At 36.0% G+C, this 72,089-nt stretch overlaps 7 protein-coding genes across 9 annotated transcripts; 3 read left to right on the forward strand and 4 right to left on the reverse strand.

Moving 5' to 3' along the window:
- Positions 1-359: 359 nt before the first annotated feature.
- Positions 360-12,787, reverse strand: Smp_165330 (xpa-binding protein 1-related; the record flags this gene model as incomplete). The annotated part of the gene is made up of 4 exons (XM_018797156.1): positions 360-961; positions 7,093-7,383; positions 9,948-10,129; positions 12,777-12,787. The coding sequence occupies 4 exons, from the start codon at positions 12,785-12,787 to the stop codon at positions 360-362; spliced, it is 1,086 nt and encodes a 361-aa protein (XP_018652225.1).
- Positions 12,788-13,190: 403 nt separating this feature from the next.
- On the reverse strand, positions 13,191-16,315 carry Smp_080150 (peptidyl-prolyl cis-trans isomerase-like 3,putative (ppiase)(rotamase) (cyclophilin-like protein ppil3) (cyp10l); the record flags this gene model as incomplete). Its single annotated transcript, XM_018797157.1, has 4 exons — positions 13,191-13,390; positions 15,918-16,036; positions 16,077-16,144; positions 16,198-16,315. 4 exons carry the CDS (start codon positions 16,313-16,315, stop codon positions 13,264-13,266), a joined length of 432 nt encoding a protein of 143 aa, XP_018652226.1. The 3' UTR covers positions 13,191-13,263.
- Positions 16,316-16,434: 119 nt separating this feature from the next.
- Smp_165320 (hypothetical protein) lies at positions 16,435-17,793 on the reverse strand (the record flags this gene model as incomplete). The annotated part of the gene is made up of 1 exon (XM_018797158.1): positions 16,435-17,793. One exon carries the CDS (start codon positions 17,791-17,793, stop codon positions 16,435-16,437), a length of 1,359 nt encoding a protein of 452 aa, XP_018652227.1.
- Positions 17,794-18,538: 745 nt separating this feature from the next.
- Positions 18,539-19,930, reverse strand: Smp_080130.1 (protein-s-isoprenylcysteine o-methyltransferase,putative (ec 2.1.1.100) (isoprenylcysteine carboxylmethyltransferase) (prenylcysteine carboxyl methyltransferase) (pccmt) (prenylated protein carboxyl methyltransferase) (ppmt) (farnesyl cysteine carboxyl methyltransferase) (fcmt)). The gene is made up of 2 exons (XM_018797159.1): positions 19,853-19,930; positions 18,539-19,789 (listed from the first exon to the last, which is right to left on the reverse strand). The coding sequence occupies exon 2, from the start codon at positions 19,716-19,718 to the stop codon at positions 18,786-18,788; it is 933 nt and encodes a 310-aa protein (XP_018652228.1). The 5' UTR covers positions 19,719-19,789; positions 19,853-19,930; the 3' UTR covers positions 18,539-18,785.
- Positions 19,931-28,417: 8,487 nt separating this feature from the next.
- On the forward strand, positions 28,418-28,771 carry Smp_212110.1 (the record flags this gene model as incomplete). Of its 2 annotated transcripts, XM_018797160.1 has the most annotated exons (2): positions 28,418-28,576; positions 28,610-28,771. In XM_018797160.1, the coding sequence occupies 2 exons, from the start codon at positions 28,418-28,420 to the stop codon at positions 28,769-28,771; spliced, it is 321 nt and encodes a 106-aa protein (XP_018652230.1). The 2 variants fall into 2 exon arrangements, with proteins under 2 accessions (XP_018652230.1, XP_018652229.1); XM_018797161.1 differs by lacking the exon at positions 28,610-28,771 and having other exon boundaries at positions 28,418-28,609.
- Positions 28,772-37,989: 9,218 nt separating this feature from the next.
- Smp_080120.1 lies at positions 37,990-48,157 on the forward strand (the record flags this gene model as incomplete). Of its 2 annotated transcripts, XM_018797162.1 has the most annotated exons (4): positions 37,990-38,088; positions 39,972-40,292; positions 41,940-42,224; positions 46,879-48,157. In XM_018797162.1, the coding sequence occupies 4 exons, from the start codon at positions 37,990-37,992 to the stop codon at positions 47,716-47,718; spliced, it is 1,545 nt and encodes a 514-aa protein (XP_018652232.1). The 2 variants fall into 2 exon arrangements, with proteins under 2 accessions (XP_018652232.1, XP_018652231.1); XM_018797163.1 differs by lacking the exon at positions 46,879-48,157 and having other exon boundaries at positions 41,940-42,263.
- Positions 48,158-49,943: 1,786 nt separating this feature from the next.
- Positions 49,944-56,557, forward strand: Smp_080110 (putative pre-mRNA splicing factor). The gene is made up of 4 exons (XM_018797164.1): positions 49,944-50,273; positions 52,786-52,847; positions 55,966-56,077; positions 56,412-56,557. Exons 1-4 carry the CDS (start codon positions 49,955-49,957, stop codon positions 56,480-56,482), a joined length of 564 nt encoding a protein of 187 aa, XP_018652233.1. The 5' UTR covers positions 49,944-49,954; the 3' UTR covers positions 56,483-56,557.
- Positions 56,558-72,089: the final 15,532 nt, after the last annotated feature.

A 72,089-nucleotide genomic window follows, 5' to 3' on the forward strand; every position in this document is an offset into this window, starting at 1 on the left:
CGCTTCAAACATCGAACGTACATAACCCTACTCACATATGGAGGTAAAAGTAAACAAATCACAGGAGAAAGGATTTACTTCATAGTGGAATAACTGTGTTTAGTATATCTGAAAAGTCACATTGAAATGTTCTGCAACGCAAGTTGGATGTCATCAGTGCAATATTGTGCTTAAAATGATCACTAGTTTGACATCAGAAAGATTATTAACTGTTATTCAAAATACAGAAAAATAATTAGAAGATAAAACACTGATAAGTATTTACAGGACTTGATATTGATGGCTGTACATTTAAAACTGATAGAAAAGTGAAGGAAAATTTGGCAAGATAATCCTTCCATAAATTTCATCCAGTTAACTTAAGCGAATAAATCAATATGAGGTTCATCATCATTCTGTACATTATTATCAATATTATGATTATCATCATTCTTTTTAAACATATATTTCTCTTGAATCATACCTATCCAATCAGGTGCTAGTTCAACACCAGAAGCTGAATGTAATAAACTTTGAAGATTATGTTGTTCATTTGTTCCAAACACATAACCATTAGCACGATCTACATAACGCATAACACGTTCAATATGTGATAGATCTTGTATATCTAATAATAAGAATTGAACAATTGAATGATCTTGTATTAAATCAATGATAGCTTGATTTAAACGTGTATATTTACAATTGAATAATAACTGATCTGTATTATTTGTAGTTTTATGTAAACAATCAATTAAATATTGTAAATCTAATACTTCGGTGAAAAAATCCAAGTTGAAATCTAATTCACCGTATTGTTCAATTAAATCCGCTTTACTTAATATATTTACATGGGGTATAGATAATTGTAGCATAGCTGATAAAGAAGTTAATACACATGCAATAAATTTTCCAGCATCAGAACAATAATGTGAATCAATTAAATGTACTGATGTTAATTGTAAATCAAGAGAATTAGGTACTTCATCATTAGATGATGAAGATTGTTTTGATGATGAGGGTAATGATAATTGATTTTTAGTGTTTATTTTGAAATTAGTTGGTTTATTTGTAAGATAACAAACAAGTTGACGCATACAAGGATGATGTGTGTACAATTCCACCTTGATAAAACAAAGAGAAAAAACAATGCAAATAATAATAATAATCTTAAAACTTATAATAACAGTTAAGTTTAATAGTTATGTGGTGTATGCTCCTACTCACTGCCTTCTCGTGGTGGGGGATGTTGTTTACGGAATTGAGAGGACGAAAAGAGAATGTCTGGCGCTTTAACCAGGTTGGTGGATATGGAGGATCCACATAGGGGAGTTGGAAAACCCTCATTCCAAACTAATGATGAACATGGGCTCCAGTATCCTAAGGGAACAAATGGCGTATGAAACAATTGTTGGTCACCAGCTACTATGGGAATGCATCTCCTCACGATGCTCCACTGTCTTGTGGATCAGATCTTTAGGTCAAAGGCTCCGGGTGTGGCCCCCTAAGAAAACCACTTGCTTAGGTTTGGGAACCCGAGCAGTATCTCAGCCCTCACAAAAATCAAATGAGATCTGTGTGGCGCATATCTATCTAGTGCTCCTTTGTACCAATATTTATGTGTTTAAATCAATAAATAATAAATAACTTATGTTGACAGATATAGGTGGTATGTAACACCAATCATGAGTGGAATGCCTGGCAGAAGAAGATCCAGAGGATCGAGTTGAAAAGAACAGAGAGGAATTGAAATAAAAACAGAATTGGGAGAATCATAAAGAATGTAAATGACAACTGATGGAAGATATACAAATGATACATTTAATATATGGTTTTGGTATTTTACCAAAGCACTGTGATTTCGCACCAAATCTTCGTTGACTACAATAATCCTGTGATAATAATATTTTGTTTACTCTTTAGTGTTCTGTCGATTAGTTTTGCAATTTGACAAAATCAATATTCGTCAGTAAATAATAAAGAAATATTTAAGCTACATTCATGAACATTTCCGAATTTTTTTAGGCATAATTACTTTATGATTATTAACTTCCTGTTCAATGGTCAATTTATTCGAAATGATCAGGTTCAACTTTGGCATTAGTACTTATGAACATTTTAAAATTCATTAGGAGAATTTGTTCGAACTAAGAGGTAGGTAAAATGAAATTAGTAATTATTACTCAATAAATGATTAATACAAACATTGTTTTTCTGCAAGAAATCGATTACGGTAAGGATAGATAAGTGTTAATCTATATCGTTGATTCAGGACATACTGTTACATGGACCACCAAGTTTCCTCAGAGTTGTAAATACAACTTTTTATTGAGTAACAAATTGAAAGGAAACAGATTTCTCATCAGAAACATTAAACTATTTAACAGGCAGATATTGATTAAGAGACTATATTGAGTTTAGAAAACTTGGTAGCCAACATAGCATCTGCAGAGATGCTGCCTTCTCACAAGGAAAGAAGGGGTTAGAAAAGGTTGACCCTAAAAAAGTCACACCCTACCTTACAGGTTTCCGTCTCCGGCGGTAAAACCTTTTAAGAACGGAGCTAACACGTCAAAAACCTCCCACAAAAAGGTCGTGAGTGATCCGCCTTAAGCAGTTATCCCTTGGACTTTGCGGTCACGCTCCTAGGTCGTTAAAACCAACACTAATTCAACTTCCTTTTCAGGTTCCTCAAGAAATACCCCTCCACGGTGTGGGCAACTGGGAAATGATATCAGCCCTCATACCAATAACAGCACAAGAGACCAAGTTCGTCATAATCACATTGAAAGTTATACACATAATATTTTGGGTAGCCAGGTTGTATCAGACATATTTGACCTATACTGTCATAAACTATCGGTTTATGCATGTTCATGAAATTAGACTTGAACTCAAGTTCAAATATCTCCATACTTTACAGAAGAATAGATGAGAATTCCTATTTAGAAAGAAGTTTGTTACAGGGCGACCCAGTTCATATATTCATCTATTGGGACTAACACAAACTATATAATGGTTAGATGGAAACAACAGATTCAACCGAGTTATTCAATATGAAGTTGTTGAAGCAGGTTTTAAACTGTATCGAAAAATGTGAGTGTTAAGTATCTAGACTAGTAAGAAATAATTCCATTTCCTTAAGATTAGTTCTACTGTACAAAGAAGGTATCTTGAGATCGTAAATTTTCATTTCCTAACTTATTCCCTTTAAAAAACATTAATCAAGTCGATATGCTTACAAGGATAATTAAAGATACTCACACAACAACCGAATAATCATCTAAAAGCTTTTCTTACTATTTAGATTTAAGATCAAGTTCTCTTCTTCAATACACGATTAGAAGATATAGTTTATCTATTTAAACATTTTTAGAACTGTAACGGAGGTAGAAACATAAACATTCAGTGTTTCTTATATGAACACTATATCTTGCAATGTAAACTTTGACGCAGTTTTTTTTTAACACGAATGATTTGACGATGGATTTCTCAACAGTTCTCCTAAATGTGATCATGAACAAAAACCGTTTCTTTTTCAGTTGTTTTGACAAGGCGATTCGTAGTTGTAATAATATGTTGAAATTGAATTCTTTAAAAAATACTGTCTACATAGACAGATCCCACCATAAATCAATGTAGATAAGTATCTAGTATGACTTATGATTCATTTAATAAAGCAATCATTCTTTTCAATTTTTGTTTCAACCATGTTACTACTTAATGTACAATAGAAGAGATTCAACCATAATAGTTGGATTTATTTATTTATTTGAACACATAAATATTGGTACAAGGATGCACCAGATATATATGCGCCACACAAATCCCATTTGATTTGTGTGAGGGCTGTGATACTGCTCGGGTGCCCAGACCGAAGCAGGTGGTTTTCTTAGGGGGCCATACTCCGAGCCTTTGACCTAAAGGTCTGATCCACAAGGCAGTGGAGCATCGTAAGGAGATTCAGTCCCATTTGTTCCCTTAGGATACTGAAGCCCATGTGCACCACTGGTTTGGAATGAGTGTTTTCCAACTCCCCTAGGTGGACTTGCCGTGTCCACCAACCTGGTTAAAGCTCCAGACATTCGCTTTTCATCCTCTCGATTTCGTAAACAACACCCCTACCATGAGAAGGCAGTGAGTAAGACTTCCCTGGCAGAGTCTATATACGCGTGGCCATGTGAGAGCATTTGGAGAGGGAGAGCTGACTATCCCCACTCTTGGCCGTACCAGGGCATTTGGAGGCTATAGTTGGAACTTAACATCGATATTTAAAAAAAACTTGGTCATTTCATCATAGTCCAACTTATTCTTTAGCCGAATGACTTTCAATGGACATACTAAATATTCCAACAAATATATATACCTATTCTTTATTATTATTATTTATTCATATCAAAATATTCTTGCAAGCATTAGTCGTCCATATGAAAATAGCCAGATATTTTAGGCAGATTTTTGATTAAGTTATAACTTGGGTTTTGAAAACTTGATAGAATGAAGAAAATCGTGCTGACAATAAAAAGACGACAATGATGATGATTTGTAAATGAGTCATAATACATCTATCTACCTATCTACCTACCGGTTAAGTGTTGAAAAAAAAAGTGTCTGACCATGTGTCTCACGTGATTATCTAGGTGTCTAAAAATTAGGTTAGTTGTCTATATGTATGCATATAGGTATACACACGAACAATATACATTTATGTGACCTTGAAAGATAATAAAGGCCAGAGATAGTCATTTTTTGTTTGAATGATTGTCTTGTTTTAAGTAAGAGCAATGTGGTATGTACGCATTTGACTGAATCAAAGGCCTAGATTTCGACATTAATACTATGTCAAGCAAAGGAAATAATAATTAATTTAGTAGGTAAAACTGTTTCTTTCTCTCTGATGTGAAATAATATTACACTATATACATCTAGCCTTGGATGTCGGTTTTGTGTTTATCAAGAAGTGACATATGTTACAGATATCTTGATGAGTAATGCTAACTGGAGTAGAAGTAGTTTAAGAGAATACTAGAAGCAATCAAACCAAGAAATGACAACAATCCCTTAAGACATAAATTGTCGAACCAGGGTATATCGGTAGATGTAGACATCCAGATAGTAGATCCAATAAGGGAGCGTGCAAAAGAATAAGTGAAAAATGTGCGGATCAAGAAGAGCATAACATCAATAAGCTAAATCAATAACAAGGGTGCATATTAATAAAAGTGATCGGATAAAAAGTAACTAGCTGTTCATTTTGAAATAACTTATAATTAGGTACTGAGTGACAGATGCAAGTGATAGAAAATGTAAAGATATTACACTAAATTACAATCAATTAATTGTAACGAAAGTGATCACATATTTGGAAATTTGTATCTATTTGGTTTAAGATCCGATAGTGGTTCAAAATGATACAATTATATATAAAGGCAACGAACTATATTCCAAGTTATATTTTTTACACCATGTAGAATACATAAAAAGTAATAAACGTAGCAAGTTTTGATTGTGAATGACCAAACCTTCAGAAAACAGAAAGTAATTAACGACAAGAACACTTGGAGATGTGCGAAACATCATACAGTGTAGTGTAAGTCATGCTGTCATAAGAAGTATACAGTTATTATAATGTTATTAGGCAACATTACATTAGATAGATAGGAAAAAAGTAATTAGCAAAATCAAAGTTTAAATAGTTTCATCAACAGAAACGACACATCAAATCCTAGACATCGTATCTGTTGATTTATTTCATGTAGTTCAACTTCATCTATGATTCAGGATTAAACAGATAAGTCAGCGTATACATAATCATCAAGCAACCTTACGAAATCTATGTTCGCTGAATGCATTAAACCTAACGTCTGAATACAAGAATACTGTGAGAGGAGAGAATTTTCTTCTGTATGACACTAGAAAAGGTGAAGAATGAATTCTGATTTTTTTCCCTACAACTCAAAATCTGGAATGGTTAGAGTAGTGTCCTTATTGGTATGTTGATGGAATATTTAAGACGTTGCCTTCTTGGTTTAATCAAATCTACACAATTCATGCTATAAGATTCAATACAATTATTTCATTTGTTTACATTCTAAGTCATGACAAAAATACGATTTCGTATGTGCACACCATCAGCAAATCAAATGAACTGTGCCCAACTTTAAATTCACCAACTATCATAACTGATTATGAACATTTAGCATTATCAGTATTTAATAAGTGTATCCAAAATGTAGTGTAGATTAAGATTAGTTGTTCGCACCTTACACTCTTTATCTCTTCCCATTCTCATTGTTATTGTGTGGCGCATATGTATCTGATGCCCCCTTGTGCCAATATTTATGTGTTCACATAAAAAATAAATAAAATATGTAGACGAGACTACAGTAAACGACAAATCAATAAGCAGCATTAACCTTTGTACTATATGCAGATTATCGTAATTGAATTTAACGATCAAGTAGTCACCATTCTGCGTAAACAATTAAAAAGAAATCAAAATATTTACAAGTTATTTTGAAGACACCTGAATCAGGTAACAAACCAGACGTGGAGACAATAGAGATCCAATTTTTCAGATTGTACTGTGAAATGTCCACAGTTAGGTTATGGAGGGTTTTCCTAAGGATTCAGTAACAGTATTTCAAAAGGAAGTAGTAGTATGTATGAAATCGGTTATCGAAGATTATGGAAACAGATCGATCACACACGCGGAATAGCACACTTTTAAAATGTGTACATATAGACACATTATATTTACAAATATTTTTATTTTATTTTATTTAAACACATAAATATTGGTACAAGGAAGCACCAGATATATATGCGCCACACAAATCTCATTCGATTTGTGTGAGGGTTGTGATACTGCCCAGGTGCCCAAACTGAAGCAGGATTTACAAATATAGGTAACATATACAGCTACATTTCGTTAATCAATCACTGTTTAGACGCTCGAGCTTGATCGATTATACTTAGTCATTTAATATACTAGTGATTACATTTTATTTTATTGAGAAATCAACCTTTTGAGTGCGCCCTTATTAAAGCATAACCGAAACAGAATAACATTGAATGATAATCAGTGATTGACTAATACACATAAACGTTTACAGGTAAAAAGCTTAGTTGCATGATCCACATCACAGAGTTGACTTACCTGACCCGGCAAATCGAATATTAAATAAATTTTTGGATCTTTCTGTTTTAATGCTGCTAGTTGATTCGCTAGCCACGATCGATTTGTGTATAAATATTCCATACAATAGATTAGACCACCATTCGGACCTAAGCCAAGATAATCCATAACCTCGTCGAGACAAATTAAATCGGCCATATTAATGGCACACGGATAAGGTAAGCTATCGTTGGCTGGATCCAAATTGATGACAGCAACTTTTCGACCTATATGTATATATATACATGTAATTTTTTAGAATAAAAAATTCAATGTATTTAGAAATAAAGTTATCAATTATCACACTTGCATATTATGTCAACTAAGAAGAAAATGAAAAACTTCTTAATGAAGATTAAGAGACTGATGATAGTTTAGTACTCTGTAATCTAACCTAGTCTAAACTCAAATTAATTCATTCAAATTAAATTCATAAAGGGAACTAACTGCATGAAATTAATTCATTCTGTTGGAAATAATCCATATGAAATCCTAACTATAGTGATAATGTGGTTCAGTAATTAACAAAACATCAATTTATTTATTTATTTGAACACATAAATATTGGTACAAGGAAGCACCAGATATATATGCGCCGCACAAATCTCATTTGATTTGTGTGAGGGCTGTGATACTGCCCAAGTGCTCAAACCTAAGCAGGTGGTTTTCTTAAGGGGCCACACCCGGAGCCTTTGACCTACAGATCTGATCTACTAGGCAGTGGAACATCGTAAGGAGATTCAATCCCATGGTAACCGATGACCAACAATAGGCTCATACGCCATTTGTTCCCTCAGGATACTGGAGCCCATGTTCACCATTGGTTTGGAATGAGGGTTTTCCAACTTCCCTAGGTGGACTTTCCGTGTCCACCATATATTTTCAAGCTTAGTACAAAGATTTACAGATTTTCATTTAAATATTACTCTAGCTAGATTGATAATTTTTGTTAAAAGGAAGTTTAAGAGTTCCGAAGTTTATAATTCATTTTAAAAAATAATGACAAAATATCTAGGATACAGATGAAGTAACACTTAATATGTAACATTATCAGGTTTTATCAATAGAAATACCCTTTATGAACAATCTACGAAATTAGCATACAAATATTACTGGAATTAACAATAATTGGTCAATCAGTAAGAAACGACTTTATATACTAAGATTTCAAAGGTCAGACAGCAGGATTATTAGCCACCAAATAATGATTGTGGATAAAGCTTAATACATAGTAGCTTAGTTATATCCATTTCAAAGGGAAATCTATGATCATAAATAAATTATCATAGTCAGTGATATAAAGATTATGCAAGAATTTCGTGTAAAGTAGATATTCGACTTTGTAATCCAAGAAAGTTTTGTAAAAATTCTCAATTTAAAATGATAAACGGGTGAAGCTCAGCCGATAAGTTTCACTGCGGTTTTTATGACAACGGCAGGAAGATTTGAGCTGGATGTACTGATGAAGTGGGTAAATAGTTAGATATTTGTAATGAAGCCTAAATATTCTCGGATAGAATGTAGTAGGATGGTTGAGTGGTCAAAGCGCTCGACCTTTAGTTACTAGGCTACAGGTTCGAACTCTATTCTACCTATTTTATTTTGGGCAACAAGGGAGTACCACTAGTCCTCACACTTAGAGTGCGGCTTGAGGTCAAGTACGTTAATCTATATCTAGTAAATAACTTAAATAAATAAAACAATACACCGACTGTCGAGCAATAGGTGGTTAGATATGATATCAATATTGAACAAAGATCTAGTATTCATAAATCCCTTTCAAAAATATGTTTCGGAATTTCAGATCGTTTCGTAAATTCTTCAATATAAATCTAAATTACTTAAGAAAAGAAAATAAGCTGACAACTACGAATTGATTTAATATAGTACATTGGTTTACGCTTTTACAAATCCTAACTACGTGATCAAAAATATACTACTTAATTTCAAATACAGTAAGATAATAAATTATGCAAAATATACTAGGATGGTACAAGCCATGATGTTGTGTGGGAGCTGTTTGCATTTGGCGTTGCAAATGTATATTTTGAAAAGCGTACCAGGTGAATAAACGCACATAACTCAGACAAACAGAAACTAACAAGTCCGTTCAGGAGACAGTGAACAGATCATCAGTTAAGAATTTACCCACAAGAATGTCGTGTATGACCGGTCTCAAGCAGTCGTCCCTCGGGCACTGCGATCACGCTCTCAGGTCACTAAGACTAACTCTAACCCAATTTCCTTTTCAGGTACTTCTGGAAGAACCCTTCAACAGCGTGGGCAAGAGGGAAATGATAAACGCCGTCATACCTCTAACAGAGCACTCATGACCACTGATATTCCATTCGCTTTGTGTCACTGAGCTGTAATTTGAGGATGATGGTAGAAATTTCCGTGCACATATTGCTGACAACTCAAAGAGTAGAACAGAATTCAAGCTTGTGGTTTGTTAATTTAAAATTCAGGCAGTATAACACTTGAAAGAATATTGAGTTTGCAGGGCACACAAACCAACAATATGTTAAATAGCGAGAAATTGTTGGGAGCACCGGAGGAGGTTAATAGATTACATCACAAACTAACTTCAGATGGAAATCCACTGAAAACCAGAGGAGCAGTGGGGGAATGTTTCTTCCTAGTATGGAGCTACTCCTCATTAGTGCACTTTCACAACCCCCACCGCCCCAGTGTTTGGCCTCAGGACCTTGATTAATTCAATTACTGATGTAAATTAACAAATACCAAAATGATTGTATAAACCTAAAAGAATCGTGGATATAACACTGACCTAATTTTACAAGAAAATCATGCATTGCTGCACAGTATGTGGTTTTCCCACTACCAGGCGGTCCGATCACCAACTGTCCAAATAAATGTAGACCATTAGGGAATGGGTACGGTTTAGAGTCAGCTGACATCATCACATAATCAATATTGATTTGATTTTGATCACTAGAAGTATGATAGTATCTGAAAGAATAAAGAGAAAGAATTAAGTATCAGTTAATTAATAAACACTAGATATGTAGGTTCAGTATGTAAGCAGCAAAGCGCCATTAATGTGTCGGAGACCGGTTACAACAGTATGATGCACAGGAATTACAACATTCATTAAGCATGCACACAGTAAAACACTAAGTACATAGTTACTTCACTCCGTAAGGTGGTCAGATGTCTATTTACAGACTGTACCAGTATGGAAGAAAAGCATAGATGCAAAAATTCTACGGGAATTCTATCACATTTGGATTCATATCTATCCATGATTCCTGGAAATATTTATATAGATCCAATCTACTGGTTAACAATGATCAGGTTTATCAGTTACATGACGAGGTCTCCAAATGCCCTGGTATGGTCGAGTGTGGGGAGAGTCCACTCTCCTTCTTGAAATGCTCTCACATGGTCACGCGTATACAACCACTACCAGGGAAGTCCTACTCATTGCCTTCTCGTGGTTGGGGTATTGTTTAAAGAATCGAGAGGACGAAAAAAGAATGTCCGGCGCTTTAACCAGGTTGGTAGATATGGAGGATACACCTAGGGGAGTTGGAAAACCCTCATTCCAAACCAATGGTGAACATGGGCTCCAGTATCCTGAACATCTACATTCGTATTTAACAATTTAGTTATTCCTGCACTGATAGATCTGTTTGGCATGTTACAATACAACTTGATAATTTAGTTCAGGTCAAAGGCTCCGGGTGTGGCCCCTTAAGAAAACCACCTGCTTAGGTTTGGGCACTCAAGCAGTATCACAGCCCTCACACAAATCAAATGAGATTTGTGTGACGTATATATATTTGGTGCCCCTTTGTACCAATATTTATGTGTTTAAATAAAATAAATTAATAGATATATGTGCGCCACACAATCTCATTAGATTTGAGTGGGAGCTGTGATACTGCACGAGTGCCCAAACCTAAGCAGGTGGTTTTCTTAGGGGGCGACACCCTGAGCCTTTCACTTAAAGATTTGATCCACAAGGCAGTGGAGCATCGTAAGGAGATGCAGTCCCATGGTAGCCGGTGACCAACAGTTGGTTCATACGCCATTCGTTTCTTCAGGATCCTGGAGCCCATGTGCACCATTGGTTTGGAATCAGGGTTCGCCAACTCCCCTAGGTGGACCCTCCACATCCACCAACCCGGTTAAAGCGCCGGACATTCTCTTTTCGTCCTCTCACTTTTGTGAACAACACCGGTGCCACGAGAAGGCAGTGAGTGGGACTTCCCTGGCAGAGGCTATATATTCGCTGGCCATATGAGAGCATTTCGAGAGGGAGAGCGGACTCTCCCCACTCTCGGCCGTACCAGGGCATTTGGGGGCAGCACATATATCTGGTGCCCCTTTGTACCAATATTTATGTTTAAATAAATAAATTACATGACAAGAGCTTATCCTAATAAAAAATTCAATGGAGATCTGTATGCAAATGTAGAGAACCAATGACCAACAGAGTCATCAGAACAGATTGATTTAAGAATTTTGTGATAACTTTCGACTCTATTTAAAGCAGGGAGAGTGACGATGCTGCCCAGTAGGGCCATGAAAGGGGTTATCACAAAAAGTAGGAACTATAAGATCAGAAGACACAAGCTGCCTAAAAAGTAACTTTCAAATTATGGGACAGAATAAAACAAAATTAATCGATTCGCCGTCAACAATGCGTGATATACTACTTGTCTTGTGAATTCTTCGACTGTCAGCTATTTAGTGATTTCGATTTACAAACTAGGTTGAGGCCCATAAATTCAATTGCGCAGCGATATCTAAATATATTACTTATGAGTAGCTACTTTCGCAGTGGATAATCTCTAACCACATCCTATTGGTCAACTAATATCTATCACGGCATGTGGAACTATCCACTATTCCTTCTTTGTCTGTGCTTAACGCTGAGGGTTTGTTACTGATTTCATCGACTGAAATGTAAAATGTCTATTTTATACTGGTCATAAAATATAGAACCATAAATGTATACAACTACACAAAATAAAGATCATCTGACGTCATACAACCTTGGGTGAATTTATTCAGATGAAAATAACAACTGAGTTATTGTTTAATGTCATTAATTTTCAAAGTCTTTAATCATTTTCAATGCTACAATTCGCACAGAAGAAATTCCGTGTTAATTTATGCTATTAACTTAAAATGCGCAAAATGTATCCTTAAAATCATGAGTTCACAACTTAGTTTTCTACTTTCATTGAATAAATACGTAACGCCTCGTACTCCCTTAATAGTTACAAATGACAGCAGTTCTTTGAAAGTATTTCACCATCTACTCTTCCAGACTATATTTCTAAGGCATTTATTAAGACGGTAATGTTTTGTATACTAATTCAATATTTTTAAAAAGATAACCCCAAAGAACCAAGGATAATATGGGATAGTAGGTGAGACTCAGACTTCTTTCTGTTACTTAGCTAGGATAGATAAGATTATCAATAGCATGTGTGAAGTAGTTCACAATTTCAAAGATTTCATACTAATTGAGTCAGGTTTCATACAAGTTCTGACTAATTCTGCATTTATTCAACAGATGAATGGTGTATATTGTAAGATTTTCATTTAGAATGTACACATTCCATAGTTGACATTATGAATTCACCTTCTAGACATTGTGGACTGAAAATCACTAGACAGTTGTCTCGTTCTAATATGCATGCAACTTCTCAGCAACGGATGCTGTGGATTGAACGACATAGGACATTTAGGTTTCTCAGCATTTCATACTAAGATGAAACAGATTTCCTTTGCAAGTTGATTTTAAATAGTTTTCCAACTGAAGTTAGTCTCTGATATAAAATGCAACAAACTTCTACCGGTAATGTCTACATTTTTCTATGATCTTAAACCTGGTGATAATGTACTATTTGCATATAAAGTAAATAAACAGAAATCTGTGAGAAAAGCATTAGTTCTTGGAAGGTTGGAATTAAACAGGTAATGAGGACTGCTTGTAAAATTACCGTAAGAAAAAACATACACATTTATTTAATGATAACAAAAAAAGAAGTGGTAGTAGAAATATACACATATATTGACAACTGATCAAAGTATATTTACAAAATTAGAAGATGAACATCAAGATATTATTATTCTGCAAATGGATTAGCATGGATTGTTATATTTTGTATATGAATATCTGTTAAAGGTCTATAAGTTTTTTCTTCAACAGGTGAACGCTCTAATTCATCCAAAACATCCCATCCATCAATTACTCTGAGCAATAAGTAAACACAATAGAAATAATAATAATAATAATGGATTGAATTATAAAATATGAGATGATGATTCGTTTGTATGTAAAGATAAAAATAAGATAAAAAAAATACGTAGAAACACAATTTATTACACACCCTTATCTGATTCCAGTAACGGCACTTAACATAATCAAAAGACAAGTGATTCTGCAGGTCACGCTGCTAAATGTCCTGGTACAGTCGAGTGTGGGGAGAGTCCACTCTCTCTCGAAATGCTCTTACATAGTCACGCGTATACAACCACTACCAGGAAAGTCCTACTCACTGCCTTCTCGTGATGGGGAGTGTTGTTTACGGAATTGAGAGGACGAAAAGAGAATGTCCGGCACTTTAACAGAGTTGGTGGATATGGAGGATCCACTAGGGGGAGTTGGAAAACCCTCATTCCAATCTAATGGTGAACATGGGCTCCAGTACTCTGAGGGAACAAATGGCGTGTGAGTCCATTGTTGGCCACCGGTTACCATGGGACTGCATCTCCTTACGTTGCTTCACTGCCTTGTGGACCTGATCTTTAGATCAAAGGCTTGGAGTGTGGCCCCCCAAAAAAACCACCTGTTTTGGTTTGGGCACCTGGGCAGCATCACAGCCCTTACTCAAATCAAATGATTTATGTGGTGCATATCTATTTGGTGCCTCTTTGTACCAATGTGTATGTGTTAAATAAATAAATCAAACAAGTCTACAGGTTACAACTTTGGATTTAAAATAGAGGTTTAAATGCCGTTACTTCAGAGTGTGAATCGAACTATTTTCAATACTAACTTAATATTTAGTTTACAGTGAATTTGAACTAATTTCTTTGATCATTTATAACAAACTTTAATCTTCATAAACCAAGAGTTGTTGAAAACAAATTGAACTTGAATAAAATACTTATATTACAATAGATTGTGGAGGTTTAAGAAACTATTTGGTGGAATTCGAACTTGGTACCTTAGTTGGAGGCTCAGTTGCTTCAATCATAAAGTCACTGGTCACGTGAAACATAAAAAATAACTGATTATTTCTATCCATGGATAATAATAAACATAATGACGTTAGAAATCAGTCAATTATTTAAATGTTGAATTTTTTTAGTTAAATAATCAACTAGAGTATCAGAGCACTTTAAGTAAATCTGTTTGTACTGACCACCAGAATATACAGGATTACAAGTAAGTAATATGAGAGGCGATAATTTATTAAGTTTTCATTATGGTCTTAATGGCTGTATACACACATCGGTCATTGATAGTAAACTAGTTCGTTTTATACCTGGATATTTTCCAATACATACTTAGACGATAAATATAATATAAACTTGTTATACGCTAACAAAATGAAGTTTTTCCATCGGCTTAAATCAAAATCTAAATGGTGACTGTGGTAAAAGCATAGTGAAAAAGATTACAGGATAGTTGGCTCATAAGGACAAAGAGCGTGATATATTAGAACTATAGTTTATTTGGCATACCTTAGAATCTTTTACAATGGCGTCATAAACAAAAAGAAATGAACACTTTAAATTCCATTATTAAGGAGTACCAAACAACCCGGCTGGACAGCAATATTAATACTAGACACTATTGAACCAATAATAAGTGGTTTAACCATAATTTTTTCCAACTGATATTTTAGCAAAGTGGTTGCCAGATATAAATCAAATCGACTATTAAGTATTGTATATACATTGCGGTAGGATGAAAAACAATGAAAATAGGATCAAAGAAGCCATATCAAAGTGTAATGACAAACAACAAGTTATCCAAAGCTTCATGATAGTAAGAAAATTTATGTGGAGATGTCTGAGGTTGGTCTTGATATTTCGAATGTATTCACTTCCTTTGGCATCGAATTCTACACTTGGCATGGATTCGGAAAACTCGATTGGCTCTTGCCAACTTGCCTACTACATGAAGTAGAAATGCCTATCTAGCAACCAAAGGAGTATTCTGGGTAACACTTCGCTCTATATTACAATATGACTGTGAAACATGACTTACGAGATATTGTGACCAGTGATTTGGGACATTGGGTGACATGACTCAAAATTAATCAGTAGTACAGATGCCATCACTCTTAAATCACACTGAGATTTTGAGCTTCTACATTCCTTCATACATAGATTATTTTCGAACCACAATTTCGATATTTAGTTTTACTTACTATCATTCATACCTCCATTGTTTCGGCTTGTTTACTGATCATCTTGTTAGTTTTACCTAGCATATACTTTGTGACAAGCTCTACGCTTATTATGACTGAAAAACCCCAAACTAGTTATCCTATATTACAGCTTTATCCTTTATTTTTGACGATTGTTGTACTTTACTCTAACTTGTTATATAGTTGGGAACACAGACACAAATTACCAGTTGATTTTAGAATAGATAACTAAATTAAGCTCCTGTATTCGAACGATCTCATTAAATAAATACGAAGTCCTAAACAGTAGCTAATGGTAAAAAAAAGTAGGATCGAAGCCTGTTTTAAAATTCACTCACTTTCCGAAGATCGAATATTTCATATCTAACATGGTTTGTTTACTGTAGGTGATGAAAAACTGGGAACCATTAGAATCTGGACCATTATTAGCCATTGACATAATTCCTCGAGCATTATGCTATTGTTAACATAACAATCATTGTTTTATTACAAATTACCCTTAATGAGTCATGAAATTCATCTTTGAATCGTTTTTTCCAAATACTCTGTCCATTTTTGCCAGTTCCTTAAGAAAACAGGCACATTGGGTTAAAGTTATACATGCATTATTCACCTTACCAGTAGGATCCCCAGTCTGCACTATAAATCCTTTGATATTACGATGAAATATGCAGCCTTTATAATAATCCGAAGCACATAATGCTAAAAAATTCTGCAAATTAGGGAAGAGACACATACAAACACAAAAAACAGGAAAGAACACAAGGATGTATGTACGAGCTAGAATCTTATTTATAAATATTTTTCTATAAAAAATATTTGTTAAAAATAAAAAGATAATTGTTTGTATACATGTTAAGACTGAAAATAATCTACCAGCTGGTAGTAGTCAGAAACATTTACAAATTTTGATTTGGTACAATCATCTAAATCAGTCAAAGCAAGAAGACCCCATTTAGAATTTTCATTTTTATTGCATTGCATTTCTAAGGTATCTTGCAGTACACGACATATCTGCACAAACTTTGACCAATGATCTTCATTGATACCAGACCAGATATTACATTGTGGATATGTAGGGTCTGGACAGAGTATAAAATGTTTTCCAGGAGTTATCATATGATCCGTATACTCATTATCAGTAGATTCCAGTCGTGGTGTTAAACAGCCATTACGCAGGTCAATGATTATGTCACATGGTTTTATGCTGCATACATAAACTAGGAAGTTACCCAGTAAATCCTCCATAGATGGAAATGGGTTAAGATCAGGGAAATGAAGGTGGACAGAAAAAGCACTTGCACTATCCAATGCGATGGAATTTTCAATGAGCGATTGTAGACGAATAAACGAAGGCGCATAGTTTGAAACTTGTAAAAAGTTAATAAAGAGTGAAATTAATTTGAAATTAGTAAATCCAGGATTTGGACCATTACGAGTTAAACGCAGTTTACGAGCTAGATATTTTATCAGAGCTACGGACTTTGGGATTTCAGGGATACATAATGTTAGGAAATGAAGTATTTCAGCCATTTTAGTCCCATGATGTGTTGATTCCCCATTATTTATCAGAGTAGATTCGGTAAGCGATGAAATATCCAAGCCAACTTTAAGAATACTAATTCGATCCAAATGGATAATGGGAACTCGACCATGGTATACTTGCGAGTATTTAAATCCTAACGGATCCAACTTTCTTAACATCCTCTGTAGAAAATATAAGAATTTGTTCTTTAAAAAATCTGGATCCAATGATATTATTTTTGTTTGAAATAAATCTGATGTCATACAATTTGGTTTGGAATCACAAAGATACTGTAAATTGTCATAATTTAATGGTAGTTTAACAACAAGGTCTATGTCTGAACTAATTGATCCTAAACCATTGAGCACAGAACCAAATATTGAAACTTCTGTCCCATGAAATATGAAACCCAGGATTTCTTCAATACTGTCACTTAGAACAAATCTAGCCAAAATATCCTGTTCAGTTAAACGTGTGAGATGATAAAAAGTGGAAACTTGATCATCAAATGATTGACAAGACATAAGTATACTGGTCATTTCTTTCGAAGACGGGACAGATGGACGGATAGAAAGATTTGATTCTACACACAATCTACCAGGATATTGATAAGAAGAATATTTTTCTACATTCTCAACCGGCCAAATTGATGGATCGGAGTTGATGCGAAACATTGGAAGCCTGAACATACTCTTTTTTCCCTCTGAATTTACAACACAATGTATACAGTGAAGTGATGGAATTTTGTGCAAAGTATAGCGTAGAGATTCGGGAGACGAACTTTGAATCAACAAAGTGCCAACTGGTTGAATTCCATTTTTCAATGGCCAGTAAACAGCGCGGTTTACGGACCCTCCTATCTTCAGAAACTTATCAATTATATAGGGTACGCTGGTCGGTGAACAGGTCAGTAGGATACTTCTCCTAGCTAAACTTCTGTAGACAGCTGAATTAAGTAGCATAATCGCCAACTTGTACTACAGAAAAACTATCAAAAAGACTAACACAAACTGAAATAATAGTAAATCTTACCTCTGAAGCTAAGGGTGCCTGCATACAAAATAACTCCACTTTTAAATCTCCCAAGTCTGTATGGAGTGTTACTGCCTGGAAATGAGTAAAAACAACAAACAATTGGAAATATTGTTAAGTATCAGGCATGCTAATGGCTACAAATTAATGACAACTTACAGTAGGTTGTAGTTTTTCAGGTCGGATGTTATAAAAACATTTGAGAGTTATATATGTATATGGACCTAAGTGTATTTTAACAATCCATCAGATTGTCTTACAAAACAAGCATTTAACACCGAGAAATGTTCACTAGGTTTGTTGTAATGAATGGAAGCAACACTATGAATTGGTCAGTTAATGAATTAGACAATGGTAGTTCGCTAGCCCTTAAGATCAAAGGTGTTAGAGATTATTGAAGTGCTGTTGTTGGAAGCAAGTTTAGCTTAGACCCAGCGCACCAGTTTTTATTAATCCTAATATAATGACATTGTGAAGAGTCCTACGGAAGTTTAGATACTTTGACTCTGACCTGCATTTAGATTATCGTTACTGTGAAGACCAATTCAATCTACAAAAATGTTTGGGAAAGAAAGGAAGTCTACAGTTGGAAATGTTTATTTTTTGGAATTTTTTACATAAATAATACTTTTCTCATCACCGACAGCAGTTAGTGAGATACATAGCCATGTATGAAAGGTATTCCAGTAGAAACCAATTTTTGATACTTTCGATAATTTTCTCCGAAAAAATCTACTAGTGCTTTTTCTTCGGCATATATTCTTCTTTTGAAAAAAATAAATGTCACTACAGTATAAGCGACTAGGCACAAGGGATTGATGAGTAAAACCTGAGTACCAATGCACCAACAGAACCAACCAACATAAGCCGGATGACGAAACCACGAGTAAACTCCACTTGTTACCAACTGATGTTTGCGATTCTTTTCGAACTGCACATAATGATTGAAATTCCCCCCAGCTGTGAGCAGGGCTAACTTACGTAGAACTTCGCCGAAAATGCACATCCCAAACCCGAGACAATTAAAAACAGTACTACTCCATCTGTATGATGAAAACACGTCGTATGATAAGTAATGCTTTAGCCAGTACTCAAGTACACTTGCAGTAAGGGCCAAAAGATATTCAGAGCTATGTGTGAGCATATATATATCTAGTGAACAATTGCTCAGGTTGTAAATGGAAGTAAAATAAAACTCGGACCAGTGGAAAAATGCAAGGAAGTCAAGATAGATTCCAAATATACAAAATTCACTTTGAATCTTCATCATGGCAGACTCCAAAGCGAAGAATGACCCGAGACCGAAAACACAGCCTAAAAGATATGCGCGCCAAAAGTTTCCAAAAACAGAGCACTGATGGACGCCACTAACAAACTTGTTTATGTTGAACACAACAAACAACAATGCAGGCATTAGTAAACAACTTTGTAAGAAGAGAGACCTAAAAATACAGTTTAGCACTGAAGAGGAAACATCAATGTGAAGAAGAAACAGAAACGAAGTGCAACCACATACGAAGCTCCAAAGAGACACGAGAGGATCCACACTAAGCACACGACCCATAGACGACCCGATACCCATTATGAATGTGGCGGTCTGCGTTTAGCTACAAGATATTTTGTGTACCATGGGAGTAACGTGAATGAAAGGGACTGGAAAAAAGAAAAACAAAAGAGGTGAGTCAATGATCCAACAAGTATACACGATACACTTACATTTATCAAGAAAAGCATTTAACAAGTCAGAAATAACACAAGCCTCACATTACTGGTCTTGCAATCAAAAGTAGAAGCACATGTCTTAGCGTCACGACAAAAAAAGTCAGGTCGTTTCGAAGTCACCCGCCGTTCGGCTCTCACAACCTTGAAGTGTGTGACAAGAGGCGGTCATTTCATATTTCAAATCCTGATGGTCTGTTGGGTGTCCTTTTGGTTGCAAAAATACCAGTTTTTTCGTATGTAAGTGGTCTTTTGCCGCAGCAAAACCACAAAATCATTGCGAAGAACATTTATTTAGCTCTCTCTGTTTTAAAGTGCACACGTTGGACCGGTTGTTGCTTCTTAACTTCCCAATCCCCCCATTTGGAGAAACTTTTGTCCGGTTAGGGAAATTTGGGGGACAGTTTTGGTCGAGAACGTTCTGTTTTGTTTGCTTGGAAGCAAGCAGAATTGAGAGCAGATGTAACCTGGATCGTATCGTTGCCGTCATATGACGGCATTTATATGCTACTGACATACATAGGAAGACGAATTTTTACAGGTTCAAATGGTTGAGGACGGAATAGAAGAAGCTTCCGCTTAACGGGCTTCCGTGTCTAGTAGCAGTGGATCGATTACGAAATAAAAACTGTGGTTCATCATATTCTTGGACATTGCAGTCAATACAAGATTGATAACACTCACACCTTCCATAATAACAACAATTTCACTACCCAGACAAAGCAAACAATATGTACAGATTCAACGAAGCCAATTTTTACTTAAAAATCATCAATAAGTAGGCAAGACTAGTTTCTCTAACACTTGACTTTGTGTATTATTCTTTAAGATTGAAAATCTGGATCGGGATACAATAAAGTGTGGAGACGTGACAGCAACTGCTTACTATAAGAAGTTATTTGTAGTAGTATTTTTAACCTAACTATATATCCAACTTGTAAACTGATTTTTCTGCATCAAATGTTTCTGCTTCTCTACCAGTAGTAATGATGTATCAATAAACTCTTGCCCAACTTTTTTCGTCTTCGTAGTTTAATGGTGAGATATGCCGATAATCTTAAGGGACGACTGTTTGTGAAAATTGAAAACAACTAAATATTTGCTTTATAAGTACCCGTTTCGCTATGATAACTTGTGGTACTGCATCAGTTTGGAAGTTTCTCTAGAATATTGCACTGTATATATAATTTTCGTCACTATGACAGTATATTCGAATGGATACTTGTGGCATTGTGGCATCATATGTAACTTATTACTATTCGCATTCAACATATTATTCTATCACTCGGTGTTCTTTAGAAGTACTAAATATCGTTGTTAATTATCACGATACGGTGAGTCAATTTAGACAATGATGCGACTTCTTCGACTTAAGATTTTACAGATTAGGCTGTGAAAATAGGCAAATTTGCTGAGGATAGATAAGCAGAAGCGAGGCCCAAGAAAGACGGACGCGAGCTACTAGACATGTATTTAGCAGCAAAGCATTTCAACTTTCTATTACAAGGACGCGATTTCACTGTAATGACTGATCATAAACCTTTATAATACTCTCTTAACACGTCGTACGACAGACACTCACCACGCAAAGCGAGACAACTAGACTACAATTCACAATCCATTACAGGTATCCAGTTCATCAAAGGACACTCAAACATTGTCGCAGACGCCTTATCCAGAAAGGACATCAACATACTGGTACACAAACATGACATTAGTCTCGAAACTATGTCGAAACTACAGGTGGACGATGCAGACCTGAAAACCTGTGAAGACAAATCTAACTTGAGTCTCAAGCCTGTACCTGTTCCTTTCTCAGACTCATCTATCATTTGCGACATTTCAACTGGCAATATCGCCCCTTTGTACCAAAAGCTTCTCGGCGACAGATATTTCAACAGTTACACAAACTTTTACATCCGTGAATCCGAACCACCACGAAACTCATCACTGAACGTTTCGTCTGGCCCAAAATTAACTCGAATATAAAACGCTGCATACAGTGTCAACGCAACAAAGTCCAAGGACACTCAATCTGTCTGATCGGGAAATTCCCACTACCCGACAAACGCTTTCAGCATATTCATTTAGACATGGTTGGTCCCCTGTAACAATCGAAATTCTTCACGCATATTCTTACAGCGGTGGACAGGTTCACAAGATGGGTAATAACATGCCCTACCATAGATACATCAGCAGTAACAGTCACATCTGTTTTCCTTGACCGTTGGCTATCAAACTACGAAGGGCCTTCAATCATTACTACAGACCGTGGTCCCCAATTTAAATCCATCCTATTCCGGGAGTTTACTAGACTTCTGGGTGTGAACCACATCAAAACATCAGAATACCACCCAGCAGCCAATGGCCTGGTTGAGAGATTCCACCGCCAACTGAAAAGCTCACTGACGGCACAATCTGACACATCAAAGTGGAGCGACGCTTTACCGCTTATGCTCCCTGGAATTCATTCAACCATCAAGGACGATATAGGATGCACAGCCGCTGAACTAGTTTATGTTACAATATTAACATTACCAGGTCAACTAGTCAACCAAGAATCAACAACATCAAGTAATCCTAATTGTTTTGTTTGCAAACGATGCAAAACATCAAAGCAATACCTCCGCGAGAATATAACAATCGCGTGCAACTTAATAAACGCCTGGAAACGTGTAAATTCGTTTTTGTTCGAGTCGATGCTGTCAAAAAGCTGTTGAAACAACCAAATGAAGGGCTTTATAAAGTAATTAAACATACAAGCGTACACCTCATCATCAACAGAAGTGGGAAGAAGGGAGCTATTTCTATAGATAGTATAAAACCAGCTTTCTACGAAGCTCAACAAGGCAAAGAAGATAACACTGCAGATAAACAACCTCTCTCATTAATTATTGTGAGATTAGAGGAGGATGAAAAACTGAACACTAAGGGTAATTGTTCAACATTTTTCGGCAGGATCGTGGAGAAACTTAAGCGTTATGTACATTTTGTTGAGTAGCTAAAATCAAAACAAACATTCATTGATTTGCGTTACACTGTTAAATTTACTCAATTCCCTAATGAAAACTATTTTTTCTTTTCTTCACACGTGCATATAATTAACTACATTTCTCTACAATCAATCGTTTTGTCACATTAAAATAAATTTTGTAATAATAATAAAAGAGTGAATTGTAGTTAATTATTTATTAATTGTACATCAAAATAAACAATCCAATTTTTATTTAGTGAGTTTATCAACAGTCTCGCACTTCATAATAATCAGCTAACTAAGATACTGACCGTATTTTCGTTCTTTTTGTTGTGATCGAGTACGTTCACGCACAATAACACTTTGTGTATTACTGACACATACGATATTACTACTTGATTTGTTTGTTACGACCTAGTGTTACCTCCGGACACTCTGGGGGAGCTATGTGGAGGTAGGCACAGCGAACATATTTTGTAAATAGTTTTCGATATTATTTGCATTTATTTTGTCAACTTTCACAATCTGCACATTTATCACAAAATGATTGTACATGTTGTTTGAGTTTATGGTCTTGAACACACTCCCGTTTTTGAATCCCGCATAGCATGATGATGTTAACCTCCCATAAATACACTTATGCACACGCCTCTAGTTCTCCATTGCATGTGGTTTTGATAATGGGACCATAAAATAACTTTCATCTATATTTATGGACTGTGGTAACATTCTCATTATATTTTACGTTTAGCTATATTGCTGGAGCCATGTCAACCTCCCTGGAATTATTAGTTATCTATAATTGTGGATTCTGGTACCGAACTCAACAGAACACGCACCAGTCAGCTGATTTAAGTAACGTCTCTTAACTTTTATTTGTGTTCACAACTTATATACCGTATACTATTGTATTAACATATAGGCGTAATAACCTTATTGCTATTTTTGAGTCAATATACTTTTAGGTCCGCCACAAGGCAATCACATGACAAATTTACCGTTTTCGGATTAAATCTATTATCAAAGTAGTATCAGTACTGAACCAGACTATAATTCTACATGCTAAAAAGATTTATAATGCAGAAGAATTTATAGTTGTTATATCTATATTTAAATAATTCATTAGATGAACTGTGGTAGTAGTTAGTATAAAACACAGTTATCGTCAACTTCAAAATTGTTTCTCCACATAATCTTCCATATTCAGAAATTCGCTAACTTGTTCGCCGACATAGACTTGACCATTAGAAAGGGAGCGCTGGAAGTGGATAGGACACACATTGAGGAAGGCACACAAATGCGTCACAAGGCAAGCCCTCAAATGGAATCCTGAAGGTCAAAGGAGAAGAGAGGACCAAACAACACATCACTCCGAGAAATGGAAGCAGACATGAGAAGAATAAATGAAAATTGGATAGAACTAGAAAGGAAGGCCCAGGATAGAGTGAAGTGGATAATGCTGATCGGCGGCCCATGCTCCATTGGGAGTGACAGACGTAAGTAAGTAATGCCAATATCAGATGACCAGCTAAACCGAATACTACTACAACAGCAAGCACAACTTGATGCGCAAATGTGGTTGTTGGAGACTCTGATGCAACAGTTTAACAACCATTACTCGATTTCACAAGCTGTTTCAACTACTTCTTGTGATGCAGTTGCTAGCAGCATCCCGGAATTCATCTATCATCCCGAAAGTGGAAATACCTTTCTCAAGTGGTTTAGGCGTTGGGAAGATACATTTAGAATAGAATTCTGTAAACAAGATGACGCATAGAAGGCTCCATTGTTGATGTGTAAGTTGGGAGGCAATGAACATCTGATTTGTTATTACTATTCTATCATTAATATTTTGTTTTCCTTTTCTTTCCTTTCTCAAACATGGCAAATGTAATGCTAACATTGTTGAAACTTGTGTATTACTGCATTTTCGAAGAAACCCGAAGTGGTTTCTTCACAACACTTATGTACCCATAAGATGCTTGTGAATAATAATAGAACAATATATTTAAAATAAATAAAAGGGATAAGACAACACACAAGAATAGTCACGCCTGCAAAGCTGAGCCATGCCACCCAATCAATTGAGTCAATTTCGAATTATTGTTGCCGCGTCCATTATTATTGACCTTCTCTCAGTGTTACATGTTGGAAGTCTATTTTCCCAGCTGTTTCGTGTTTAGCTTCGAGGATTGTGCGGTTGGGGCATTGTGCCACTACCTTTGTACTAATACCAAACTAGACAATACTTCACATAGAAATACCATGTTTCTGGAGCCTTCCGAAAACAAGGTCCAGATTCTGGATATAAGACTAGCGATCAATCAGACATCTAAACATGCGTTCGAAAAGTTGGGACTACTGAGTGCGACGTCGATAAATCGCTGAAAGGTATGTGCAACACATTTTAGATCCGAAGGCATGGACAAAATCTCACAGAGTTCGAAGGGAGTAACGATAGCGGTTTTGAGAATGTTGTCTGCAGACGTAGGGATTTAGTTACATGCTTTAACCAGTTCGGTTTTCGAGGAAAAAGTTGTAACTTTTATGTTAGTTGTTAGGTTGTGAGCGTGTGAGAATAGATAATATTTGGAGTGGTTTTCGTATTTAATCGCCAGTTTGACACCAATCATTTCTGTCCTTTTTAGAGACCATTTGTATGGGAGATACCCATGGGATGTCCACAAGGCAGATAATTTCCAAGTATATCATTGACCGAATTGTCTTTGGCCAGTCCCAGCTTTCTCAGAAGCTAGTCGACGCACTTTCGACAATACGATTGGGCCTCTAGTCATGATGTTTTGTGTAACATTGCTGGTTACATGTGGTAGTTTAGGTTGTGTTTTGTAAAGCTTTTGGTTCTAGTGAAGTCGCCCCTGTTGAGCCGTGTTGCAGTTCAATGTTGTAAAAGACCAGGTCTAAACTTTATCTATCGGCTAGGTCTTCTCGTTTAACGACAGTCTTTTTTAAGGTGTTGTAAGGTTCTCAAACCTCACAAGTATACATACTGGTTGTAAAAAAGTTGTTGAGACCTCGCGGTAGTGAGTTCATACTATGAGGATTCGCGCACGTGTGTTTATCATGCCGAGCTTATGGAGGTAAACTTATCCGTAGTAAAACCAGGCCTCGATATTATAGGGCCAGAATTTCATGAGTTAAAAGGTGAGAGGCGTGAGGGACTTAATCTCCGAAACTTCGGCTCTCTGTTCCATCATAATGAGGACAAAATGTATAAATAGACGACAAAAGTCCTAGAGTACAAAAGTGTAACAATATGTAAAAATAAAAAGCGACAATGGACGAACTCACTGATTATCGTTAAACTTACCTGATCACGCATTTGACCTATGCTAGCTAGTAGTTGCAACGGAGGTGTAATACAGTGTATCCACTCGTGGTTTGTTGCGGATGCATGACGTGGCTCCTTCAGCTACAGTATGTTCAGTAAAACTAGTGAGGTCAGTGTAAGTGCCGAAGTTTCTTAGAACGGAATTCTTCCAAAGTAAATTTGATATATTCCTAAGGACTCAGAACAACCTATTGTAGACCATCAACGTTGATGATCTCTGTCGAATGATTGTAGGCCTACTCGAGTTAGACGGGGACGATGTGAGGAACCAGATAACTTCAAAGTCACATCTCGCGATCAGCGCCTAACGTGGATTACCCCTTCGACGTATTAATGTACTATGCCCGCTTTGAAGACCGTATAAAACAAAGGACGTTTTTCCGGAAATATATTAGTCAGAATGAGTGCAGAGAAGATAGCCAGACAACAAACCTAATTAAGACAGGCAGTGGATTTCAAATGATAGAGATTATCGTGAAAAGGCAGAGGCTATAGCAAACTATTTTCGGACAGCTCTCACCCGGGAGCCTCTTCTGGACGAAGAACTAGACCAGAAAACAAGGTCATTAAACCGTCTACTTACTATGGACTTCGATTGAGACTATGTAATTAAGGCTCTCATCAATTTAGATGCGGAAAAGTCAACAAGACCGGGTGAAACTTCACCCTAAAATCTTGGGACTATTTTTTGAATATATTGCAGCCTCACTGACTGTGATATTCAATATGTCACTCGACTACGATGTGTTACCTACAGACTGGAAAAATGCAATCATCAATCCCATACCTAAAGCAGGATGAAGGCAATTTCCGCCGAACTACAGACCTGTCAGCCTCACCAGCGTCGTAGTTAAAATACTGAAAAGAATAATCAGAAAGACCGTAATGACATTCGTAGAAAACAACATCTTGTTAAACAACCCACAATATTGTTTCAGAGAAAGGTTATCTTGCACAACAAATCTTATAGTAAGAGAGGAATGGATAAGGCTCTTGACAGTGGAAAATTAGTGGATGTTGTCTATATATACTTCAGTAAAGCACTTGACAAAGTGACAACGAATAGACTGACCTTGAAGCTGGAAAATCTGGACACTGACGGACCTCTCTTCAAATGGCTTAAAGATTTCGTGATAAGTCGTAGAAAGTGAGAATAGATTCTAAGTGCTTCACCTGGAAGCCATTACATATTGGAGCACCGCGAGGCTCTATCCTAGGTCCTTTACTTTTTGTACTATATGTAAATGAACTCCCAAGTGTAGTTGAGTTCCCAATGCTATTATACGCGACGATGTAAAAGTTTGGCGGGAAATGACAGGAGATTGCGATGAATGCACACTTCAAGCAGGCTTAAATATTGTGATCAACCGGTTTAAACAATTGTTGATGCATATCGAAGCGGCACAGTATATTTACATGCACTTTGGGGAGACAAAGGTTAATAGGTACAGAATAGGGGAAGTGCTATACCCGTGGTCCGGTCTCACAAGGACCTTGGGGTGACAGTGAGTCATGACTTTATGACCACAGCCTACTGCTGTGAAGTTGCAGCTAACGTGTTTAGGGCCCTATGGACTTTAGGATGGACATTCACCAAGTAAGATACTACCATGTTCACTATAGTTTATACAATTTTAGTGAGAACTAAGCTGGAAAACTACGTTGAGGCTACAAACCCTTGTTTAAAAGGTGCCTGAAATATCCTAGAAAAAGTACAGAGGGCAGCTACCGTGCAGTTCCAGAACTTCTGGGTTTAACATACGAAGAGCAGTTGGAGAGCTAGACCTCTTTACTCTTTTACCGCAGGTCTGATTTTTATGTATAGTATACTAATAAAGGATTTTGTACCTGATATATCCTCTCTTTTACTTATCATTAGATTGTGACATCTCAGACGACAGAGCAAGTGAGTAGAAAACCTAAGAACGAACAAAATATTCGTGGCATACAGGTTTTTGCATTGAATCATCAGTTCAGTGAAATTGTTATCCGAAGCAGTGGTGTCCATACCTTCAGTTGACTCGTTCAAGGGAAGACTAAACCCACGGAAGCCCACTAGAAAAGTAATAACGCAGGCCATAGACCTTCTGTCTTTACTGAACAAATCTGAATCTGCATCTGAATTGAAGATTGATGTAAATAAGAAATAAGCGGTTACAATGGTTTGGTTTGCTACGGTAGTTGTTAAACTCCATCTATAATGATAATTATATCCCAACGTGCACATTTGCATGCGTAAATGGAATGCCATTGTACACCATCAGCATCTAACTGTGGGGAGAATCGAAGAAAAAAGTGCGACCGTGATGTCTCTCACTGTTTATTGTCACTCCGATGGCAAAATGAATCTAATAAGCACATTGAACACATCCAAGATTGCTGGCATTGGTCCCCGGATGTAAATTCAGCACTTTGTGTGATTGCATTCTAGGATCCTGATTGTCCTAAGGAGCCAGGACTGTGTTATCTTTTATCTGAATCAAAAGAAGGGTTTACCAATTGTTGTTGCAAAGGTCCTCTTTGCAATGGTGTAGATAATAACACCATAATATCGCCGCCTCCCAGTGAGTCTAAAAAATATTTTATCACTTGATGGTTAACACTATTTTATGCACAGTAGTAGGGAAGTACGTAGGCATTACTTTACTAAGTTGTCATTTATCTTCCTTGAAAATGCCCATTATATATATATATATAATCTGGTTATGTTAGTATACATGAATTCTTGGAGGAATTGATTGACATTAAAACTACAGCTTCAAATCTAGCACTTTATAACTGCTGTTACGTTGACAAAAATTAGTTTCCAGTCTTCAGTAGTAAGGATAGGAAGTCGGTCGACCTGTATTAATCCTTGCAATTTGTAGCGCTGTGGGAATCCTCTCTTGTTTTGAATATATCAACAGAAGCTGCTGGTAGTTTGTGTTCTGGTAGAGAATTCCAGTAATCTACCACGCGGTAAGAGAAACGGAACTCCTAACGTGAACAATTTGATCTCAGTCTTTGAATTTTCTTGAAATGACTTCTTAGATGATCATCCCTATATGGTAGGATAAGATAAGACATTAATACCAAGGTCATCGTTCAATATAAGATAACCCAATATTATATCACCCCGTAATCTGCGGTAGTGTAACTTTTTATTTCTTTATTTGATCACATAAACAATCCGTACAAAGGAGCACCAAATACGTATACGCCACACAATAACAGTGGGACCAGTAGTATTTATCATTGATTTGTGTGAGGGCTGTGATACTGCCCGGTTGCCCAAACCGAAGCAGCTGGTTTTCTTAGGCCACACCCCGAGCCTTTGACCTAAGGGTCTAATGCACAAGGCAGTGGAGCAACGTAAAGAGACGCAGTCCCATCGTAACTGGCGACTAACAATAAGTTCATACACCATTTGCTCCTTCAGAGTACTGGACCCATGTTCACCATTAGATTGAAATGAGGGTTTTTCAATTCCCCTATGTGGATCCTCCATATCCACCAACCTGGTTAAAGCGCCGGACATTCTCTTTTCGTCCTCTCAATTCCATAAATAACACCCTCACCACAAGAAGGCAGTGAGTTGGATTTCCCTGGTAGTGGTTGTATACTCGTGGACATGTGAGCATTTCAAGAGGGAGAGTGGACTTTCATCACTCCCGACAGTACCAGGGCATTTGGGGGGATGAGTTAAGGTGTCTTAGTCTGTTTTCATAGGAAAGGCCAGAGAGACCTTTCACCATTTTAGTTCTTCGCCGTTAAATTCGTCCTGACTGTATCGACCACATATTCACTATTCGTCAGGTTTTAGAACACAGGCATGCTTATCGGCGTCCGACAATGATAGTTTTTCTTGACTTAAAAGCAGCATTTGACTCTGTAGACCGAGAGGTTCTGTGGCACTCTGTCACTGTAAGGTGAACCTCAGAAGTACATAAACTATGTGAAGGCTCTTTACTCGAACACTACCTGGAGAGTCAGAACTTATGGAGAACTGTCATCTGATTTTACAACCTCAAGTGGTGTCCGAAAAGGCTGTTCATTATCTCCATTTTGGTTTAGTTTTATCACAGACCTACTGCTGGAAATAAAATTCTCGTCAACTGGACTTTCAGGAATTGATCTCCCTTCAGGAGATCCATTTATCGACTTCGAATATGTAGATGACGTAGTCCTGTTCGGTAAAGACGCTGATAAAATGTAGTCTTTTGGTAGCACTGAGCAACAATGCCAGGATGCTGGAAATGAGTTCCTACCCCTCTAATTGCAAATTGTTGCTTCAGGACTGGCCTGTATCAACAACTGAACCAAGGATAGAGTGAATTAGTCGAAGGCGTCGACAACTCCACTTATCTTGGAAGTCTGGTCAGCCCTAATGGGTTGGTGCCTGACGAAATCTCTGCATGGATTCAAAAAGCCCGTTTGGCTTTTACCAATTTACATGGCTTATGGCGAAAGCAAGATATCCGTCTATCAACTAAGGGACGAGTATACTGCGCAGCAGTTCGCTCTGTTCTACTTCAGGGCTACGAAACGTGGCCATTAAGAGTAGAAGATACTCGTAAGTTACTAGTATTTGATCACAGATGTCTTAGAAATATTGCTCGCATCTTCTGGGATAACCGAGTAAGTAATAGCGAGGTTAGACACAGGGTATTAGGGAATGATGGTAAATCAGTTGCTGAGGTTGTGAACCTACATCGACTGAGATGGTTGGGCAACCTATTAGGCATGCCCAACCACCGATTATCATAGCGCGCAGTGCTAACTAGTGTTGGAGACGGATGAAAGAAATTTAGGAGTGGCCGAATCAAAACGTGGCATCAGTGCTTGAAGTCACTAACTTCTGATATGAGCCATGTTGGTAGATGCAGACTGGTTGGGGTCCGCGCGACTACCGTAACCAATGGTTGGAGACTCTGGGTGACGGCTCAGAATCAATCACAATGGCTTAGGTGTACACACTCTTTGTTTTCCCTTAAACTGTGAAGTTAAAATTACTTTATACCTTTCTTTCTATGAACTAATTCTTTTTTCCTGTATTATATCCTTATATGCAATCTTTCTTTTGTATATTACTACCATTGAAGTATCCGCTTCTATTAGTTTGGTGTTCATCTTGTTGTGCTAATGAGGAGTGGCAACTTGGACCGATGCATATATGTGCCTAGTCCTACATTGTAGCTGACTGAATGAAACACTACTTTATGCTACGCCGAATCGATGGTCCCATTTGGTTACCCTTCACTTCCAGCAAAACGAGCCTCAACCTACCTATCTTTTTCACGTCAAATTCGGTCGAGCACAATTATCCTTCTTTATGTTTAAATCCACATATGTCAATAAACTTTATTGAATCATTTGTCTTTAATTAACTAAAACTTTGCACTGAACAATATTTATTTAGACGCTATACCACGCGCTATAAATGATAAGGTGTGTATATACGAATACTCTCAACAGACCCACAGTGTGGGCTACCGGGAAGCGATAACCGCCCTCATATCTCTAACAACACTCAAGGCCACTGACTAACTCTCAACAGACTGATGTTGTTTTATTTCAATAGTTGTTTCAATCATATAACAAAAACAGTATACACATGTCCTGCGAACATAATATTTGGTGGGAAAATGCAATCAACATGGAACGACAACCTAACACAAGAATAAATATACTAAAGAATCTTGTGAATAAAACTAACCTCAATACATTCATTAGATAACCATCGAAGACCCGTTATTGGATGTTTAGAAAGACTGTTCATTCCAAAGTACTCATTTTGAGCAACTGACTTATTTGAAATATTATCTTTGACTGTATGACCACGTGTACACACAGAAAAACAATGCAAAGGATTAAACAAGTCAGACAATTTTCCGCAGTGTGTACAAGTTTTATGCTTCCATGAGAACCGCATGCTCTTTACAAGATGAACTATGAAATTCAGAATACCTACCTGTTTTAGACGACAGACACGATATCGAGGCAAAAATAGAGCAAAAACGGAGAATATCAAGATTAAAAACAAACCAATAATTATCGGGGCTGTGATTATTAGAGTAAGGAAGCTATCCGTATGTTGCATATCAAAACTTTGACTTGGTAGTGGAGTGTTTCCGAGTGGTCTTGAGTTCTGGATAAAAAAGGGATCTAACCCTGTCATTACCAAGGATCTGTTGACTTGAGCTAAATAAAAATAGTAAGGATAATAAATGTCATTCGCTCGGAAGCAAACATAAAGGTTTCATTTTATGAGCGTAAAATATATAAACCACTTAATAATTTCTTGACCGCTTCGGGACACAATGAGTTATCATAAGAATCGAGCAGCTAAAAACGAGATCAATTTAAGGATGAGTAGTATTTGTGATAAGTTATCTACTACGTTTGACTTTAACAGAAAACGTGGTCGTAGTAGAATTCTAGGATGAAGAATGAGCATTTCTATGACACACATACCAAGAAACAAGGAAACGTTTCAGAATTTGACCTGAGATAAGTATGGAGACGGTCAACTAGTTGCATTCTTAAACATAGAACACAGTGAACTAACGTTCATCAAGACTTCACGATCACACATTGAGTTTTTTGTATTGTTCACGCTCAAAAATATTCCAAGGTGAAGCTTCAGTATGCTTATGGTGAAACAACCCACTGAATCTTAACGCCAAACTTGAAATAGCCCCCTAACACCAAGACGCGATCGCAAAAAATTCAATCGTTTCATACTAGTTCGGTACAAAGACACAACCGGATCGATGATTTTTGGAATTTCATTACATTAAAGATGCTTTTGCATATAAGCAGCTGAGAATCCCAAGGCAAGCTCCAGATACTACAACAGTAGTTCACTAAAGAAGTCAAGAAACTCCCTAGACGTAGGAAAAGGCATTAGAGCATGTATATCAAACAGGCTCGGAACTGTACGTATCCACTTATTGTAAGAGTAGGAATGCTTGCAAATCGTTGACAAGTAAGGCTAGACATTTATATAAAAAAGAATTGGTTATGGATTGTGGATATAGCCCGAAAAGTTTCTCGAATATAAAGAGACGAAGTCGGACAAGTGATAGAATCCCATCACTTATGGTACAAGAAAATCAGTTCATAGTGGCAAGAAATGATGCCGTAAAAGCTGTCTTATCAGAATATCTTGGTAAAGCTATTTCTACCGACACTCAGTCAGTCAGCTACAATGTAGGACTAGGCACATATATGCATCGGTCCAAGTTGCCACTCCTCATTAGCACAACAAGATGAACACCAAACTAATAGAAGCGGATACTTCAATGGTAGTAATATACAAAAGAAAGATTGCATATAAGGATATAATACAGGAAAAAAGAATTAGTTCATAGAAAGAAAGGTATAAAGTAATTTTAACTTCACAGTTTAAGGGAAAACAAAGAGTGTGTACACCTAAGCCATTGTGATTGATTCTGAGCCGTCACCCAGAGTCTCCAACCATTGGTTACGGTAGTCGCGCGGACCCCAACCAGTCTGCATCTACCAACATGGCTCATATCAGAAGTTAGTGACTTCAAGCACTGGTGCCACGTTTTGATTCGGCCACTCCTAAATTTCTTTCATCCGTCTCCAACACTAGTTAGCACTGCGCGCTATGATAATCGGTGGTTGGGCATGCCTAATAGGTTGCCCAACCATCTCAGTCGATGTAGGTTCACAACCTCAGCAACTGATTTACCATCATTCCCTAATACCCTGTGTCTAACCTCGCTATTACTTACTCGGTTATCCCAGCAGATGCGAGCAATATTTCTAAGACATCTGTGATCAAATACTAGTAACTTACGAGTGTCTTCTACTCTTAATGGCCACGTTTCGTAGCCCTGAAGTAGAACAGAGCGAACTGCTGCGCAGTATACTCGTCCCTTAGTTGATAGACGGATATCTTGCTTTCGCCATAAGCCATGTAAATTGGTAAAAGCCAAACGGGCTTTTTGAATCCATGCAGAGATTTCGTCAGGCACCAACCCATTAGGGCTGACCAGACTTCCAAGATAAGTGGAGTTGTCGACGCCTTCGACTAATTCACTCTATCCTTGGTTCAGTTGTTGATACAGGCCAGTCCTGAAGCAACAATTTGCAATTAGAGGGGTAGGAACTCATTTCCAGCATCCTGGCATTGTTGCTCAGTGCTACCAAAAGACTACATTTTATCAGCGTCTTTACCGAACAGGACTACGTCATCTACATATTCGAAGTCGATAAATGGATCTCCTGAAGGGAGATCAATTCCTGAAAGTCCAGTTGACGAGAATTTTATTTCCAGCAGTAGGTCTCCGCCCCAAAACTAAACCAAAATGGAGATAATGAACAGCCTTTTCGGACACCACTTGAGGTTGTAAAATCAGATGACAGTTCTCCATAAGTTCTGACTCTCCAGGTAGTGTTCGAGTAAAGAGCCTTCACATAGTTTATGTACTTCTGAGGTTCACCTTACAGTGACAGAGTGCCACAGAACCTCTCGGTCTACAGAGTCAAATGCTGCTTTTAAGTCAAGAAAAACTATCATTGTCGGACGCCGATAAGCATGCCTGTGTTCTAAAACCTGACGAATAGTGAATATGTGGTCGATACAGTCAGGACGAATTTAACGGCGAAGAACTAAAATGGTGAAAGGTCTCTCTGGCCTTTCCTATGAAAACAGACTAAGACACCTTAACTCATCCCCCCAAATGCCCTGGTACTGTCGGGAGTGATGAAAGTCCACTCTCCCTCTTGAATTGTTCTCACATGATTGAAGAGAAACTCACATTGTCGGACACTGGTATGCATGTTTTCTCTCTAAAATCTGACGAATTGTGAATCTGTGGTCGATCCAGCTAAAATCAGGATTGAAGCTAGCCTGATTTTCTCTTGTTTACAGTTCACGCGTCTTTCTTAGGCGTCCGGTAATTTTTGAGGCTAATATTTTAGATGTTATATCAGTTAAACTAAACCCTCAATGGTTATCACAGGATGATTTTGAACCCTTTTATATTGGGACAACCAGTGAGATGGGATACATTCAGTTCTTAAATTTTACCTAAAATATTAGTTAGCCTAATCGGTAAAACTGAACCACCATCCTTAAAGACCTCTGTACCAGCTGCTTTTTCTCGTTTCAGATTAGCTATAACCTCTGGATCTTCAATTAGAGTCGGGGGCCCACTTCAATGTTCCTTTCAGGCTGTTTGGGAATGGTGGGTATTTGTAGAGTAGCTCAAGGCCAGCTAAACTTTTCTCTAAAGTGTTCCGCCCATTGTTCTAAACGTCTGGGCTGAGAGCAGATAAGAGTGTTTTCTTTTTCCGAGGTCGTCTCACTTTCACTTGACTTCCTAATTTCTGTTTCTTTTATTAGTCTGAAGAGTTGTCTGGTGTTGCCTACAGTCGCCGCCTTTTCCACCCCTTTTGCTTTCGTTGTTCATCACTACTCACGGTCGTTCCGTAGACTTTTGGTTAACCTAAATCTGATTTGCTTTCGCTCTTCATCGTGTCCGTAGCCTGATGGGATAAGTTTACGGAAGTTTATCAGTGCAATAGATATTTCAGAAATCCACTGGTTTTTCGTAACCCTTTGGTTCAAATCACTAATAGATGTCGCTGCTGTTTCCACTGCTGTTTGTATATCTTTGCAAGCAACATCTGGGTCAGCCTCGTTTTCAGAACTACCTAAGTGTGACATCAGTCGTTCCTGGAATCTACTTTTGGTTTTCTCGTCACTGATTTCAACTGTGATGGGTCTTCTTCATGTGGTTTTTCTGCGTCCAGTGAGGTGTAGGCAAATGCTTGCTCGTATTAGGGCATGATCAGAGTTTAAACATGTATTCCAGTACGAGCGACAATGTTCTATCGAGCCTCTCCAACGATGACTGATGGCAATAAGGTCTATTTGAGTCCATCGTTGGTTTGATTCAGGGGGTTGCCTTGTTAGACGTCTTCTTATGCTTTAAGTTAGTACTTGCTAAAAATAAACAATTGTCTGAGAACAGTTGCAACAGATGGTCATCATTATCTGTTCTCTGAGCCGAGGTAGCGAAATACCCACCTAAATGTCTCTGTTTGATATAAGCTACCTACTTGGTTATTGAAGTCACCCACTACGAGTACTATGTTTGCGTGTTTCGCTTTTTAAAGTTCGGAAAACGTTTTGTAAAATTCATCTTTCACTTCATCCGGATCGCAGCCAGTGGGGGCGTAGGCAGAAATGACGAAAATGCAATGACGTGCGTCCCTATCCTTTCGAGCTCTTATTGAGCTGTTTGGCTGAACAGCATATAGGCGACTGCTAACAGAGATCTATTCTAAAAGTGTTTGTTCAGACCTCATACTTAGTGCTATGCCTACGCCCACCAAGGTCAAGTGATTGACCACACTAGGATCCTGTATGCGTTTTTCAGAGACACAGCATATATCAGTGGTACGAGATTCTAGGGTCTTAGCCAATAGAACATGCTGGCCGATATGACATAGGGTACGTACGTTAAAGGCTCCGATGTGTAGTTTGGAGCGAGGTTTAAGTAGACCTGGGACAGTGTTTTGCGCACTAGAATCGTTGACCATAGTGACACTTGAGGAGGAAGTTTCGAGTCATTGGTCAAGGTAGGAGGAATAGTAAGAATTGAAGAGGGAAATTGATTATGGGTACAGGGATCTTGAGCGTTGTTAGAGGTATGAGGGCGGTTATCAATTCCCACACTGTGTAAGGGTTCTTCTAGAGGTACCTGAGAAGGAAATTGTGTTAGAGTTGGTCTTAGTGACCTAAGAGCGTGACCGCAGTGCCCAAGGGACAACTGTTTGAAGCCAGTCACACACGACTTTTTTGTGTTAGCTCATTACTTTTTGAGGCCTTATCGCTGGAGACGGAGATCCATAAGATATGGTAAGTTGTGCATTTTTAGGGTCGACCTTTCCTAACCCCATCCTTCCGTTGAGGGAAGCCAGCATCGCTATTATGTTGGATGTCTGAGGGTCACATCTCTGTACATTCAGTAGTACGACATCGCCTTCGGACCTTGGGTTTGCTACTTTTAGTCTTACCGCTCTTCAACCGACCTATCTGACATGGTAGGACCTTGAGGAACGATTGTTCCAGCCAGTGTAGCCCGATTGGTTTATCACGATAGGCAAGCCCGACCACCACGTCAAGGTAGCAGGAACGGTCGGGTGGTGTTTAGAAAAGTATCACACATTAAATCCTCGTTGATTAAGTTACGTCCACTGTATGGTTCATTCTAGAGATAAAAAATTGCGATACTGGAACTCAGATTCATTAGGTTCAAATAATACTTGTTTTGTTCTGTTTACCGATTGTAACGTAGAAATCATTCTGTGCACTGGTTATTAAAACGATTAACTGATTAGCCCGATTGTAACTATTAGATAATTTAAAATCCGAAAAGTGTATGAATTTTTTTGTGATTCCAGGTGCATGTAGATGACGGAGACTTGGAAAGTCTTGAGCCAAGGTCTCAATAGTTCGCTGATATAATAAGTCAATGTACTATGTTTCTAGAAATACGGTCCTATTTTGTCTGTTCACTTCATTTCTTAATTATTTTCTATGATGAATTATTAGTATAACTGACACTTAGCAATTAGTATAAAAATCGCTTTGGTTTTATGACTTTTTTACTCGTATATTAGTTGTGCTCATTCATAAAGAAAGTTGAGTTAAAAGCTCACGGACGTTTTGGCCAAGTGTGGCTCGGTCGATTTTCTTCACCGGATGATCAGAATGATTTTAATCTAAATTCATCACAATTATCATTAAATAAGAACAATAAAGAAATCGATGTAGCTATAAAAATATTCATGTCGACTGAGAAACGTAGTTGGGAGACAGAAGTTGCACTTTTTAATGTTCCAGGTTTAGAACATATCAATATTCTACAATATTATGGTGCAGACCAGGTTAGTTGGACAATCATTTTTTATGTTTTCATAGTTTATTCCAGTTAGTATAATGCATTACTATTCAGAAAATCCTTTGAAATCATTCACAGAAAGTAAGTAGGGATGATATGAGGCGATTTGCCAAAACACAAATTATTAGCTCTATACTGATATCAAATCGCCTACGGCACTCAGATCTCATTTGCAGTTCATTTACTACACCTAATTGTCTGGTGTTATTTTTAGTATCCCTTTACTTGTCTCATTAGGTCGCTGTTATATATGCTTAAAAACTGACTGCTTCGTATAGACCACCTAAAATAGCGTTAAGGCATTTTGGTGAGATATTGTTCGGTCTTCAAAAAAGAAATACGTGAGTTAACTTTGACTTAAATCGAAGAGATGTTAAGTCAAATTAAAGTTTTTGAATGACTAAATAAAATCATTGCTCTGTTATTTCTGAATAGTACCATTTCGAAGTTTACCAAAGCGAAATTTTAGTTATGCTAGGTCATATTGTAGAGCTTTCAAATACCCTTAAAATCAAATGATGTAAATACTATACATATAGCTCCTATCATCACATGAATGGATATTTTAAATAAAGGACGCTTTTTATTACCGAATAATTCAATGCTATCTGCATCAATATGTGTTTATGTATATTTATTTATTTATTTGAATACATAAACAATCTGTACAAAGGAGCACCAAATACATATGTGCCACACAATAACAGTGGGACCAGTAGTATTTATCATTGATTTGTGTGAGGGCTGTGATACTGCTCGAGTGCCCAAACCGAAGCAGGTGGTTTTCTTAGGCCACACCCCGAGCCTTTGACCTAATCCACAAGGCAGTGGAGCAACGTAAAGAGACGCAGTCCCATCGTAACTGTCGACTAACAATAGGTTCGTACACCATTTGTTCCCTCAGAGTACTGGACCCATGTTAAGCATTAGTTTAGAATGAGGGTTTTCCAATTCCCCAATGCGGATCCTCCATATCCACCAACCTAGTTAACGCGCCGGACATTCTCTTTTCGTCCTCTCAATCCCGTAAACAACACCCTCACCACAAGAAGGCAGTGAGTAGGATTTCCCTGGTAGTGGTTGTATACCCGTGGTCATGTGAGAACATTTCAAGAGGGAGAGTGGACTTTCCCCACTCCCGGCCGTACCAGGGCATTTGCGGGCAAAGGCGATCGAGCCTGTCAATGTATATGTATATATCTACAAAACGTTTCAAGGTTTCTTTTGAGGGAGCTCTAGTTGTATAAACATTTGTAGTACAGTCATATTATCTCAATCCCAAACTTTGTTCCATCTACTTCTGTTTGAAGGATATGTTTGTATTTCTAAATACCAACTAAGTGTTATTTAACCTAACAGAAACATACTGAATTGATGGATTAATTAATGAAATAACAATATAACCCATTTTCAGGATTTATGTTGAAAATGGTTCTTTCATCTTTGTGTCCAAAAAGAAAGTCTTTTATACGTAAGTTATTTTGCAAAGTTCTGATCACATTCTTGTGATAAAGACTCCAAAATATACAACGTTACAGGTTCGAATATCTCTACAGTAAGTTAGATTTAAACAGTCAAAATGTATCTCTTAAGTCCTTGCAAAGTAGCTTTAATTATAACTTGAGTACATAAATGTACTTGTTTAATGAGCTTTATCGATATTTAACGTGTATTCACTACAAAGTTTAGAGGTTTAGAAACTGGAATCATCACACATCTTTTACAGATTTTTAGTTGAATATATTAATATTAATTCAGTATATCTTGAAAAAAAGATTATATGTAACTGTATATTCAGTTGGTTGGTTATTTCCCTAATTTTGTACTTAATTTGTGTTCATCTGCATTTTTTAAACCGTCTATATCCAGGTCATTGTGGATAATTCTATTGGCGAAGATAAACTAGAGTATTGGTTAGTAACAGAATATCATCCATTAGGCAGCGTATATGATTATCTTCATGTATATGATATACAATGGATAGATTTATTAAAAATTTGTACTGGTCTTGCTCAAGGTTTAGCTCATCTACATATGGAAATTCCAAATCTTTCAAAACCTAGTATAGCTCATCGTGATTTGAATTCTCGTAATGTACTACTAAAGTCTGATCTTACTGCTTGTATTGCTGACTTCGGTTTGGCAATTCGTTTCGAAGCTGGTCAGTGTATGAGAGATGCACATTTACAGGTTGGTAAAAATTTTTTATTGTATTGTTGTTAATTATCTGATGTGTTTAAATGAAACTTTATAACATTATTACTACTGTGAAATTATGATGTAAAAAGTGAGTCGCCTGAATAATTTATTTGAAATTCATACTGACTGATCGAGTTCTATCAGTCGAGTTGGAATGCGGCCACTAATTTAAATAAATTGACAACGTGTGCACTGTTGTTATCTTTTGTTGAAGTAATCGGCAGGGGGAAGCCTTGAACCTAAGTTTCGTGTTAGTTGGAACTTATGGGCGAGGCGTACTTGTAATCTTGGGAGCACCAGTCCCTTGATTATTACAGGTATGCCTTACTGAAGAGTGCCAGATACCATACAACCTAGGTTCAAAGCTTTCTAATAATTTCCGCCAAGCATTTAACGTATTCAAGATTTGTGGTATTATATATTGCTAAATATTATCGTTTGTGAATACGAAACTTGGTAGCCGTAATTAACGTACATGATCAGTATTTGACTTATTTTTAATCACATTCAGCTAATCGAATTTTTCGTTTAATTGTGTTCGATTTGTCAAAATATAAAGATTTAGCTCACAAACTAAATGCAAACATTCTTCAAGTAGGAAATATGTCTCACTATAGACAGGGGCATCACTGAACTCCCTTCGATATATATATATATATATATATATATATATTACAAATTAACGAGCTTCTTCATCCAGTTTCGACCTATTTAAATAAAAGATGGAAAATCTTGTGAAAACAAATTGTGATAAAGTAGTTGAGCATATGTTCTCCCCCTCACACATTGAATTCACATAGCAACGAAGTGAAAGTCGAGTTTTATGACTCGATCAGTAGAGATAGTCTGTATTATATCAGTATCTATTACTGACGATCGTAATCAATGGTTGGAGACTCTGGGTGACATGGCTCAGAATCGATCACAATGGCGCAGGTGTATGCACTCTTTATCCTCCTGTAAACCTTGAGATTAAAATTGCTTCATATCTGTCTTTCTTCCTGTACTATATCCTTATATACAACCTTTCCTTTATATATTACCACCACTAAATTAACTACCTCTATGATTTCGGTATTCATCTTGTTGTGCTAATGAGGAGTGGCAACTTGGACCGATGCATATGTGTGCCTGGTCGTAGGTTGTAGCTGACTGACTATCTTTTACTTTGACCGTTAGCTCATTATTACTAACTTCTTAACAAGCACAAATTCATGTTCTTGACTTCAAGCCATACTTAAAGTATGAAGACTGGTGTTACTGCCCGATTACCCTAACTCGGAGTATGTAGAGTGGAGTTCAAATCTGATGTTTAGTAGCTATAAATCAAGCATTTTAACCACTGAGCTACCTTTCCACTTCGTCAATACTACATTACTGTCAAATATTTCTGATAGCTTTAGGAAATCTACAAATCTGTAACTTTATGATTTACAATTTACTCGATTATTGAGTAGTAAGGTTGTACAATTGACTATTATTTGGCCTTTGATTTTTATAACTGAATAGTATTGCATTTACCAGTCATTTAGTAGGTATATTTATCAATCTAATGCTGCAGCATTGTAGATGGGCAATCATAGAAGTTCATTTTCTTTTATCCTGTTGATCTAATTATTGAATTTTTCTCTATCATAGTTGGGTACTCGTCGATATATGGCTCCTGAAGTGTTAGATGGCGCTATTCAGTTTTCAAAGGATGCATTTCTTCGTATTGATGTTTATGCAATGGGTTTAGTGTTTTGGGAATTAATGATGAGATGTTGTTGTGGTTCTAATAAGAACGCAACAATTCATATTACTAATTATTTAGCACCATATGAAATAGAATTAGGCCCACAACCATCAATGGAAGCATTACAACGATGGGTAGCACATGCCAAACAACGACCTAAATTTAATCCACAATGGGCATCAGATGGGGTGAGTGTATATGATTTCCTTCCGATTTTTCTCTGTTAACAAGATTTATTACAAAAAATGCAGATATATACTTCTATGTTGTAAAATTAACCACTTTTCTTGAGATAATTATTATCAATACCTAATAAAAAGCAGATAAGAAGTTCTAAATAAACTGGAATACATGTACGGACCATCGTTCTCCAGCCGTCTGTAAACCCTACTATTTTGCAAATCAAACATTCTGGCTACCCGTTTATACTAACGTAATATGTTACCCTATTTATATGTTTTATTTACTACACATAAAATCGAATACAACGGGTCACTAAAAGTAGACTGCGGTACACAAAATAGAGAGATATTAAGGATTAAAAAAAAGGAAAGAGAAGATAATCTAAGAGAGAACGCAAACGTTGACATTATTTAGATTACAATCGCTGAGATAATTTCACATATAATAAGCTAAAGATTTAAGAGCGTTAAAATTTACTTATGAAGAGGGGACCTCTTCAATCATTGAATTCGTCATACATATATACTAGGAATTAACACAGATTTTTTCTACACTTGATTCTCACATCTTTTTACTAGTCATACAGTATTTGAGATTATACAAATAACCATACTTTTTGAAACTGGGATAAGTTAAAAAAGGTTTAGATTAGAATATCACGCTTCTGGTGACGTTTAATAATAAAATGTTACATCTATTTGCATTTTTTTTCACTGTCCAACTATGGAGAGGGGTGAATTACATTCACGAATCCACAGTTTTGTTTGTTTGTTTGACGGATTGAATCAAAGTTGATTAATGTTCATTATTATTCTTTTTTTTATCATAAGGGGTTTTTTGGAGATTTAATATTTTCATAGTTGAAAGCGTGAGTCAATTGAAGCTAGACCACACATAATTTTGTTGTAGTACTAGTAATTATCGTGGTTTGTACTATTATCATTCATGTAAATTGTGTTGACGTGTAATTCATGGTATCGAATTTCACTATACAATTGAAGGTATTATACACACACACACACAGAGAGGTGATAATCTCTCTTTTTTTGTCATTGACCTTTATCCTTTTCTCATGTACTTTGATAAGTTATGATTTGAAATGGAAAAATCTTAGCATAGAAATGCATAAAATATTATTTGTATGTTTAAAAATTTCCATCATATTAAAACAAATGTTTGATTGAACAACGTTCTTTTTAGTAGCTTTTCATCAATTTTTATAGTCATGTATCCGACTAAGTGTTTCAAAAGAGAAAGCCAAGATCAAGGGAAATATATAATATACAAATTCAGAATTATCAGTACGGAATTTTGTGATGATTATAGAATTCACGTAGAATTTAAATCATGAGCTGATCTTAGTTAGACGATGACCATTGAGACCTGAACGGTCGCTTTGTCCTAGTATGGGACTCCTCAGCTCTGTACATTCAAGTCAAGGAATCAAACCCAGGACCTTTGGTCTCACTTAACCTCTTAGCCACTGAGTTGGGACCCAAGAGTGTTAATGCTTAACCTCAATCAATTCACAACATTTTGCCCGAGGTGGGTAACAGTTTTATACTAGACATGGTTGAACTCCGTTTGTCACAGCTTCTCATTAGAACTCGTGACTTAAAATCTGTGAAATTTCAGAATTGTCGGTCAAATAAAATTGCAAATGTTGAAATAACTAGTGTATAATATTACCTTGAATTAATTTATAAGTCCGTTGACAATATGATTGTAGAATTTATTGAGACGTATATTCATTATATGTATATACTTAATTACGATGCACATAAAATCCTTGGTGTTAGATAAAGCATTAATTTGAATCTGCAACGAATAGCTTTAAAAGTCAAATGACTGGTTCAACATCCTTTTGTAAGAACTTCCACAATATCTCATTTACCCTGATTACACTTAGTTTCTGAAATAAACAGGATTAGGGGTTGGAGAAATCGGATGAAATGGCCCAGAATCGTTTGTAATCTCGCAGATACATTCAATCTTTCTCCTTCCCTTAAGTCTTGAGTTTTAAAATTTTCTTCCACTTTTTATTTCACAAATTCATATTGTTTATACCTAATGTCTTCTACTACCACTGATACTGTTTCTAATTCATCCTACCCTGATATTTATCCTAATATTTTCATGTTTCGGCAGATATTTTGTGGCAATTTAGACCGATGCACATATATGACAGTTCTCACTTTCCGGTTATTATTGGCTGACTTCAACCATCAGCTATGATGTTTATTAGTACAATACTAAGCATCATTTTGTAGCCATTTCGCCTATCCAAGTGTTAAGCACACTTTACATGTGTTTTAAGTTTATAGACTTGCCTTCTTGTAATATATATATTACAACTTTAAACAAATGGAAGTGTATTTAGGTTGTATACATTGTAAACTATTGAAATGAATTGTTTTTGAACTATCTTAGTCGGCGAATTTCTGTTTGTTCACCAGTTTCTAAATTTTTTTTAAAAAATGACAGCCTGACACCAATTAGAGAATTATTTACGAAAAAAAGAAGAAATTCATTAAACCATTGATTTTATTTTGTAGTGATATCTATCTTATTTTGGCAACATCAAATATTTTGATAAAATTTCAATCAGTAGTACTTAGAGAAATATTATTTGATGTATTATAGCGTAGAGTGAGGGAACATATCATTAGTGTTGAATATTTTATTACTGTAGTAAGTCAAAAGCGTAAATTAAGTCAGTATTTATTGCGTTAGTTCACCTGCAATCCACCAGTTAACTGATGCTCCATAAGGATTAATACTTTCTTAGATATTAATTTACATTCTACGTATGTGCTTGTTAAGGTGAAACAGTGAAGCATTCAGATTTCAACAGGTATATTTTAGGTTTAAATCCCACTTCGTCTACTTCAGATGAGATAGACAGAGAATCATTAAGTGTAACTCAGATCTATTTTATTTATTTAATTAAACACATGAATATTGGTACAAGGAAGCACCAGATACATATGCGCCGCAAAAATCTCATTCGATTTGTGTGAGGGCTGTGATATGCCCATGTGCCCAAACTGAAGCAGGTGGTTTTCTTAGGGAGTCACACCCGAAGCCTTTGACCCAAAGATCTGATCCACAAGGCAGTGGAGCATCGTAAGGAGATGCAGTCCCATGGTAGCCAGTGACCAACAATTGATTCATACGCCATTTGTCCCCTCAGAGTACTGGAGCCCATGTGCACCATTGGTTTGAAATGAGGGTTTTCTAACTTCCCTAGGTAGACTCGTCGTGTCCACCGACCCGGTTAAAGCCCCGAACATTCTCTTTTCGTCCTCTCGATTCCGTAAACAATACCCCAACCACGAGAAGGCAGTGAGTAGGACTTCTCTGGCAGAGGCTATATACGCGTGACCATGTGAGAGCATTTCGAAGGGGAGAGTGGACTCTCCTCACTCTCGTCCGTACCAGGGCAATGTATATTACCAACCCATATTTAGTTGGAGATCATATTTATATAATACTAATCAAAATATCTACCAGAAATATTTTTTTGTTTCTTTAAACATATGAATCATTCAATGGTCCTGATAAGAATACATAAAAATGACTAAGATTGTCTATAATTTTTTCTATGTCCAATTAGTTTACTGTATCTAGAATCTCCGGTCATTGTTTCCGTTCATTTTTAGCAGATAAGTTTAGCATATTCGAAATTCTTTTTCAAACTACGATTTTCCACTATATTTGTTTCTCGTCATTCCGGAATATTCTCTTCATTACACAATTTTCAGCATTCATATCAGACAGTTCAAAATAACTCCAATTGCTTGAAATGAAACTTTTAATAACATTCATCATATTGATTTCAATCTTTAAAGTTAGATCCATTAATCGCACCAATTTCATTGTTGGCAATGGAACTCCTTAAGTTAGAAGTTTTCTGCTTTAACTTTCAACCAAGAGTAAGACTGAATGATCATGAAAAGTGCTGAAACACGTTTATGCAAACAACGGTACATTTCACATTGGTTAACACTACTTGATTTTGATAAGTCTTGTTAATTGAACGCTAAATTGGGTTCCTAAATTATCCTCGTAACCCCCAAGCTAAATCTACACAGCAACTTGAACACGAAAGAAAAGGCGCAAAATATGCGAAAAGCAATTTACTCCAAAGGTTCATTCATGTACAGAAAATATAGAGTTTTTAATGTATTTTAGAGGTCTTTGGGTTTTCTCGAAAATTCTGGAATGCTACTAAACATAATAACAATATAGTAATCAGCCAATCTGCATGTGACTTTTCACTTTCGTTATATTTTTGGCAAAACTTCTAGTGAATGCTGATTGGATAAAATGTTTCTTAATGTTTCCTGAGCCTTTCCTGTCTTTTGCCAGTGGTTTTCTGGATCACCACAACAAATCTTTAGTTTTATCACATCCTAGCCTTATTTCTTTGTTTAGGAAGACGTCAAAAAGTCTCCAGTCAATATACCTTGACAAGGTTAACAAATTAATAAATTAAAATCAACTAATCACATCGAGGTCGCATCCACATGTAGACTAAAATTCAGTGTCGTTATTTCATTCACTTATTTAACACCATAGTCTTTTTTTAAAAAAAAAACTAAAAGAGTAGAAAGCTCTCAGTTTTTCTATTTACTCCTTTTTGTTACATTCTTTTAGGGTTTATGTACATTGTGGGAAACAGTTGAAGAATGCTGGGACCAAGATGCAGAAGCACGTCTTTCAGCTGGTTGTGTAACCAAACGTTTGACTACATTACTCCGTCTATCTGTTGTTAATCAACAATACAATGATAGTTATAATAATAACAGTAACAATAATGATGGTGATGGCATTAATGAGAAGGATAATAATAATAATAACAACACAATAATGAGTAACTATCTTACTAACAGTCAGAAAACAGATTGTAAGCCACCACCACCATACTACTATTGTTACTATTCTCCATATAATACTACCAGTACTACTACTACTACTACTACTACTACTACTACTACTACTACTACGGTCACTACGACCACCACATTGTTGGACGCTTCTAAAGATTTATCCAATGGTGGATATACTACTACATCTTTAAGGAATTATTCTAGGACGGATGATATCGGTGTATACAATTGCTCGGATGTTCTAAGTACTACTACTACTACTACCGATAATAATAATAATAGTAATATTGATAAGATTAATACCATACTAAGTCGTGGTAGTACTGGATGTCCACCGACAATTTGCCTACCCTATTCTATGAATATTAATTTCTCTACACTTACAGATCATAGATCTAATTTGATCACTAGTGAAGTATCACAATGTAAAAGAAAAAATCAAACATTATGTTTTAATGATATATTAAATGGAACAGAAAATCAAATACAGTATAAATATGATAGTACAGAATATTTAAAACCAAATCAACAGAGTCAAACAATAGTTAACGAAGAGCAATCAACAGAATATCAAAAGTTATTATCTTCCGCTTCTAATATGAAATGATGATCATCAGCCTTCTCATTATTTGTATTGTAATTATAGTTAGATGTTTTTTAAAAGTATGTATAAACAAGCGTTTGTTTTCTGTCTTTTCTTCTTTCTTGTTGAATCCTTTTTCTGTACTATGTATGTGTGTATATGTTCAATGAACACCTTTTTTTCGGCTTTAAATTATAAATAATAGCGGGTAATTATTTCAATGCACTTTATGTATACATGTTTTTCTGTATTGTCCCTTTTGGTGTATTCTTCGTGGTTTTTCTTAATTTATATGCAACTTAAACTAAGTTTTCTTGTTACATTTTAAAGAACCGATGAAATGAAGTCTTTTCTATCTAGAAAAAAATGTATAAATTTGCTTTCCTTCCCCCTCTTATTCTTCACTCTCTTCCACCGGACACTATGAGACATGTAAATATTTAGCCTCAGATCTATTGTATCCTACTACTACTACTACTACTACTGGTTGTAGTATTAATAATGGCGTCGCTTAAATATTCTATTAGACGATCTTGTGGTAGTATCGTCGTCAATATGAAAATAATTCGACAGTAACACAACTATAATGATTTACACTGAATTGATTGATAACCAACGCTGGTCTTTCGAAAACACTAAAGAAATTATACGTCAGTTTATTTTCCTTCAGTTTTCAATCCTGTTTTTTTTTTCAGCTCACTGAGAAATTCTTATATATATATATATATGTATATATCCCGGTGAAATTCCTTCATTTCTCTTAGTATGCTAGTTTTTTTTTGGTGTTATGTTTTATTTTGTCTCTATTTGATGTGATGTCTTTCGTTAATTGTTTTCCAGTCATCCTATTTTCGATAATGGATAAAAAAAACCTCAAAAATATTATTATTATTTGTTTATGACATACTACTTCAAAATCACTACAAGTAGTTTGTGTAAATGGTGTCATCATTGTCGTCAATGATAATGCTTAAAAATTATGTACTTTTCTCCTCAGTATCTTCTATTTGTTTTGTCGTGCTTTCCTTCTTCTTCTTCCTTATGTTGTCCTCTACGGAGTTCTTAGTTTCCTTTCCTTTTTGTTGTTCAGCTTGTAATAATAGAGTTTCAAAAGATTAGAATAATCAAACAGCTTTACTGGCCTTAATTAATTTTTGTTTCTGTTATTCTAAGCCAAATTAGCTTTATTATTAGCATTATTTGAGAATGAGAATGACGTCACGACAGGGAGGAATTCTGTTTTCTTTTCAGTGTATATTAATCATTTCGTCTACTTTGTGTGTGTGTATTTATTTATTTTCCACTTTTCTTGTTCCAAATATTCCAATTGAACTTTTCATTTCCGGTCGAAATTTTATTCCATTCGCACACCATTTGTAAAAACAACCCCAGTAAAATTGACCAAATTAAAAAGTAAAATTGATTAAAATCCCTAGTTTTGTTTTAATTATTGTAAACCGATAGTTTTTTTCTTGGCATGATGATAATGATGATAGTTCGTTGATTCTGTTATATTCTGTCTACTTCGAAAATCTTAATGAACACGGGTTTGAATGATCATGTAGGTTTCATGAGTTAATTTGGCTTGTAACATTTCAAAGGATGGATTTTTTGCTTTTATCTTCGGTAAATACACTCTATTATAGTTAGCAGTATGACTCCTCCTTCAGACCTCAAGTTACTGTTTTTAATCTGGTCATTCCTTAACCAAATCGCTTAAAATGGTAGAACCTAAGAGAACTAATATTTCAGCCATTATAGATTAATTGGGTCATCACAATATCCAAGTCCAACTACCACATCATGGTGGCAGCTGCTATAGCTCTGGCTAATATTTAGTTAGTATTTTTACCACAAGAAAAAACTAAGTTCACTTCAGTTTTTCAGCGACTGCCGGAAAAATATATACCAGATATTATACATGACAGTCATACAGTAAAGATATTTTAACTGCTTATAAACCAAGACGTTTATAGTCATCACATAAACTAGCCGATAAGTGAGCTTCTTCAGTATTTTTACCATAACCTGATAATTATAAGTCGTTGTTTTTTGCATAATTGAAATTCCGACAAACTTTCTAGGATTCCAATCACTGTTAAAGTATCCTTCATTAAGGGGACCCAAACTTGCTGTTAATCATTTCAAGCATTCTGTTATTTTATTAAAATTATCGCTTTTTTTCTACTGATGTATCGTTTTTGAATTTGATTAGTAGCATTTTTAATCAAACTTTTGCTGTGTTAACATTTCAGACTCAATGACTACACTTGACAATATTGATCAAGAACCAGAACATGGAAGTGATGAATTAGTTTTGTCAGAAAATAAAGAAAACAAGACTAGCGATAATCATGTTGATAATGAAACAGATCAGTCCATAGGCCATATGCGTGATGAAGCCTTAAGGCGTAAAGAACGTCTAAAGCAATTACGTATGAAAAATGCATCACATAAAAGTATTATACACTTAAACAATGGTGATAATGGAGAATTACCCAAACCGATATTTCGAAATTACAAACCACAGTCAGAAGAATTAAAAGATGGTGAATTGCCTGCTGGTAAACCGGTAGATCGTAAGTACACGGAAATCGTTTATCTCTAGAAAAAATTGGAATAATCTAAATAAGGTTTGCAATTAGTTTAGTTATTCAGTAGTGATCAAAGTGACTTTTGTCTAGTCCTTTAGCGGTATTAGCCAAAATAGGACTTGATTCATAGAATTTGATCAGCATTAAAGGACTAGACAAATATGACATTAGTCACTACTACTCAGTGATAAATTGGTTTTTAAATATTTCTTTCCTACAGGTAGTCACAGTCTAAATACTCTAAGGACTGTAGAGCTGATTGACTCGGGTTCTAGATCATACAGAGCGTCAGTTTACTCAGATACGCCTTACTGACGAGTTCCAGCTTGCCATAAACTGAGGTTGAAGAGGGTTTTCTGCTTACCACCACCAACCATCTAAATTACGTCAAGGCACTACATATACTGATCAGTACCTGAATAAAACTTCTGAGTCTGACTGTCTATCTCCCTTTTTCTCTTTCTGTGTGTATATATAAGTTGTTAGTGGAAGTGTTATGTTGGTTGGGACACTCCAATTTCAACAATTTAGTCGCAGCAGTAAGCGTTCAGTTGTGTATTGAGGAGACTCAGACCTGTCCACGTTACCATTCGAACCACAGTTTTATAGTTCCATCTCTTCAGTGAACAATATTTGCAACCTAATGTGTAAAAATCGTTTCATATTAAATCTTGTAACGATGAAAAACGATAACTCGCATGGAAATTTTCGGATTAACAAACTGTTTTCAGATTCATGCCTAAAATGCAACGTTCGCAGATTGACCATTATTATCATTGACTTACAAATCGTTTTGACTGAATTAATATTTCTCATATATGCATAGAGATATTACTGTGTATTAAGGCAAAGTCTGATGAAGACATATATATATATATATTTGATATACACAATAGGAATTGTTGACATATATCCTGGGACCACCGGGTAAGTAATACAGTTGTTAGTAAACGGGTACTAGGTAAGAATGGCAAATCGATTGACGAAGTAGTGAAACTTCATCAGTTGAGATGGCTGGGACACGTGTTACGTATGCCCAACCACCTACTGCCCTAACATGCAATGTTTTATGGTGTAGGAGTAGGTTGGAAGAAAGCTAGGGGTGGCCACAGCAAAACGTGGCACAAATCCATGAAGTCATCGACAAGTGGACTGAGCCATGATGGTAGGTGTAGACTACCTTGTTGGGATGCGCGAGATGATAGCAATCGATGGTTAGAGATCTTGAATGACATGGCTCAAAATCGTTTGCAATGGCGAAGGTGCATCCACTCTTTGTGTTCTCCCAAATTCTAATCTAAATTCTTCATGTCCCTTTCTTTTTTCTCTTTTCAAGTTTATTTCACTGGATTATACTCCTTCAATAACATCTTCAAATCCTAATCTTTCACATTAATGCTTAAACTCTTATTACTTTTATCATTATGGGATTTGAATCGACAACTGCATCTCTGTGCTGATGTGGTATGGCAACTCTAACTGATGTACGTAGGTACGAAGTTCCACGTTGTGACTGACTGACTGAATTGTTGATATTAAAAAAAACGGATGTATCCACAGTTAGAAAGAATTCATTTGCGTTTGAATATATTTTATCATTATTTCATCCTCTGTTAAATATTCCTTTCACTTCTAGAAATAATTTTCTGTATACAGTTTACTTAGGTTTGTAAATATTGATAATATATACTACAGCAATTATTGTTTATATTTTTGTAAACGTTTAAATTCACTTCTCACTAGCATCTCAGAGTAGAAAAAAGATAATTAAATTCCAATCCAATTTGTAATCATTTGAATTATCCCGTTGTTGATATTTGATTAATCATAATTAGGATGTATGCTCATTCTGTGTGGATTGTTTCAATAATGGTAACCATGATAACATGTCCATTTTTGAATTGGTTGTTTGGATCTTCCTATCGATGTTTAAGACAGCAATTGATCAGTCTTCTATTGGCATATGTGCATCCTGTGAGGATTACCTCGATATTGCCATTAAGTCACAAGCATTATAAGCAGAAATGGTCAGTGATTAGTAGTGGAATTCAAGACGCTCGTTTCGACGGAGAAGTTAAGTGGATAACGCGATGACGTTTGAAGCGTACGGTACTGAGTTCGAGTTTTGGAGTGAGAATCAGCTCTGTGATACAGGTACATCCAGCTGACGAGTCCCGGATAGGACGAAACGTGCGCCCTGGGTTCCACTGCTAGCCACCATCCATCTCTGCTCATGATAACATATGTTTACAGTAGAATAGATGGAATGTGGTTAGCATTAGGTCATCAACTCTAGGATGCAGGAGCATCCGACTGACGAGTCTTAAATAGGATGAAACTTGAGTCTTGAATTCCACTGCTAATCAGATCTCATGTATTCTATATAAATACATTTCAATTTATTCTTCCATCATCTACATACATCTAAACTTTTCTAATGAACATCTAACAGTAACATTTTTTGATAGATCACAATATCTCGCTTGTTTTTTTGCAGTGAACAAGCACATCATTGCACAACTTGAAGCTGCCGATGCACCAGTTATTGTTGATGAAGTTGTAAGTTGTTTAATTTACAATGAATTTGGAACAATCGATGTTGAGTAACAGTTTTTTGATTGTTGCTTTTCTCAGGTGATTGATGATATTGAACCTAATTAGATAATTCACGTTGCACTATTAGACAATTAACCTTGAAATAATTACGCAATAAGAAAGATTTATACGCAGAGATTATTGAAGTAATAATCTTCTAGTGGGCCATCTTATCCTACTAAGCTACTACTAAGCAATTCTATTTGACTGAAATCATGATTGTAGTTTGGACCATCATTGAATACCTAAAAGCACTGAATGGCCGTCTCGTCTTATTATGAAAATCACCAGCAGTGCGCTTCTACGATCTCGCACACGAACGCTTATCCTTTAGACCACTGAGCCGTCATTTAACAGTGTTAGTGTCTAACCTCATTCAACCCACGACATTGCACAATCATCTCCCATTGTATTCGGTGAACAAATAGAATGAAGTGTGGCGCATATATACTTGGTGTCCCCTCGTACTAATTTTTATGTGCTTAAAAAATGTGTGTTCCGTGGGTAACTGCCTCGCACTCGACACGGATAAAATACTAGCCTCAATAATTATCGGGCGCCTAACTAAGACTCGTGAACTGCAAACACGAGAAAATCAGGCTGGCTTCAGACCTGGTCGTGGCTGTATCGACCACATATTCACCATTCGTCAAGTTTTAGAGCACAGACATGCTTATCGGCGTCCTACAATGATAGTTTTTCTTGACTTAAAAGCATCATTTGACTCTGTAGACCGAGAGGTTCTGTGGCAGTGTCTTGTCATTAAAAGGTGTACCTCAGAAGTACATAAACCTTGTGAAGACTCTTTACTCGAACACTACCAGTTGAGTGAGAGCTTATGGCGAACTGTCATCTGATTTTACAACCTCAAGTGGTGTCCGTCAAGGATGTCCACTATCTCCATTTTTGTTTAACTTCATTATAGACCTGTTGCTGGAAATAACACTCTCGTCGACTGAATTTTCAGGAATTGATCTTCTATCAGGAGGTTCACTTATCGACTTAGAATACGCAGATGACATAGTCCTATTTGGTGAAGACGCTGGCAAAATGCAGAGTCTTCTGTTAGAACTGAGTAATAATGCCAGGATGTTTTGGATGCGTTTCTCCCCATCCAAATGTAAATTGTTACTCCAGGACTGGCCTGCGTCAACACCTGAACTAAGGATAGGGAGTGAAGTAGTCGAACGCGTGGACAACTTCACTTATCTTGGAAGTCTGATCAGCCCTAATGGGTTAGTGTCTGACGAAATCTCAGCACGGATTCAAAAAGCTCGTTTGGCTTTTGCCAACTTACGTCACCTATGGCGAAGACGAGATATCCGTCTATCAACTAAGGGACGAGTATACTGCGCAGCAGTTCGCTCTATTCTACTTTACGGCTGCGAAACGTGGCCATTAAGAGTAGAAGATACTCGTAAGTTACTAGTATTTGATCACATATGTCTTAGAAATATTGCTCACATCTGCTGGGATAACCGAGTAAGTAATGATGAGGTTAAACACAGGGTATTAGGGAATGATGGTAAATTAGTTGATGAGGTCATGAATCTTCATCGACTGAGATGGTTGGGCCACGTGTTACGTATGCCTGAACACCGATTACCACGAGGGGGTACTCTTAAAACTAGAATAAGACAGATATCCTCTAATACTTTATATTTTTCAATAATTCCACTGTCGATCTCAATTCACAATGAAATTCGACTTTTTTTCTATTTCTACTCACTTTTCAATTGTTTCTACAGTTGTTTATAAGATCAGCAGTAGGTAGTCATAAATTGCTTGCATCTGCTGGGGTCACCGGGTAAGTAATAGTGAGGTTAGACACAGGGTATTAGGGAATGATGGTAAATTAGTTGATGAGGTCATGAATCTTCAATGACTGAGATGGTTGGGCCACGTGTTACGTATGCCTGAACACCGATTACCACGACGCGCTATTCTGACTAGTGTTGGGGATGGTTGGAAGAGAGTTAGGGGCGGCCAAACCAAAACATAGCATCAGTGCTTGAAGCCACTAACTTCTAGTCTGAGCCATGTTGGTAGATGCAGACTGGTTGGGGTCCGCGTGACTATCGTAACCAATAGTTGGAGACTTTAGGTAAAACATGGCTCAGAATCGATCACAATGGCGTAGGTGTATACACTCTTTATCTTCCCTTAAACCTTGAGATTAAAATTGCTTCATAACTTTTTTCCTTCCTATACTATATCCTTATATACAACCTTTCTTTATATACTACCACCACTAAATTAATTACTTCTATGAATCCGGTGTTGATCTTGTTGTGCTAACGAGATATGGCAACTTGGACCGATGCATAAATGTGCCTGGTCCTACGTTGTCGCTGACTGACGACACGGATTAGCTTCACTGGTTACGGTTTCTCACTAGAATTCCGGGAACTTCCTTCTGAGTCTAGTAACTAGTGAGCACATGATGATTTCCAGTTTAAGATTTTGGATAAATTGTATTCAAATAGCTGTGGCTTCTAACAAGCACTACTGTAGATAAATAAAAACGTGATGTTAGGATTAACAATTGATTTGTGTACTATAAGCGGCAGAGTGTAATGACTCACTTAGCATTCTGCCACATTTGTTTATTTATATTCCAGTTAGAAGTTTGTTGTGGTTATTTCTACCTAAGCGATCAGTTATTGTTTACATTTTTCACATAGAAACTGTGATTTATACAGCTTTTAGAGTAAAACCTGATATCAGTTATTAGCTTTTCAAACTAGGTTAGAATTTAATCCATATCTAGTGTGCGACAGTCAATGCCGTTAACTGATTGTTTAAATCAAGGCGATTAGAAGGCAATCTACATTGATTGAGAGTTCATTCTCATCATTCACAAGCAACCCTAAGATCTGGCATAAATATGCAGTGGTTTCATTTGCTATTGTTAGCGCAAAAAAACTCATAAGAACTATATGAGTGGAGTTAAAATAGTAATGGTGGTATCAATGATAATTTTTAAAAATCGAACAGGGAGTTACTAAGTCGATAATTATAATCTCTTTTTATTTCTCTTAACGTCCAATGCAAATTTATACTTTTATTTCATTTTCTTTAGAATCTAGCAAGTCTTGCACCTCGTAAACCTGATTGGGATTTAAAAAGGGGTGTTGAAAAGAAATTGCGTAAATTAGAACGTCGAACTCAACGTGCTATTGCTGAATTAATTCGTGAGTTCTTATTTTTTGCTTTATTTTACTTCCACTTATCAAATTTAATTGTAAAAATAATACTTGACTGTGTGAAGTTATAGATAATCTCCAAAGGATTAGAACTTTAGGATTCTAAGTCTCATCTCATATGGGATCATTTATTTTTGATGGATATCAAGCTAACACAAAACAGCTACCCACACTGCTTTATGATTATCAAAATTACTCAAGATGACATTAGTCATTGATAAAAACGAACTGTTAATCGGATTACCTTCGTAAATCACCTATAATATTGCAATCCAGAAATTATCAATGTTTGTTTTTTTTCTTCTTCTTTTCACACCAACAGGTGAACGTCTTCTTGAAACAAGTGTCGATTCCACTGAGACATATGCAAACCATTCGAAATCAATTGAATGATGAATTATTTTTTGAGCCTTTTATTATTATTATTTTGTATAAAATATACTTGCGCATACTGATTCGTGATGAAAAGTTGTTATATTGTTATGTAGAGACGATTAATGAATCAGGGAAATCGCAAAAGTTATTTGTTTTTGTCGTTACCACCATGACGGTGAGACTTCTCTGACTGGCTAGTCTTCCAATTGTGGTACATTAGCTTTTTCTCGTCAAAGAACTTGGATTTCTACTTCGAGGTCTAAGATTTGAACCCCTTTCCACCAACTACGGTTCTGGCTACCTAGGTAGTGATATTGTTTCTCAGGCATGGAACAGTAAGATTTGAATCCGAGTAAAGCACCCGTATTTAGTAAACGAATTGTTATATCCTCTACTTGATTACGGCTAATACGATATACGGCTATCGGCACTCGAACGCGGAGAAACTCTCATAGTCGCAAATCAAAAGACGGAAGAAAGCAAGATGAGCGATCATGGAGTAAGTGTCAAAAATGTACAGAAAGACAAGGTCGTTTATAGTTTTTAGTATAGACCATAACATCATTATAAACCAGCCAATCCACAATTAAGAAGTTATATTATTGTCCAATCACAGCATGCCACGTTGATGTGCTAGAACGTTCTATCTGGTTCTGATTAGATTGGATCTCTTCGTCTCCGTTAGAGCCTTTGGAGACTTCGTCACGCTTCCTGGGAGCCATCCGAATATGAATGAAATTAAAGGATAATCTTAAAGCTGACCAACCACTTAATAAATATCAGTATAGTGTGTTCTATAAATAATAAATGTTTAAGGTATTCATCATTTCACAGTTCTAGTTGTCTGGTAACTGGTTCTTTGTGAACTCAGTTATCTAGTGGCGCTAATGAGCTCCAACTGTAGAGGGTCCATTTAAAGTTTACAGTGTTGCAATGTAAAATTGTTTGTACTAAATGAGTGGGTTTGAAATAAATACCACTCATCTTACTGAACATATATCACAGTTCAGTGTTTATTTGTTTAAAAGTAAGACCACACAGTCACTGACTGTAAATTTGTGGCTGACAAGAGACTGATCAATTGCAGTCCTAAACATCAATCGGAAGATTCAAAAAACCAATAAGAAAACTAGATCGGTGTTTATCTTCTCGATATTATTTCACAACCGTTGAGCCTAATTGAGTTGATCGTTAGGTTTACATGTTTAGAGATCCTTTGACAAACAGTTATATTTTCGGCAAAACTTCGTGATCGCGAATTTTATCATGATTGATACTGTAAGTTAATTAATAGTCTGTTGGCAGTTTAGTTTGATCGGATAAGCAAATGAGAAGACAGAGAAGAACAGTTACATATACAATTAGTTTGCTATTCCTGACGCATGAATATAATTACAATTGCGTTTTGAGATGGTGGAGATTTGTAGCTCAGGTGGATGATTTTGGTAGAGTTTTGTTCCCCGAGGTGGATGGTTCAGTCGTGGAGCTTTCATCGTCCATCTGAACGACATCATCAGGAGAACGATGAAAGCTCCACAACCAAAGCATCCAGCTCAGAGAACAAAACCACCAAAAACAATTGCTTTTTTATTTACAAGATATATTTTAGTGTACTTTCGACTGTTAGAGATATGAGTTTCATGAACAAATATATAATTAGTTAAATGATATTAAATTACCAAAATAAATAAATAATTTAGATGAGGGGTGTGTGAAGATGTATATATTATGGGTTACAGTGGGATCCAGAACGCGCGTTTCGTCCTATTCGTGACTCCTCAGCTTGATGTGTCTGGATTCCAGTGTTGATGTTCATACTAGGACTCACACCCAATGACTATTGCTTCAAATGGAATAATCCAAATCATAATTACTAGTAAAAACAGTTTGGAGATGTTCCGTATCACGAATCGACTTAAACTAGAAACAACTGTTGGAAACCTGAGAGCATTGAACAACTTTAATTCTAGTGTGAGTCTCCTCAGCAATGGTTACTGATAATTAGGGTAGGAATGGAACTAAGTGATTTTCGGCGTCTTGGTGAATGCTTAAAATTTAGACTATTTAGTGGCGTACAAGTGCAACTTCAGTCTCGTACCATGAGACAGCTGTCTAGTGCTTCTTGGTCGTAAGTAATTGTCTAGTTCAAGTCAGCCCGTAGTGTAAAGCATCATCAAAACAAAAAAGTTTAAACCAGTCAAATAACAATTCAGGTTTAGTATCTTGGATAAAACAGCTTATTGACAGATTTACACGATGGCACACTTAATAAGTACCATGAGATTTTGAAGAGTTTATATTCAATCATTACAGTAATCTTTCTAATAGATGAGTTTTTCGGAGTTTTGTTTACTGAGCTGAATAATTGTGAGGTATCTATCGTTCTTCTGAACAACACCGTCAACACAAACTTCGGGTAAATCATTTTTTTCAGTTTAAGTCTTTGTAAGCTTTCTACCGTTTGGTAATAGAATTTCGAAAGTCTTCAACTCCTGAGTCTGGTCAAATAAAATTTATACTGGTAAATCATTTTACTCCATCAACGATGGATTCAAAATGATGTTTGCTACTATCCTCATTCGTTTTTTACCATAGATTTTCCTATCGCAACACATAGCTAAAATACATGATTTTACATAATCTGTCAACCTGTCAGATGAATAACGTTGAATGAAATGATTTGATAAGTAAGCTGTACAAATGCGATTTATCATGTAAACAAATTCAAAGTGAATAACATATTCATGCTAGATAGTTGATAGAGTATAATTACCATATTTTCAAAAATAATAGTAATGTAATCACTGCTTTTTATGTATCAATCCTCATCACTTCACTTCACATTACCAATATAAGATATACTAAATGACAATAAATGCTTGAATACACGGAGATAAGGTTTGTTGTTAAACTTATCAAAGAGAAGTCAATAGCAATAATAACAAATTGGAAAGAGCGTGAAATTGACGAATTGTAATTTGATAAATGATTAGTTCCGTCAGAACGCGTCAGTATCAAAGTAAATTACGGATTACATAGTCACATCTCATAACTCAATAATTATGAACATCAAACTATGAACCGGAGAGGAACTAGCCATATCTTCATCCGTTGAGTGTTCCTAAAGTTGAAACTAAAATACAGTAATTGTATTATGAAATTCACCATACTGGATCATCATGTCCTAATCAATGATTAACATTATTTGATTGAAGAATTCCTAGTAGTGATGATAATATTATTAACTGTTTGAATCATATTGGATGTTGTAAGCCTTAAAGTCAATTATATCGATCAACAAGGTTTAGTTTCACAGGAATTTATTAATAATTGTAGGACGATTTATAGAAATTGTAGAGTTTGAATCGCGAACTCATCCTAGCGAGACCACTATTCAGAGCCAGGTAACAGTGAACGGTTTTTTCTTTCAAGTATAGAACTCCTCAGAAGTACGAGGCAACGATCCCACTGGCATCGAACGCAGAGTCTTCTGCAAAACGAGTGAATGCTCAAACTAGGCTGACATTCAACGGTGTACATGTCTCAATTCAATCAATTCATGATACTGCTCGAAAAACTTCTATTGGCGAAAATGAATAGCTGACTCACACCCGATATGACTGAACTTCACTTGTCACAGTTTTTGGCTAGAACTCCATGAATTGCATCTTGAATGTGATCACTAGTGAGCATATAATTATTATCAGCATAGAGTTTTATGGAGATCGTAAGATTTTCATAGTTTAAACCGAGAAATGATCTTAGTTTTCATTAGTAGTCTAGCTAAGATTAGTTTGTGATTTCAGCTATAAAAGTTCTACGATCTTCACGAAACTATACTGCTCACTAGTGATGAGTATTAAGATGTAATTCCTGAAGTTCTAGAGAAAAGTCATGACTATTGGAGATAGTTATTCACCTTGGGTAAATGAAACATGATCGTATAATATTTCAAATTTGATTAATTAGAATTTTTAAGGTACAAATGAAAGAACACTTTCCAAGATAATAAAATAAATAAATAGATAAAAATTGGAAGCACTGGACAACCGTTTCGTCCAGCAGTGCACATCCACGATCTTTCCTCGCGAGGCTCGAACCTAGGACCTAACAGTCTCTCGCCAGAGCACCCAAACGACAGACCACTGAGCCGGCATCCGATGGTGTTAATGTCTAACACTAACCAATCCACGAAGTTGAGCAACCGTTCACTAATTGTCTTCAGTGAGTTCCTATCTCACAACAGACGTGGTTGAACTCCACTGGTCACTGCTTCTCACTAGAACTCCAGGAAGTACCTCTTGAAGTCAGTCACTAGTGAGCATATTATTATAATTATCAGAATGGGTTTTGTGGAGATTTCAGTATTTTCATAGTTGAAAGTATGAAACACCACCGGATGCCGGCTCAGTGGTCTATCGGTTAAGTGCTCTGGCGCGAGACTGGTAGGTTCTGGGTTCGAATCTCGCGGGGCGGGATCATGGATGCGCACTGCTGAGGAGTCTCGCGATAGGACGAAATGGCCGTCCAGTGCTTCCAGGTTTTCAATGGTGGTCTAGCTTCAATTGACTCATGCTTTCAACTGCGAAAATACTGAAATCTTCACAAGACCCCTTCTGATATAAATAAAAATAAAGAATATTAACACTTTAATTTTGATTGATTGCCAAAATAAAGACATAAGATTTTTGCTAATTATGAATTCTTGTTCAACTAATCATTAATAGTTGATAAAAATGATTATTAATAATGAACTTATGATACTCTTTATGAAAAATAATTTTGTTTTTTATAACTTTTAAAGAAGAGAAACAAATTGAATTATGAAAGAAAATTTAGTAAGACTATCATTTATGGATGACGTTTGAGCAATGCTAAAGTGATCTTGAGGAAATCCCTCTAGTAACTAAGACTAAATAAGATTTATAATGAAGTGTGGGGATTTAAAGTTGATGGTTAAGATTAGGAATTAGATTTAGGATTTTCATCACGAACTGACATGAGCTAAAATGCCAAAACGCTATTTAGCCAAATGGATAAATGAATTTCGTGCCAAAATCCAAGATCTGTTACCTTATATCTGATTAGTTCGACTATAGATTATGTTGCCGCCGAAAATTTTATTTTAAAGACAAAAAACAATCGATATTATTTTAAACAGTTCTCATTCAACTATTCAGGTATCAATTTGCATTAGATGAAATTTTGGATTGTAATTGGTAAATTATTAAAATTCATTAGCATTTTCTGTCAAACATCGTATTATAAGTCCCATATAGAGATATTTATTGAAAAGTACTTTTCTGTATTATAATTCTAGACAGTTAAAAATTACTATTCAGAGATTCTATCATTCATTTTACATGATAATTAAGTTGTACTTAATTACGTCTAAGAAAAGAAGCAATTGATGACAGACGATACTGAAATCTCAGTAAATTAAGATTAAAGGTGTTTAAGAACTAATGCTCATGTATGATGCAACTGTGGTGTGGGTTGCTTATATCCACATGAGTAGTATATGGTGATGTGCAGGCATATAATGTATTTCAGTAGAAGATCGATAAGGAAAGAACGGAAACGAAGCGCAATTGGTGTGCAAATGAATGGACAATAATAATCGGATACGATGAATTGATATTTACAGAAGGGATGGTCAAGATTGAGTCAATTGATTGATAATTTGCAAACTAACTATTCACTGTATGGTTATCAGATTTTAGTAAGATAGTTTGTAATTTGTCCTTAATTGCGTTTGGATATCCCCACCCGTGTTCTCGCTCAATTCACAACTACTGATTAAGCATTATTGTTATTCAAATATTAGATCCGACGTAAAAAAGAAGATAAATCTTTATTAAATTTGACAGTTTATTGTCTTAAGTAGTTCAATAATTGAAGGCTAGAAGTCAAAGACATTGATTTCATGTTAATCTGGATTTATCAATAATCTTTATTTCATTCATCAATTCAGTTTACTTTCAAATTTTAATCATATTCAAAATTTGATTTATTTACTGAAATCATAATCACCTTGTTCGTCTTATTTATGTTACGATCTATATTCTTCAGATTGAATTTATTTGTATACACTATTTAACAATAAACAAAGTATGTTTTTAAAAATTAACAACAATGTATGAATAAGAGATATATTAAACTGAATTTTGTAAAACAATTATTTATTATTTATTTATATGAACACAAATATTGGTACAAAGGGGTACCAGACACATATGTGCCGCACAAATCTCATTTGATTTGTGTGAGGGCTGTGACACTGCCCGAGTGCCCAAACCTAAGCAGGTAGTATTCTTAGGGGGCCACACCCCGAGCCTTTGACCTAAAGGTCTAATCCACAAGGCAGTGAAACATCGTAAGGAGATGCAGTCCCATGGTAGCCGGTGATCAACAATTGTTTCATACGCCATTTGTTGCCTCAGGATATTGGAATCCATGTGCACCATTGGTTTGGAATCAGGGTTTTCCAACTCCCCTAGGTAGGCTCACCATGTCCACCGGCCCGGTTAAAGCGCCGGACATTCGATTTTCGTCCTCTCAATTTCGTAAACAACAGTTATGCCACGAGAAGGCAGTGAGTAGGACCTTCCTGACAGAGGCTATATACGCTTAGCCGTGTGAGAGTATTTCCAGAGAGAGAGAGAGAGAGAGCCAGCCCTCCCCACTCTCGACCGTACCAAAGTATTCGGGGGCATAAAACAACTATGTGTCCTATAATACTCAATTTCATTTAAATAAAGTAATGAAAATTCAAAGTACATTGTAAAAATTAGTATGATAAAAAGGAACTTAAGAGATGCATTTTAACTACAGAAATCCTTTTGGCTTTGTGTACACTGTAGTTTTTTTGTTTTTTTTCTTTTTTCAAAACGTAATAAATAATTCTCAAAATAAAATTATTCTCGTTTTCTTTCTTCTCTCAGCTCTTTCTTTTCTTAGCTTAGATAAGATAATTAGTTAAATCAACTTATCAGTTTATCTAACTAATTAAAAAAAGTTTTCTTTCTTCTTTTCTATATTAGTTGTGATATTTTACACCTACATTTAAGTAATTAGTATCTAAGCTTATTTACTTAGTTATTATTCATTGTTTTCAAATTATTGTTGTCGAAAAACAACAACAAAATTCTTTAACTCTAATAAACTAATTGATGTATAACTTATTATACGTAGTAGTAGTAGTAGCAGTAGTAGTAGTAGAAGTAGTGGCAGTAGTAGTATCAGTATTAGTAGTGGTAGTAGTCATCGTCGTCGTAGTAGTAGTAGTAGTCGTGGTAATAGTAGTATTGATAGTAGTCGTAGTCGTAGTAGTAGTAGTAGTCGTCGTAGTAGTAGTAGTAGTGGCAGTAGTAGTATCAGTATTTGTAGTGGTAGTATTAGTAGTGGTAGTAGTCATCGTCGTCGTCGTAGTAGTAGTAGTCGTGGTAATAGTAGTATTGATAGTAGTCGTAGTCGTAGTCGTCGTAGTAGTAGTAGTCATCGTCGTCGTCGTAGTAGTAGTGGTAGAATAAAATTAAAACAAAAAAATATTTTCAATTTAATGATTTTCTAAACAAGATAAATATTTAAAAAAAGGATAATTAAATTTTTTCATCTTATGAACTCTTGTATTAGTAATATTACTATTTAATTAGCAAGTTGGAATTCAGTAGTATATATTTTTATTTTTAAATATAATCAAAAATAAATCGATATTATAAAATTTACTTAATTAAATTATTTATTATTCACTGTATATTATTGATATGTATTGTGATGAATTTTTTTAGATTTTATTAAGAACAATGATAATCTTTGAGGGGAATTAAAACAATCATAATGTTTGTAGTAGAAAGAGATGATCTAATTATCATGAGAATTGATTGTAGTTGTAGAAGTCAAATCTCGAATATTTTGTGAAGCAGATGAATGATAAAAACTCCACCTGGAGCCCTTCTGGTGCTACTGCCGGTCCCATATCTGGATAAAGGAGGAGGGCTGGGCATGAGGTTAGCGATTCCATCCCATAGAAAACTAACTCGCTAAAAATCGCTAACCAGAAAAAATAATTCAAATCATTTAAACTCTGCCCTACAAGTTAGAAGGTTTTCATTTTGAAGAATTATGACGCCTCATGATGAAAGCCGAGTTCCTTCGGAAGTCAGGAGGCTGATGCTCCTTCTGAAAACCAGAGCAACCATTAATTTAAGCACATGGAATGTTCGTACAATGTGGGAGACCAGGTGAGTCATTCAAGTTTCTGCAGATGAATGATAAAACTCTTGGGGTCTATAATTAAAATCTCATGAGCTTGATTCTTATAGTGAGTTGATGTTATCTTCCTGATGAATCTTGAACTAGAACGTACTAACTATCATAATTTTAGGATATACTCTGAAATCAATAGCATAGAAATTATAAATTCAGTTAGTTTTTGAAGATTTTTTTTACCAAAATCAAGTCTGACTATGCTCCTTGGAATATAGATTTAATTACTTAACAGTTTTCCCAATTTAGTGGAACCTAACAGTAATAACTAAAGCTCTAAAGTAAACATTGAATAGACTAAGATGAGAAACTTTGCTCTTAAGATTTGTGAATATTAAAAAGTATGTTAACCTTTGTATTCTTTCAAGTGCTTTATGAATACATTTTATGAAAATTTAATTGATTAATTGCATCAACTAATTGGATTTTCAAATTAACATGAGTGACAGTTTGATAATGACAAATGTTGAGAATAGATGCGAAAAAGAAAACATTTAGTGTTATATCCGAAGGAAGAGTAAATGAATGGTAACTCCTAGGAATAGTTTGTGGACTATTATTACATATATAACTATTGGATAACTAATACTTACGCCTGTTACTCCCGATGCAACATAGGCCACCGACCAGCATTCTCCAACCCACTCTATCCTGGACCTTCTTTTCTAGTTCTATCTAATTTTCGTTTATTCTTCTCATGTCTGTTTCCATCTCTCGGCGTAATGTTTTCTTTGGTCTTCTCCTTTGACCTTCAGGATTCCATATGAGGGCTTGTCTTGTGACACAATTAGGTGATTTCCTCAAAGCATGCCCAATCCACTTCCAGCGCCTCTTCCTGGTTTCTTCCTCCGCTGGAATCTGGTTTGTTCTCTCCCACAGTAGTTTGTTGCTGATAGTGTCTGACCAACGGATCCGAAGTGTCTTGCATAGACAACTGTTAATAAACACTTGTATCTTCTGGATGATGGTTTTTGTAGTTCTCCAAGTCTCCGCCTCATACAGTGGAACTGTCTTGACATTTGTATTGAAAATTCTGATCTTGGTGTTGGTTGACAATTTTTTTGAGTTCCAGATGTTCTTCAGTTGTGAATATATTGCTCTTGCTTTGCCGATCCGCGCCCTCACATCTGCATCAGATCCACCGTGTTCATCGATGATGCTGTCCAGATATGTAAAGGTTTTCACATCCTCCAAAGATTCTCCGTCAAGTGTGATTCGATTGATGCATGTTGTGTTGTATCGGAGAATCTTGCTTTTCCCTTTGTTCATATTGAGACCTACTGCTGCTGAGGCTGCTGCTACACTGGTCGTTTTCTCCTGCATTTGTTGTTGCGTGTGTGATAGAAGAGCCAGATCATCTGAAAAGTCTAAATCGTCCAGCTGCATCCTACCTGTCCACTGTATTTCGTGCTTCCCTCCAGATGTTGACGTCTTCATGATCCAGTTGATCATCAGGAGAAAGAGAAAGGGTGATAGTAAGCAACCTTGCCTAACACCGGTCTTTACCTCGAATGAGTCGGTGAGCTGTCCTCCATGAACGATTTAGCAGTTTAATCTATCATAGGAATTCCGTATGATATTGACTATCTTCTCAGGTACGCCGTAGTGTCGAAGAAGCCTCCAATTGGATAACTATTAAGTAACTATATTATATGCAAATTCATATTCCTTTTATCATAAACTTTCATTTGACCCATTGGATACTTTTCTTAATTTATATCCAATCTCTTAGTTACAGTCTCTCATACTCATGTACACTTTTTAACATGATCTTGTGTGATATGATGCGGTGTAATCTGTTTGTATACAAACCAAGTGTACCTAAAATAAACGATTCATACAGTAGAGGCTAAGATTGTGTTCTGAACTAAACGGGCAGGCCTAGGCTAGAGGACCAATAAGGATTCACAGTTGATGCAAGGCTGCTAGTGCTGGTTGACGTGTCATTAGTTTAACACAGGAGTCGGTATTCTGTTTGGTGATTTTGTCACGTGATAATTGACAAGGGCAAAAGTTATAACATCTAGATAAATATTATTTAGAGAGCTAATGTGTAAATTATCGTTTAACAAATTAACAGCAGCCATACATGCAGGAAAAACACATCTATGACACCGATTTTGAGATTTAAAGGAAAGCAAAGAATGAATTCAATAGGAACAATAACGGGGAGAATTTGCATGCATATAGCAAACAATTCTCTTCGCAGATGGCCTAGCCCTCCTATCGCATACACACGAACAAATACAGGCAAAAACAACAAATGTAGCAACAGCCTCTGCATCAATAGGCCTCAACATATGCACAGGAAAAAACAAGATTCTCAAATACAACACGGAGAACACCAACCCAATCACACTTGTTGGCGAAACTCTGGAAGAGGTGGAAACATTCACGTACCTGGGAAGTATCGTTGATAAACAAGGAGGATCGGATGCAGATGTAAAGGCGAGGACTGACAAGGGCAGCATTTCTACAATTGAAGAACATATGGAACTCAAAAGAACTCTTAACTAACTTCAAATTGAGAATCTTCAATACGAACAACAAGACAGTCCTACTGTACGGAGATGAAACGTGGAGAACTACTACAACCATCGTCAAGAAGATACAAGTATTTATAAACAGTTGTCTACGCAAAATACTCAACATTCACTGGCCGGATACTATCAGCAACAGCGTTTTATGGGAGAGGACAAACCAGCTTCCATCTGAAGAAGAAATTAGGAAAAGACATTGGAAGTGGATAGGACATATATTAAGGAAATCACCAATGTGCATCGCAAGGCAATCCATAACTCAGAATCCGGAAGGGAAGCGGAAAAAAGGAAGGCCAAAGAACAGATTACGCCAGGAAATAGAAGTAGATATGAAAAGGATGAATGTTAACCAGAAGGAACTGTAGATGGTAGTACGTGATACATGTTCCAAGCACTTAAATAGATATAAGTGAATCTAGTTTACAATTTTAAGGCTAAATAAAACTCCACTAACAAATGCTTCTTACACCATAATGTTGTTCACTTCAAACCTTTCTTTAATCAATTTTTAGCAGGTTTTCTTTTAAAATTAGTTGTTCTGTGTATAATGTAAAACCTCTGATCAGAATGTGATTCGTTCAAATGATCACATAGTTGCAAAACTTTCCCCATCACACATACATACATTATATTATTGTTTTTTTCAGGACCATAAAATGTAACATATACACAGGGAAATGCAGCTTTACGGAAATGACGCCGGTGTTTTCGATTTTGTTTCATATTGCCCATTTTCAACTGTAATTTAAATAAGTATCTGTATGTGGATATGGGTATTTGTGTAAATGGCGTCTAACAAAAAGGAAAAAAAGTAAGGCTAAATAAAACATAACGATCAATACAAATAATTATATATCTATGATAAGCTTATTTTTCATTTACAATAACTCAATGGTAGCAATAGTAGTATCATTACTAGTTACAATAAATAGTAATCATAGATTATAATAGATAAACGGCAAAGTTTGTTCTAAGCTTATTTCACTGCTGTAGAAGCAAGAAAGCTGGGAAATTTGAAAAATAACAACAACAGTAATATCATATTGTGGTGTGCGTTACTGATATCCACATAAGTGGTACATGGTGATGGTCGGGTATTGAATGTATTTCAGTAGAAGATCGATAAGGAGAGAACGGGAACGGCACGCAATTGGTACGAAAATGCACGAACAATTATAATCGAAGAGTATGGACGGATATTTGCAGAAGAAACAGTCAAATTGAGACAATTGATTGATAATTTGCAAATTAACTGTTCACTATATGGTTCTCATACTTTAATGAGATATTCTGTAATGTTGTGCTAAATTCATTCGACTATCTCCACCGTATTTTATTCACTACAATATGACTAAAATGACAATAAGTTACTTTATGGTTCAATATACATAATAGTTATAATATGCTTGTATTCATTTGGTTTGAAGTTACATAACTTAATTGTGTACAAACTAAACTTTTCAGTACCGGTTACTTACTATATATCGTCTTATTATACAATATGAAAATGCTCAGTATGATAATTTGAATTCATGATTATAATGAGTCAATATAAAAAAGAACATGCATAACTTGAGTTCTATATCTATTGAAATCCATAAACAATGTGGAATTCAATAGAACTCTCGGGAAATTTTATAGCTTGAAAGAAGGATTTTTAAGTGTTGTGTTTTTTTGGAGCTGGATAGTTTTCATTATCTTTCTAGAAAAAAAATCATCATCTATTAGTTTTAAAAAAGTAATCAATTAAAGTGTTCTCCACATTTGATTAAGATTATTACTTTGTTGACCTGAAATCTGACTGATTGTTGTCCATGATTGTGTTGTCATTGTTTGTACATTTACTTAGATTACTTGCATTGACGTTAAAGATGATTATTATTTTTCTTAGTGACTGATAAATCGAGTTGATTTTAGTGCCTACTAGTGATCTGAGTGTCAGGTTTATAAAAACTACAGTTTTGCTTGTATTTTCTTTGTTCAATATTTTGACATTTGTAAGATGCAAGATCTTTTAAATTCTAATAGCTCTGTATACATTCTAGATTCCAACTTCCACTGAGACCAGACATGAACAAAATACTCAATAGTTTAAGTATTGATAGTAGTAGCTTTTCATTTAGAGTAAGACAAAAGTTAAAGTTAATTTCTCGCATTTACTTCTTTTCTTGTCAATTTACTCTCACTGTGCTGATATGAGGTTTACCAACTTCAATTGATGTACATTTGCACCATGTTCTGTAATGATATTGATTGACTTTGCTCACTCTTGCTTCCTGTTTTTAAATGACTTCCTTACTTAAATCAGTCCATATATTTCTTAAATTAGTCATATTTTGACTGGATATTTAAAAACTGACTAAGCTGGTCTAAAGTATACTAATTATGATGAAGGATTTATAAAATATGAAGAGGATTTACATTGACCAATCACTGGATAGCGAAGGGTGTTACGTGTGTTTAGTACTTAATGCTCATGGAATTCGATCAGTCGATAGAAGCACATCAGTTGCACACCATACTGATAAGTGCAAACTATCATGAAAAAAACTAGATCCAAAGTTTTCAGTGGAGTACTTACTCCCAGTTCATGCCATCTGATGATATCTTTACACCCAATGTTGTCCGTTCCGACTTAGGCGACTAGGTCCCTCATCAGGGTTATCAGGTCTTTTCCTGGGCACTTCGCTATGATTGATTCCAGCCTCAAGTAGGGCTAGAATTTATCGTCGTAGTTGCTATCATTCGTAGGTGCATAACATTGGATAGCGTTCATTGTGATAAACTCCCTCATTGTTTTCAAGGATGCTTTGATGATTCTGGATCCGTGAGATTCCCATCCTACAAGTGCATTTCCTGCTTCACTGAACAGCATTAGAGCCACTCCCTGAGTGTTTGGAGTATTTTCGTCTTTGTGACCGGAGTACAGCAGCACCTCTCCCGTATCTAGCATTTGCTGTTCAGCTTGATTCCAATGGGTTTCACTTATTCTAAGCACCACCAAGTTGTATCTCCTCATTTCCGTAGCTGTTTGATTGGTGCTTCCGGTCTTCCACATTGTCCGGACATTCCATGTACCTATATTAATTGTTGCTCTGGTTGTTAGAAGAGGCATCGGCCTAGTGACTTCCGAAAAATCTCGGCTTTCATCCTGAGGCGTCATAATTCTTCCTCCAACTCTCAAGGGAAGAGTTTAAATGGTTTAATTTGTTTAATCTGGCTGGCGTTCTTTAAGATTTTTTTCTACGGGATGGGGTGACCGACTTTACGCCCAAGCCTTCTCCTTTACCCGGGTTTGGGACCGGCAGTAACTAGAAGAGTTACAGGCGGAGTTAAAGGAATAATGTATGAAGTTCTAATTCATACTTCGAGGTCTGTTGTGACTCATTAGGATTAGTAAATTAATAATATATTTGTAATATCGCAATGAGTAGGAAAATTAGATTTTCTGACGTTTCGTGACTCAGTGTAAGCTACTTCTTCAGAGAATAAATAACCAAATTAAAATTAATCCAAGTACAAATAGTACAACGGAACAAGAAGTATATTATGTTAGAATTAGTAACATTCAATAACCTATACAGAAAGGGCTTACATACTGAAGGTACACGATGATGGGTTTAGTATCAAAACATTATTTATTTAGCTAATAGCTATCTTTTGTCTATGAGTACCATCTATAAATAAGCACTACATCCATTGTGGTGAATATATTTAATCAACTTAATCATACTACTTTAACGAAATTTAAGTAGAAAGTCTTATTATGAATTTTTATTGGTAACAAATGACCAATATCTTGAATGAGATGTAGTTTATTTTAATTCTCAAACTGCTCACATTTAGTATCATTGAACCCAAATTCTAATTTTTTAAACAGGCATTGAATTGAACAATAACAGCTGTCTGTCGAATAAATGTGTTAGTTGTTATATCCCATGGAGATTTATGAATGGTAACTTTGAGAACTATTTATGGACAAATATGATATGTATATTTCCTATTGTATAATAGCTAAGTAACTAAACTATTCATATTCGTGTCCTTCTTATTATAAGCTTCAATTTGACCTATAGACTATTATTATACGATTAACCATTCCTAAGTTATACCAAGTCTATTAATTACTGTTCCCCCTACTCACAGCCACATTTGGCTAAATCTTGTACAAATATTATTTTGTATTTTATGGTACGATGTGGTCAGTCTGTTTGGTATATAAACCCAGTATGTTTGAGAATAATGATTTATATTGCAGAGGCTGTTATTGATGTTCTGGACTTAACTGGCTGGGCTAGGCAGATAGCAGGACTAATAAGTACTTAAGACTGCTCATACGGCTTTTGTGAATCATAGGGTTATCGATAAATCACTGCTCTCCAATTGGCGGTCTTTTAACTTCATATATATCGACTGGGCAAGAACGTACTCAATCGATATAACAGTAGTCACATTGAAAATCTGAAAATACTTAATCTCATTAAAATTTCATAGAACAATAATGTCTTTCTTTACACATAAATAAACTGTGGCAGTGAAATAAAATGTTGATATTTCAGTAAATAAGTACTGAAAAAGTATATCTCGCCTTAAAATTGTAGAAGAAACTTCACACCACTGCTTATCATCAGCTTGACAATTAGTGTAAATCATGAAGCAATGAATAAGGATATTACGCATTAGCTAGAGACTCCATCGAACTACTTACCCATGACTATGATGAAACCCGAACCCGGTACCTTTCAGCTCTAATGATAAGCGCGTTATTTTTATGTCATTTAGCCTAAATTCAATGTTCCACCTTTCTAACTCCAGTC

Source organism: Schistosoma mansoni, chromosome 4, assembly GCF_000237925.1.
Source record: "Schistosoma mansoni strain Puerto Rico chromosome 4, complete genome".
NCBI lineage: Eukaryota > Metazoa > Platyhelminthes > Trematoda > Strigeidida > Schistosomatidae > Schistosoma > Schistosoma mansoni.

Excerpts from the sequence above, each read along its gene's own strand:
- Smp_080130.1 (XM_018797159.1), bottom strand. The coding sequence starts at position 19,718 with ATGGGTATCGGGTCGTCTATGGGTCGTGTGCTTAGTGTGGATCCTCTC.
- Smp_080110 (XM_018797164.1), top strand. The coding sequence starts at position 49,955 with ATGACTACACTTGACAATATTGATCAAGAACCAGAACATGGAAGTGAT. Across the intron at positions 50,274-52,785 it reads TGCTGGTAAACCGGTAGATC|TGAACAAGCACATCATTGCA; the intron begins GTAAGTACACGG and ends GTTTTTTTGCAG. Across the intron at positions 52,848-55,965 it reads CAGTTATTGTTGATGAAGTT|AATCTAGCAAGTCTTGCACC; the intron begins GTAAGTTGTTTA and ends CATTTTCTTTAG.